The 72,089-nt window shown below is 47.7% G+C and overlaps 1 protein-coding gene across 2 annotated transcripts; it reads left to right on the top strand.

The window, feature by feature from the left end:
* The first annotated feature begins 9,327 nt into the window (after positions 1-9,327).
* Positions 9,328-34,946, top strand: cryaa (crystallin, alpha A). 2 transcript variants are annotated; one of them, XM_060833902.1, is made up of 3 exons: positions 9,328-9,391; positions 20,825-20,947; positions 34,525-34,946. In XM_060833902.1, the coding sequence occupies exons 1-3, from the start codon at positions 9,335-9,337 to the stop codon at positions 34,744-34,746; spliced, it is 402 nt and encodes a 133-aa protein (XP_060689885.1). In that variant the 5' UTR covers positions 9,328-9,334; the 3' UTR covers positions 34,747-34,946. The 2 variants fall into 2 exon arrangements, with proteins under 2 accessions (XP_060689885.1, XP_060689884.1); XM_060833901.1 differs by lacking the exon at positions 9,328-9,391 and adding an exon at positions 18,039-18,239.
* The last annotated feature ends 37,143 nt before the right edge of the window (positions 34,947-72,089 follow it).

Below are 72,089 nucleotides of genomic sequence, written 5' to 3' on the forward strand. Positions count from 1 at the left end.
TATCTTTCCAATAACAGGGTATTCCAAGTGTGGTCTCACCAGGGTTTTGTGGAGTTGCAGCAAAACCTTGCAGCTCCTACTATGGGGAACCTTATCAAGTGCCTTGCTGAAGTCCATATACACCACATCCACTGCTCGACCTTTGTCGATTTGTCTCATCACCTCCTCAAAGAACTCAATAAGATTTGTGAGGCATGACCTGTTGACTGCCTTTAATCATGCTATGCTTTTCCAAATAGTCATGAATCCTATCCCTCAGAATTCTTTCCAAAACCTTGGCTGACCACAGACGTAAGACTGACTGTTGTGTAATTGCCAGGGATTTCCCTATTACCCTTCTTGAAAAGAGGAAAAACACTCATCTCATTCCAATCCCCCCTACGACTTTCGTGGAGAGTGAGGAAGCAAAGATCTTCGCCAGCAGCTGAGCAACCTCCTTTCTCACTTCCCGGAGCAGCCTGGGATAAATCTGGTCTGGCCCTGGGGACCTATCAATCTTAATGTTTGCCAGCACATCAGCTTCATCAATCTTGATCTGGTCAAGCCTGTACCCCAGCTCCTCAAAGTTCTCATTCACGACAAGGTCCCTTTCCTTAGTGAAAACTGAAGCAAAAAACTCATTGAGGGCTTCCCCTATCTGCTCAGACTCCACACACAAGTTCCCTCCGCTATCCCCGATGGGCCCTACCTTCTGCCTGATCATTCTCCTATTCCTCACGTATGAGTAAAATGTCTTTGGGTTCTCCCTAATGCTTCTTGCCAAGTCTTTCTCGTGCCCCCTCCTGGCTCTCCTCAGTCCATTTCTGAGCTCCTTTCTCGCAAGCCTGTAATCCTCTAAAGCTGTGCTAGATCCTTGCTTTCTCCACCTTACGTAAGCTGCCTTCTTCCTTTTGACGAGAAGCTCCTCTGTTCTCGTCATCCAAGGCTCCTTAATCTTACCCCTTCTTACCTGTCTCAGAGGAACAAATTTGTGCATCACTCGCAACAACTGCTGCTTAAACAGTCTCCACATGTCTGCTGTGCCCTTTCTGTGGAACAATTGCTCCCAGTCTGTACTTCCCAACTCCTGTCTGATAGTGTCATAATTTCCTTTTCCCCAATTAAATATCTTCCCTCGGTAACCGCTCCTTTCCCCCTCCATGGCTATGGTAAATGTGAGGCAGTTGAGGTCACTGTCACCAAAGTGCTCTCCCACCGTGAGACCTGACACCTGTCCTGGCTCATTGCTGAGCACCAAATCCAAAATGCCGTCTCCCCTCATTAGTCTGTCTACATACTGAGTAAGGAAACCCTTCTGAACACACCTGACAAAAACGGCTCCATCCAAACCATCTGCACTGAGGAGGTTCCAGTCAATATCGGGAAAGTTGAAGTCACCCATAACAACAACCCTGTTACATCTACATTTTCCCAAAATCTGCCCGCCTATGAGATCTTCAATCTCTCCACTGCTATTAGGGGGTCTGTAGAAAACCCCCAGTGAGGTGGCTGCTCCCTTGCTGTTCCTAACTCCCACCCATACTGATGCAGTAGACAAACCTTCCTCAACAACCTTCATTTCTGTAGCTGTGATGCACTCTCTGATTAGCAATGCTACACCCCCTCCTCTTTTTCCACCCTCCCTGTTCTTTTTAAACATTCTAAATCCTAGAACGTCTAACAATCATTCCTGCCTCTCTGAAACCCAGGTCTCCGTTATGGCCACAACATCGTAGCCCCAAGTACTGATCCACGCTCTCAGTTCCTCACTCTTATTTCTGACACTCAGTGCGTTAAAGCAGACACACTTTAACCCAATCCTTTGTTCCATCACATGAAAAACCTTCCCGATAGATTCACTACATCGTGTCACTGCCGCATCTACAATTACCCCACATTGTCCTGAGATAATTAAAGGTTTTGTCAGTGTCTGCCTAATTTTCCAAACTTTAATTAGGCAGAGACACAAAAGGTGACATCTCAGATCAAACACTGAATTGTAGGTCATGATTTGGAGATGCCGGTGTTGGACTGGGCTGTACAAAGTTAAAAATCACAGAACTGAAAATGTGTTGCTGGTTAAAGCACAGCAGGTTAGGCAGCATCTCAGGAATAGGGAATTCGACGCTTCGAGCATAAGCCCTTCATCAGGAATGAGAGAGAGTAGCCAAGCAGGCTAAGATAAAAGGTAGGGAGGAGGGACTTGGGGGAGGGGCGATGGAGGTGGGATAGGTGGAAGGAGGTCAAGGTGAGGGTGATAGGCCGGAGTGGGGTGGGGGCGGAGAGGTCAGGAAGAGGATTGCAGGTTAGGAGGGCGGTGCTGAGTTGAGGGAACCAACTGAGACAAGGTGGGGGGAGGGGAAATGAGGAAACTGGAGAAATCTGAATTCATACCTTGTGGTTGGAGGGTTCCCAGGCGGAAGATGAGGCGCTCCTCCTCCAGCCGTCGTGTTGTTGTGTTCTGCCGGTGGAGGAGTCCAAGGACCTGCATGTCCTCGGTGGAGTGGGAGGGAGAGTTAAAGTGTTGAGCCACGGGGTGGTTGGGTTGGTTGGTCCGGGCGGCCCAGAGGTGTTCTCTGAAGCGTTCCGCAAGTAAGCGGCCTGTCTCCCCAATATAGAGGACGCCACATCGGGTGCAGTGGATGCAATAGATGATGTGTGTGGAGGTACAGGTGAACATGTGGCGGATATGGAAGGATCCCTTGGGGCCTTGGAGGGAAGTGAGTGTGGAGGTGTGGGCGCAAGTTTTACATTTCCTGCGGTTGCAGGGGAAGGTGCCGGGGGTGGAGGTTGGGTTGGGGGGGGGTGTGGATCTGACGAGGGAGTCACGAAGGGAGTGGTCCTTGCGGAACGCTGATAGGGGAGGGGAGGGAAATATATCCTTGGTGGTGGGGTCCGTTTGGAGGTGGTGGAAATGACGGCGGATGATACGTTGTATGCGGAGGTTGGTGGGGTGGTAGGTGAGAACCAGTGGGGTTCTGTCTTGGTGGCGGTTGGAGGAGCGGGGCTCAAGGGCGGAGGAGCGGGAAGTGGAGGAGATGCGGTGGAGGGCATCGTCGATCACGTCTGGGGGGAATCTGCGGTCCTTGAAGAAGGAGGCCATCTGGGCTGTGCGGTGTTGGAACTGGTCCTCCTGGGAGCAGATGCGGCGGAGACGAAGGAATTGGAAATATGGGATAGAGTTTTTGCAGGGGGCAGGGTGGGAGGAGGTGTAGTCCAGGTAGCTGTGGGAGTCAGTCGGTTTGTAGTAGATGTCTGTGTTGAGTCGGTCGCCCGAGATAGAAATGGAAAGGTCTGGGAAGGGGAGGGAGGAGTCTGAGACAGTCCAGGTGAATTTCAGGTCGGGATGGAAGGTGTTAGTAAAGTTGATGAACTGTTCAACCTCCTCGTGGGAGCACGAGGTAGCGCCGATACAGTCATCGATGTAGCGGAGGAAAAGGTGGGGGGTGGTGCCAGTGTAGACCAACCAACCCAACCACCCCGTGGCTCAACACTTTAACTCTCCCTCCCACTCCACCGAGGACACGCAGGTCCTTGGACTCCTCCACCGGCAGAACACAACTACACGACGGCTGGAGGAGGAGCACCTCATCATCTGCCTGGGAACCCTCCAACCACAAGGTATGAATTCAGATTTCTCCAGTTTCCTCATTTCCCCTCCCCCCACCTTGTCTCAGTCGGTTCCCTCAACTCAGCACCGCCCTCCTAACCTGCAATCTCCTTACTGACCTCTCCGCGCCCACCCCACTCCGGCCTATCACCCTCACCTTGACCTCCTTCCACCTATCCCACCTCCATCGCCCCTCCCCCAAGTCCCTCCTCCCTACCTTTTATCTTAGCCTGCTTGGCTACTCTCTCTCATTCCTGATGAAGGGCTTATGCTCGAAACGTCGAATTCCCTATTCCTGAGATGCTGTCTAACCTGCTGTGCTTTAACCAGCAACACATTTTCAGCTGTGATCTCCAGCATCTGCAGACCTCATTTTTTACTTAAAAATCACAGAACACCAGGTTATAATCCAACAGGTTTCAGAGCTCTGCTCCTTCATCAGGTGCTTGTGTCCTCCACCTGTTGGAAAATAACCTGGTGTTGTATGATTTTTAACTTCGAATTGTAGATGTAAGGTTTCATTCAAAATGTGTCTCCAAGTTTGAAATCAGGCTGGTCTTGTTCCGAAAGCAGGAATTTCTAAAATGCCACATTGACTGACTGTGATTCCAAATTGGACAAAATTATTTGAACAAAATACAATGCATCTGCAAATAAACAAACATCTTGGATGAAATGATTCACCTCATAATTTACATATCTATTTGAGAGAATGTGTGTGCACATGTGAAAATGTGTGTGAGAGTGTTTAATTAAGGTAGAGCAATTAATCACCATGTTCCTGTCGAAAAGGAGAGTAAGGAAGGTTTTACAGATACTGACATGCCGTGGGATCACCTGCAGCATGACAGGAACCTAAGATCTCACTTGAGGCCGTCTTAGAACATAGAACATAGAAAAGTACAGCACAAAACAGGCCCTTTGGCCCACGATGTTGTGCCAAGGATTATTCCTAATCTAAATTAAAATAACCTAACCTACGCTCCCTTCAACTCACTGCTCTCCATGTGCATGTTCAACAGTTGCTTAAATGTCCCCAATGACTCTGCTTCCACCACCACCGCTGGCAATGCATTCCATACATTCACAACTCTCTGCGTAAAGAACCTACCTCTGATGTCTCCTCTATACCTTCCTCCTAATATCTTAAAATGATGACCCCTTGTGCCAGTCAATCCTGCCCTGGGGAAAAGTCTCTGGCTATTGACTCTATCTAAACCTGTCATTCATGGGTATGGAACTTGGCTATCAGTCTCTGCCTGGCGATTCTACATTGTTGAGTATCTTGAAGTCTGCCTTGGAGGTCGCTTACCCGAAGATCGGAGGCTGAATGCCCTTGACAGCTGTAGTGTTCCCTGACCGGGAGGGAACATTCCTGTCTGGCGATTGTTGCGCGGTGTCCATTCATCTGTCTTTGTCGCATCTACATGGTCTCGCCAATATGCCATGCATCGGGACATCTTTGCCCGCAGCGTATGAGATCGATAATGTTGGCCAATTCACCTGATCTGCGACGAAGGGATACATTGCGGCAGCCCATAAAATATCAGCACCACCAACTGCCTCTAGTTTATAAAGGCTCTTTTACGGGGGATGTGTATCAGCCCTTTACCTATACGGACAGGAACTACATCCTAGATAAAATGCCCCCACCCACGGAGGGAGGTGGACCCTGGATGACTAAATTTTGCCAATACACACTAGGCCACAAGTTAGCTATGGGCGACTGGAGAGCATTATTGGGCAGACAATTGAGTATGTGGGAGGTACAGCAGATGGAAGTGTCTGCGGGGACCACCTTAGTACCTGACTCGGACCCGTTTGTGCAGCGTGCCACCTGTGTGGGAGGGGCTATGAGGGATAGATTCCCGATTCCACCGGGGGCGATGCACTCGCTCACCTTCACAACGAAGGAGGGCGAGGAGATGCCTGCCTTTTTGGCTAGATGTAAAGGCACGTGGACAGATACTGCGGGGAGCCATCCAGGGTCAGGCCAGCTACAGACCACGTTATTTAGGAAGGCCGTTATGGCAGGGATGCCTAAGGAAGTAAAATAGGCGATGGAGAATAATCCTGTTATCCCAGGGTGTTCGACAGAACAGTGGGAAAAACACTTGACGCATCACATGAAGCTTATAGGATAAAACAGGATGAAGATAAACAGAGCAATGAGTCAGCACAAGTGCAGTTGCTGCAGTTACAGCTCGATGAGGCTAGACGGGAGGTTAGTGAAACAAAGAAGGCCTCTCAAAAGACGACTAATCAGATGGGTCAGCAGCCGTCGCCAAAAACAATCTGCTGAGTCTAGACACAACACCTGATTCGATGCCATATTACCCTCCTTATGGGGCAGGCCAGTAGGTGTTCCAGGAGGAATGCGTGGCAGAGGAAGGGGCCGCGGAGGAGTCAGAGGTCAGCCACACTACACCTGTTTTGAATGTGGCCAATCCGGGCATCGGAGATGAACTTGTTCCCTGCTGTGGGGACCCCAGGGAGGCCAGGGATTGATCCGAGGACAGTATGTCCCCTCAAACCAGGCTCCTTTCCAACAGGCTGTTCAGCCGGACCAAGTCCCAAATGCAGCTGCAGCCCCGGTACAAGGACAGTTCCCCCAAACTATCCCGGAAGGACAGGGGTACGAATATTGACGGGGCCCGAGAACCCAGGGACATATGGGGTTGGCAGACCCCTATATACAAATTAGGGTAATGGACAGGAATCTGTCTTTTTTGGTTGACACAGGTGCTAGATTTTCTACCATCACTTGTGATCTACCTCGGTCAAATATTCCATCCTCCAGCGTCCAGATAGTAGGGTTCTCGGGTAAACCAGAAAATCTGCCTTTGACATCGCCACTGCTCACATCAGTGGCCGGACAGACCTTTCGTCACTGATATATTCCATCACCTGCATGCCCTGTGAATCTGATGGGACGTGACTTGTTGGTGAGATGTGGGGTCTCGGTTCTGAGCGGACCAGACGGACCCGTAGTGACCTTTCCAAATGGATATTCTGTTAATTGTTCTATGGCGATGATTCACTCTGGATCCCAAATGATGCTATCACCGGACACATCACCAATGGCAGAAGGGCAGTGGGCAGATATATACTGGGGACTCCTTGAACCCGAAAACAGGCAGAACAACAGCATACAGTCTTTATACAACCAATGGCGACCCTGGGCTCAGATGCTGCATCCCTATGCTCCTCCTGCAGATCCCCTTCATGTGACCCTATATTATAATAGAGATGATAATGAAATCTATCAGCATGCATTCTATCAACACCTAGAAGGGACTCAATGGGGTATTCCCTCCAGTTGCATTCTGCTAGGGACAGAGGGTGTGGTGGGTGTTGTGGAACTAACTCTGGAACAGTTGGAATGGTATGAGATGTCTGAAGAAGCTATACCGCATGTCACATTGGCAGTGCATGCTGAATATCAGGCCAAGGATCTGGGACCTATGTCCAAACGTTTGATGGCGCTAACTGATTGGGTTTGGACTCAGTTACATGGTTTACAATATTCACCATCGGTTGAAGCTTATACAATTATGTACAGAACAACTGACAAGGTGCTGCTGGAACATAGGCAGATTGAAAGGTTTCATGGCAGGGAAAAGACAGACCATCCACAGGCTGCAGCGATGCTTGATACACTACCGGGTACCTTGTGGTCAGCAGGTTCGACGGACGTTGGTTACTGCGAACTGATGGTGATTGTGGAGGATGAGATCCTGGCGGTGATCTTGGGGGCGGTGATTGTGGGGGTGGTGATTGTGGGGGCGGTGATCTTGGGGGCGGTGATTGTGGGGGTGGTGATTGTGGGGGCGGTGATCTTGGGGGCGGTGATTGTGGGGGTGGTGATTGTGGGGGTGGTGATTGTGGAGACGGTGGCCCTGATGGTGATTGTGGAGGCTGAGATCCTGGCGATGATTGTGGGGGTGGTGATCCTGGCAGTGATTTTGGGGACGGTGGTCCTGGCGATGATGGTGGAGACGGTGATCCTGGCGGTGATAGTGGGGCAGTGATTTTGGGGGCAATAGTCCTGTTGGTGATTGTGGAGATGGTGATCCTGATAATTAAGGCGGTGATCCTGGCGGTGATTGTGGGGGTGGTGGTCCTGGCGGTGATTGTGGTGACGGTGATCCTGGCAGTGATTTTGTGGGCGGTGATTGTGGGGGCTGTGATCCTGGCGATGAATATGGAGACAGTGATCCTAGCGGTGATTGTGGAGACAGTGGTCCTGGCGATGATTGTGGGGACTCGGGTCTAGATTAGAGTGGTGCTGGAAGAGCACAGCAGTTCAGGCAGCATCCAAGGAGCAGGAAAATCGATGTTTCAGGCAAAAGCCCTTCATCAGGAATAAAGACAGAGTGCCTGAAGGGTGGAGAGATAAATGAGAGGAGGGTGGTGGTGGAGTGGGTGGGGGGGGGGGGATGTAGCATAGAATACAATAGGCGAATGGGAGTGGGGATGAAGGTGATAGGTCAGGGAGGAGGGTGCAGTGGATAGGTGGGAAGGGAGATAGGCAGATAGGACAAGTCATGGGGACAGTGCTGAGCTGGAAGTTTGGAACTGGGGTGAGGTGGGGGGAGGGGAAATGAGGAAACTGTTGAAGTCCACATTGATGCCCTGGGGTTGAAGTGTTCCGAGGCAGAAGATGAGGCGTTCTTCCTCCAGGCGTCTGGTGGTGAGGGAGCGGCAGTCAAGGAGGCCCAGGACCTCCATGTCCTCGGCAGAGTGGGAGGGGGAGTTGAAATGTTGGGCCACAGGGCAGTGTGGTTGATTGGTGCGGGTGTCCCGGAGATGTTCCCTGAAGTGCTCTGCTAGGAGGTGTCCAGTCTCCCCAATGTAGAGGAGACCGCATCGGGAGCAACAGATACATGACACCGGTGGTTGTGCAGGTGAAACTTTGATGGATGTGGAAGGCTCCTTTAGGGCCTTGGATGGAGGTGAGGGAGGAGGTGTGGGCGCAGATTTTGCAATTCCTGCGGTGGCAGGGGAAGGTGCCAGGATGGGAGGGTGGGTAGTTAGGGAGCGAGGACCTGACCAGGTAGTCACGGAGGGAACGGTCTTTGCGGAAGGCGAAAAGGGGTGTGGAGGGAAATATATCCCTGGTGGTGGGGTCTTTTTGGAGGTGGCGGAAATGTCGGTGGATGATTTGGTTTATGTGAAGGTTGGTAGGGTGGAAGGTGAGCACCAGGGGCGTTCTGTCCTTGTTACGGTTGGAGGGGTGGGGTCTGAGGGCGGAGGTGTGGGATGTGGATGAGATGCATTGGAGGGCATCTTTAACCACGTGGGAAGGGAAATTGCGGTCTCTAAAGAAGGAGGTCATCTGGTGGAATTGGTCTGCCTGGGAGCAGATACGGCGGAGGTGGAGGAATTGGGAATACGGGATGGCATTTTTGCAAGAGGTAGGGTGGGAAGAGATGTAATCCAGGTAGCTGTGGGAGTCGGTGGGTTTGTAAAAAAATGTCAGTGTCAAGTTGGTCGTTGTTAATGGAGATGGTGAAGTCCAGGAAGGGGAGGGAGGTGTCCGAGGTGAACTTAAGGTCGGGGTGGAATGTGTTGGTGAAGTTGATGAGCCCTTTAACTTCCGCGTGGGAGCACAAGGTGGCGCTGATGCAGTCATCAATGTAGCGGAGGAAGAGGTGGGGCGTGGTGCCGGTGTAATTACGGAAGATCAACTGTTCTACGTAGCCAACAAAGAGACAGGCAAAGCTGGGGCCCATGTGTGTGCCCATGGCTACCCCTTTGGTCTGGAGGAAGTGGGAGGATTTGAAGGAGAAATTGTTGAGGGTGAGGACCAGTTCAGCTAAACGAATGAGAGTGTCAGTAGAAGGGTACTGTTGGGGATGTCAGGAGAGGAAGAAATAGAGGGCTTGGAAGCCCTGGTCATGGCGGATGGAGGTGTGGAGGGATTGGATGTTCATGATGAAGATGAGGCATTGGGGGCCAGGGAAATGGAGGTCTTGATGGAGGTGGAGGGCGTGGGTGATGTCTCGAACGTATGTGGGGAGTTCCTGGACCATGGGGGGGGGTAGGACAGTATTGAGGTAGGTGGAGATGAGTTCAGTGGGGCAGGAGCATGCTGAGACAATGGGTCGACCAGGCTGGTCGAAGGTAGAATCGGGCGGTGAGGAGATCCCGGACTATGAGATTGGAAGCTGTGGGTGGGAGATCTCCTGAGGTGATTGTGGGGGCAATGGTCCTGGTGGTGATTGTGGATGCGATGGACGGTGATTGTGGAGACGGTGATCTTTGCGGTGATTGTGGTGGTGGTGATCCTGGCAATGATTATGGGGGCAATGGTCCTGGCGGTGATTGTGGAGATGATGGTCATGGCGGTGATTGTGGGGGCGGTGATTGTGGGGGCGGTGATTGTGGGGGCGGTGATTCTGGTGGTGATTGTGGGGGCGGTGATTGTGGGGGCGGTGATTGTGGGGGCGGTGATTGTGGGGGCGGTGATTCTGGTGGTGAGTGTGGGGGCGGTGATTGTGGGGGTGGTGATTGTGGGGGTGGTGATTGTGGGGGCGGTGATCTGGTGGTGATTGTGGGGGCGGTGATTGTGGGGGCGGTGATTGTGGGGGCGGTGTTCCTGGTGGTGATTGTGGGGGCGGTGATCCTGGTGGTGATTGTGGAGGTGGTGGTCATGGCAGTGAGTGTGGGGGCGGTGATTGTGGGGGCGGTGATTGTGGGGGCGGTGATCCTGGTGGTGATTGTGGGGGCGGTGATCCAGGTGGTGATTGTGGGGGCGGTGATTGTGGGGGCGGTGATCCTGGTGGTGATTGTGGAGGTGGTGGTCATGGCAGTGAGTGTGGGGGCGGTGATTGTGGATGCGGTGATCCTAGCGGTGATTGTGGGGGCGGTGATTGTGGGGGCGGTGATTGCAGGCGTGGTGATTGTGGAGGCGGTGATTGTGGGGATGGTGATTGTGGGGGCGGTGATCCTGGTGGTGATTGTGGAGGTGGTGATTGTGGGGGCAGTGATTGTGGGGGCGGTGATTGTGGGGGCGGTGATTGTGGGGGTGGTGATTGTGGGGGCGGTGATTGCGGGCGTGGTGATTGTGGGGGTGGTGATTGTGGGGGCGGTGATCCTGGTGGTGATTGTGGAGGTGGTGATTGTGGGGGCGGTGATTGTGGGGGCGGTGATTGTGGGGATGGTGATTGTGGGGGCGGTGATCCTGGTGGTGATTGTGGAGGTGGTGATTGTGGGGGCGGTGATGGTGGGGGCGGTGATTGTGGGGATGGTGATTGTGGGGGCGGTGATTGTGGGGATGGTGACTGTGGGGGCGGTGATTGTGGAGGTGGTGATTGTGGGGGCGGTGATTGTGGGGGCGGTGATTGTGGGGATGGTGATTGTGGGGGCGGTGATCCTAGCGGTGATTGTGGGGGCGGTGATTGTGGGGGTGGTGATTGTGGGGGTGGTGATTGTGGGGGCGGTGATTGTGGGGATGGTGATTGTGGGGGCGGTGATCCTAGCGGTGATTGTGGGGGCGGTGATTGTGGGGGTGGTGATTGTGGGGGCGGTGATTGTGGGGGTGGTGATTGTGGGGGTGGTGATCCTGGTGGTGATTGTGGGGGCGGTGATTGTGGGGGCGGTGATTGTGGGGATGGTGATTGTGGGGGCGGTGATCCTAGCGGTGATTGTGGGGGCGGTGATTGTGGGGGCGGTGATTGTGGGGGCGGTGATTGTGGGGATGGTGATTGTGGGGGCGGTGATCCTGGTGGTGATTGTGGAGGTGGTGATTGTGGAGGTGGTGATTGTGGGGGCGGTGATCCTGGTGGTGATTGTGGGGGCGGTGATTGTGGGGGCGGTGATTGTGGGGATGGTGATTGTGGGGGCGGTGATCCTGGTGGTGATTGTGGAGGTGGTGATTGTGGGGGCGGTGATTGTGGGGGTGGTGATTGTGGGGATGGTGATTGTGGGGGCGGTGATCCTAGCGGTGATTGTGGGGGCGGTGATTGTGGGGGTGGTGATTGTGGGGGCGGTGATTGTGGAGGTGGTGATTGTGGGGGCGGTGATTGTGGGGGCGGTGATTGTGGGGGTGGTGATTGTGGGGGCGGTGATTGTGGGGGTGGTGATTGTGGGGGCGGTGATCCTAGCGGTGATTGTGGGGGCGGTGATTGTGGGGGTGGTGATTGTGGGGGCGGTGATTGTGGGCGTGGTGATTGTGGGGGTGGTGATCCTGGTGGTGATTGTGGAGGTGGTGATTGTGGGGGCGGTGATTGTGGGGGCGGTGATTTTGGGGATGGTGATTGTGGGGGCGGTGATCCTAGCGGTGATTGTGGGGGCGGTGATTGTGGGGGTGGTGATTGTGGGGGCGGTGATTGTGGAGGTGGTGATTGTGGGGGCGGTGATTGTGGGGGCGGTGATTGTGGAGGTGGTGATTGTGGGGGCGGTGATTGTGGGGGCGGTGATTGTGGGGGTGGTGATTGTGGGGGCGGTGATTGTGGGGGTGGTGATTGTGGGGGCGGTGATCCTAGCGGTGATTGTGGGGGCGATGATTGTGGGGGTGGTGATTGTGGGGGCGGTGATTGTGGGCGTGGTGATTGTGGGGGTGGTGATCCTGGTGGTGATTGTGGGGGCGGTGATTGTGGGGGCGGTGATTGTGGGGATGGTGATTGTGGGGGCGGTGACCCTGGTGGTGATTGTGGAGGTGGTGATTGTGGGGGCGGTGATTGTGGGGGCGGTGATTTTGGGGATGGTGATTGTGGGGGCGGTGATCCTAGCGGTGATTGTGGGGGCGGTGATTGTGGGGGTGGTGATTGTGGGGGCGGTGATTGTGGAGGTGGTGATTGTGGGGGCGGTGATTGTGGGGGCGGTGATTGTGGGGGCGGTGATTGTGGGGGTGGTGATTGTGGGGGCGGTGATCCTAGCGGTGATTGTGGGGGCGGTGATTGTGGGGGTGGTGATTGTGGGGGCGGTGATTGTGGGGGTGGTGATTGTGGGGGTGGTGATCCTGGTGGTGATTGTGGGGGCGGTGATTGTGGGGGCGGTGATTGTGGGGATGGTGATTGTGGGGGCGGTGATCCTGGTGGTGATTGTGGAGGTGGTGATTGTGGGGGCGGTGATTGTGGGGGCGGTGATTTTGGGGATGGTGATTGTGGGGGCGGTGATCCTAGCGGTGATTGTGGGGGCGGTGATTGTGGGGGTGGTGATTGTGGGGGCGGTGATTGTGGAGGTGGTGATTGTGGGGGCGGTGATTGTGGGGGCGGTGATTGTGGGGGTGGTGATTGTGGGGGCGGTGATTGTGGGGGTGGTGATTGTGGGGGTGGTGATTGTGGGGGCGGTGATTGTGGGGATGGTGATTGTGGGGGCGGTGATCCTAGCGGTGATTGTGGGGGCGGTGATTGTGGGGGTGGTGATTGTGGGGGCGGTATTGTGGGGGTGGTGATTGTGGGGGTGGTGATCCTGGTGGTGATTGTGGGGGCGGTGATTGTGGGGGCGGTGATTGTGGGGATGGTGATTGTGGGGGCGGTGACCCTAGCGGTGATTGTGGGGGCGGTGATTGTGGGGGCGGTGATTGTGGGGGCGGTGATTGTGGAGACGGTGATCCTGGCAGTAATCACGGAGGTGGTATAGTTGACGGTGGCTGCGGTCTGCTATCAGCCTGAGCAAAAGTTATGGCATTGTTTGCTGCGGTGGTGGTGGTGAGTGCGGCTGCATGACTAATGGTGTCCGACCGGTTCTGGAGGCTGGGAGAAGGTTCTGGAATGATTGAGGAATCCTGAGTTTGCAGGTCAGTACATGAAAGATTTGTGTCCTTACATTCTTTGTTGAGTGGATTCATCTCTGGATGAAGAACAGCAAAGGTCCTTTGCAGGTCTGGGAGAGTGTGGCTCTGAGCTGGGCCGGGGCTGACTGCAGGGAGACTAGGTGGCAGTGCATTGCTGTGAGCATGGAGTGGAGCATCCGGAGGGAGAACTGTTTCTGGATGCTTTGCATTTGTTGTAGGTACTGGTTGTCCTGGTTCGATCCAAATTGTGCTGGCCTGAATGTAGTCCGGAGTCCGTGTGGGATCAGTCGGTTCCGTAGGCAGGCGCTGAGGAAGGAGATGTGGCTGTGGTAGTGAGTCTGTTTCAGGGCAGAGGAGCTGACCTGGGGGGTGCAGTGATGAGGAACTTATGCTCGAAATGTTGATTCTCTTGCTCCTCGGATACTGCCTGACGGGCTGTGTTTTTCCAACACCACTCCTTTTGACTCTGATCTCCAGCATCTGCAGTCCTTAGTTTCTCCTGAAGTTGTGTGAGTGGACAAACACATGCTGATGCAGTAGAAATGGATAGTTGGACTGTTATACACCTCATGTGAAAAACAGAATAGCAGTGTATCAGTGAATAGTGATATGTTGGGAAGTGTGCACATTCAGATGGATCTGGGTGTCTTTGTACTTCAGTCAGTGAATGTAGACAGGGCAGGTGCACTGAGCAGTTCAGAAGGTGAATGTTATATTACCTTTATTACAAGAGGATTTGAGTTCAGAATTAGAGATGTCTTACTGCAGTTATTCAAGACTTTTGTAAAACCACACCAGAGGTATTATGAACAGTTTTAGCCTGTAACTAGTGAGTGCTCCAGGGATCAGTGCTGATATTCATGATTTGGATGAGGAAAATGAATGTCCTTTAGGACCCGACCAGCTCGATCAGGAGTGCTGCTGCCAAGCCACTCTTGGTGGTGGACATAAAAATCTCCCACCCAGAGGACATTTTACATTGCTGTCACCCTCAGTGTTTCTTTCAAATGTTGTTCAAAGGGAAGAGTACTGATTCATCAGCTGAGGGAGGATTGTAGGTGGTAGTGAGTAAGAGGTTTCCTTGTCCATGTTGTAACCTGAAGCCATGAGACTTCATGGGGTCAGAGGTCAATGTTGAAGACTCATGGGTAACTCTGTTCCAACTGTATGTCACTGTGCCACCACCTCTGCTGGACCTGTCCTCCCAGTGAGAGATGACATGTCCAGGGCTGGTGATGGTGGGGTCGGGAACGTTGTATAATTCCATGAATGTGACTGTTAGACATTTAGCTTGACTAATCTGTGAGACAGCTCTCTCAACTTTGGCAATAGGCCCCAGGTGTTAGTAAGGAGGACTTTGCAGGGTTGACAGTGCTATGTCTGCTGTTGTGTATTCAGGTTCCAAGATCAAAGCCAGGTGATCTGTCCAGTTTCATTTCTTTGTAGGGACTTTGTATTGTTTGTTGTAACTGAGTGGCTTGCTAGGCCATCGGGGGGTCAACCACATTGATATGGGTCTGGAGTCACATGTAGACCAGGCCAGGCAAGGATGGCAGATTTTTAAAAGAAATTTAAAAATGTTATTATTATTTATTGTTTGTGGATGTGGGTGTCATTGTCTGCCCTTGAGGAGGTGGTGATGAGCTGCCTTCTTGAATGACTGCAGTCCATGTACTGTGAGCTGACCCACAATGCCCTGAGGGAGGGAATTCCAGGATTTTGATCCAGCGATAGTGAAGGAACAGCCACATATTTCCAAGTCAGGATATTGAGTAGCTTGGAGGGGAATTTGCAGATGGTGGTGTTCCCATACATCTGCTGCTTTTCTCCTTCTGGATAGAAGTGGTCATAGGTTTGGAAGGTTCTATCTAAGGATCTTTGGTGAGTTTCTGCAGTGCATCTTGTAGATGGTACACACTGCTGCTATTGAGCATTGGTGATGGAGGGAATCAATGTTTGTGAATGTAGTGCCAATCAAGTGGGCAGCTTCGTCCTAGTGTTAAGCTTCTTGGGTGTTGTTGGAGCTGCACTCATCAGGCAAGTGGGGAATATTCCATCACAGGTCAGGCAGCATCCAAGGAACAGGAGATTCAACGTTTCGGGCATAAGCCCTTCTTCAGGAATCCTGATTCCTGATGAAGGGCTCATGCCCGAAACGTTGAATCTCCTGTTCCTTGGATGCTGCCTGACCTCCTGCGCTTTTCCAGCAACACATTTTCAGCTCTGATCTCCAGCATCTGCAGTCCTCACTTTCTCCTCGAATATTCCATCACTCTCCTGACCTGTGCCTTGTAGATGGTGGACAGGCTTTGGGGAGTCAGGAGGTGAGTTACCCACCACAGTATTCCAAGCCTCTGACCTGTTGTTGTAGCCATTGTGTTTATGTGGTGAGTCCAGTTGATTTTCTGGTCAATGATAATGTCCAGGATGTTGATAGTAGGGTATTCAGTGATAGTAACACCATTGAATGTAAAGGGCAGTGGTTAGTTCATCTCTGATTGGAGATGGTCATAGCCTGGCATTTGTGTGGCATGAATGTTACTTGTCAGCCCAAGCCTGGATATTATCTCGATCCTGTTGCATTTGGACATGGACTGCTTCAGTATCTGAGGAGCTGTGAATGGTGGGAACAGTGTGCAATCATTAGCGAACGTCCCCACTTCTGACCTGATGTCGGAGGAAAGATTATTGATGAAGCAGCTCAAGATGGTTGCACCTACTGGTGAACTACTGCAGAGATGTCCTGGAGCTGAGATAACTGACCTCCAGTAACCACAACCATCTTCCTACATCTCAGAGAAAGCCTCTGACTATCCACCCCATCCAGACCTCTCATCAGTTTATATACTGCCATTAGTTTGCCTCTCAGCCTCTGATACTCTGGTGAAAACAATCCAAATTTGTCCAACTTCTCCTTGTAGATATCACACTCTGATCCAGGGAACTTCCTGGTAAACTTTTTTTTAACCAAATCCTCCACAACCTAGAGGGCGGCACGGTGGCACAGTGGTTAGCACTGCTGCCTCACAGCGCCAGAGACCTGGGTTCAATTCCCGCCTCAGGCGACTGACTGTGTGGAGTTTGCACATTCTCCCTGTGTCTGCGTGGGTTTCCTCCGGGTGCTCCGGTTTCCTCCCACAGTCCAAAGATGTGCGGGTCAGGTGAATTGGCCATGCTAAATTGCCCGTAGTGTTAGGTAAGGGGTAAATGTAGGGGTATGGGTGGGTTGCGCTTCGGCGGGTCGGTATGGACTTGTTGGGCCGAAGGACCTGTTTCCACACTGTAAGTCATCTAATCATCTAATCATCTTCCTATTGTGCGGTGACCAGAACTGCACACAGTTCTCCAAATGTGGCCTAATTAAAGATTTTGCAGTTGCAACTGGACTTGCCAACTTGTACTCAATGCCCTGACCGATGAAGACAAGCATATTGTATCCTTCTTGACTACTTTATCCACTTGTGTAGCCACTTCCAGGAAGCTATGGACTTACACCACAAGGTCCCTTCTGGTCAGAGGTGGCCTGTAGGTTCCTGCTTTCTGTCTCCCTTCCAGTTTGAATAAATGAGTTACATTTGCTGTTTTCCAATTTATTTGAACATTGCCTGAGGGAGTTTGGTAAAATTAAAGCCAATGCATTAATGATTTAATTAGCCACTTCTTTTAAGACCATAAGATGTTGAAGCCTTTTTTTACTTCTTCAAGGGCTGAGGGTGTTACTGGCTGAGGCAGCCTTTATTGTCCATCCCTAATTGCCCAGAGGGCAGTTAACAGTCACATTTCAGTGGGTCTGAAGACATTTGTAGGCCAGACCAGGTAAGGATGGCAGCTTCTGTCCTGGAAGGGCATTTGTGAACCAGATGGCTTTTCTGACAATTGACAATGGATTGATGATCATTATTAAACTCCTAATTCCACACTTATTTATGGAGTTCTAATTCCACCATCTGCCTTGGTGGGATTGGAACCCAGGTCTCCAGTGCCTTACCTAGTTCTCTGGGTTACATGCCAGCAATAATACCCCTAGACCATCACCTCCCAATTGTCCACCGTTTTAGCCAAAGGCCATTTTTGCTGGAGTTCCTCAGGATTGGGTCCTCATTCCAACTATCCTCCCATTGGGGAGTGCCACCACCTGTAAGTTCCCCTGCACGTCACTCACTATTCTGTCTTGGAAATGTATCACCAATCTTTCAGTATTGCTGGGCAAAGGTCCTGAAATTCTCTCCCTAATTGCATTGTATGACTCCCAGCAGCTTCTAGACTGCAGCAGTTCAAGGAGGTCAATGCAACTTAAAGATGCACATTAAACATAAGCCTTGACAGTGACTCTTGACAACTCAAGAAGGATTAAGATAGACACTACCTGTCTCCTAATGTTCATGTTTTACACGTGGTGGAGGTTCTAACATGTCATGGGACTGACTGTTCAGACTAATATGATTATGGAAATATACTGACAGTCTGTGTCCTATCTTCCTTTGCCTGAACCGCTGTTGATTTGGAGAGTTAATTTCCACAGTCAGCAAAGCTGGGAGTGTCCTGCCCAGTCAACCGTCCACCATCTGCTGACAACCAACAGTTTTTCCAACTTCCGTCATGAGTTTGTCATTCCAGAATCATCCAGACTGCTGTTTTATTTGTGACCACACATATATAAATGGGATGAGTGACTGGGTCTCACAGCCCTGCAGCTTTGTGATTAGCCAGCAGGAGAGAATGGATCTTGCGATTCAGTATCCCTGGTTCAGACGTCCTCTGGCTTCTTTCTATCCAAGTCGCCTCTTTGATCAGTTTTTTGGAGAAAGTCCTTTTGACTATGACCTATTTCCTATCTTCTCTTCCACCATCAGTCCCTACTACAGGCTGCCAGTATTTCGGAACTTTCTGGACTCAGGCATATCCGAGGTAACGATCTATGTTTTTAACTGAAAAGTTTGTTAATTAATGATTCATGCAGCAACAGTAACTCCAGTAAGAATGAATGACATCTGTCTGAAACATTGTGAATTGTTCAGATATTGTTCAACAACTAATTCTACTGAAGTTTCCGGGTCAACATACATTGAGTTAAGCAATACCTTCTAGAGGACAGTTAATACTGCAAATAATTTATGTTCAGCTCAAGATGAACAATCTCCATTTCTCCTGTTATAGGCACAGTGAGAAAGTCAGAGAAAGAGGGGATTGTGCAGGAGGGATGTGAGTGAGGGAGGGGCTGTGAGAGACAAAGAGGGGAGTGAGTGAGGTACAGGAGATGTTAGTAAGGAAGGGGAGATGTGAATGAGGGGGGAGATTTGAGTGAGGAAGAGTGTGTGTGTGTGATGCTGGGGGTGTGAGTGAGTGAGGAAGGGTGTGAGTGGGTCAAGGCTGTGCGTGAGAAAGCTGGGGATAGTGAGGAAGAGGGTCATAGTGAGGGAGCGAGTAATAGTGAGCGTGGAGGTGATGGTGAGCAAGAATGTGAGGGAGGAAGTGAGGAAGTGGGTGGTGCTGAGGGAGACAGTGGGAGACACTGGCTGGGTGAGGGGACAGGGCATCCCCTAAGTGGTGGGGGATGGAGTTTGGACATGGAGAGGACTGTCATGGAAATAGGAATTGGTTGAGGACATAGTGGATGCTCTGCTTTGTGCTCCGAGGGACTGTGATGTAGTTGACTCTCTGACTTCCCATTTGCTGCAGTTATTTACCAGACCTGGAGCTTTCGAGTCATCTGCAGCCTCAGATGCTGCCCACTTGGATATTTGATTTTCCGTTATAGTAGTTACATCGTTAATGAAGAGATTGAATAGTTGAAACCCCAACAACAATACTTGTGTCACATCACTAGTCATATTCCTCCATTCCCACTCACCGCTGCCCCCTGCTGATCAGCCAGTTTGAGGCATTTTTGAATTGTCCTGTTTGGAGATGTTAATACACACCTCTGGAACAGGTGGAACGTGAACCTGGGGTTGGGGGGGCTACCTGGCTCATTGGGAGGGATACTTCCACAGCACCACAAGAAGACCCACCTAACCAATTCCAGAATTTGTCTTCAGTTCCACGAGCCACAACTTTAGCTCACATTTCTTCTGAGGGGTTTTATTGAGCACATTCTGGAAATCCATATAAATGACATCCACCCACTCACCAGTCCACTGCATTAATCATTCAAAACATTTCTTCTGGTTCATGTATGACACACCCTTTAGAATACTCCCCTGCTCTCTCTCATCAGCTGAAACTTTAGCAGATATTTAGTCAATTATTAATAATAATCTTGCAATTAGCAGACAGTAAATGTTGGGCTAAATGGTCCTTAATTCTCAGTTACACACTCTCACCTCTTTTAAATAGCTGAGTAATGTGCATTTTCCAAAACATCAGGAACACTTCCAGTATCAGTCAGAACTTTGGAAGATGACTGTCAGTTTGCACAGACCTCTCACCTACTTTCTTTCAAACTCTTCATTAAACTACCCTGGTTCTGGGGAAATGGCACTGCTTAGTGGGAAGAAGTTTCCTCTACACTGTCCCCATCAAACACTCCCAGGGACAGGGACAGCATGGGGTTAGATACAGAGTAAAGCTCCCTCTGCACTGTTCCCATCAAACACTCCCAGGACAGGGACAGCACGGGGTTAGATACAGAGTAAAGCTCCCTCTACACTGTCCCCATCAAACACTCCCAGGACAGGGACAGCATGGGGTTAGATACAGAGTAAAGCTCCCTCTACACTGTCCCCCATCAAACACTCCCAGGGACAGGGACAGCACAGGGTTAGATACAGAGTAAATCTCCCTCTACACTGTCCCCCATCAAACACTCCCAGGACAGGGACAGCACGGGGTGAGATACAGGGTAAAGCTCCCTCTGCACTGTCCCCATCAAACACTCCCAGGACAGGGACAGCACGGGGTTAGATACAGAGTAAAGCTCCCTCTACACTGTCCCATCAAACACTCCCAGGGACAGGGACAGCACAGGGTTCGATACATTCATATCACAGGATCTTAACAAAAGTGTCACAATTGTGAAAGGAGGGAAAGAGAGATAGAAGCAAATTGCTCTCATTAATAAAGGGAATAAAGCAAGGGGCCAGAGAGACAAGATTAAATTGAAGCGATTTAGAACAGAGTGCAGGAGAAATTCTTCATAACAGTTAGTCTGTGGAATTTACCTCAAAGGTGAGAGACTGAGCCGGAAAAAGTGAACATTGGAGACAAGGTGAATGTAGGAGAAGCTGATGAAATGATTTGGTTGATAGGATGAGTAAATCTGATTGGTTAACGTATTTGTGAGACAGATAAGCACCAATATTGGCTGGTTGGGCTGAATGGCCTGCTTTCTGCTTTCCATACGCCACATGTTTTTTTATAAAGTTATTGAATGATTTTTGTCACAGGTAACTCTTGCAGAGAGTGATTCATATCGTGCTGTAATCTTCACACAGAGTTCCAAGTTGAGTTGAAAGTGTGGTGTGTTACTGCTTACACATATTGTGTTGTTTCAGGTGCGTTCTGAGAAGGACAGATTTATGATTAACCTGAATGTCAAACATTTCTTACCTGAGGAGCTGACTGTGAAGCTTGTTGATGACTTTGTGGAGATTCACGGCAAGCACATAGAGCGTCAGGTGGGTAAAGGTTTCTCTTGTGTTCAGATCACCTTTTACTAAGTGTCATTGAGTGAGGGATAACTTTGTAACCTAACACCATTGCTCTTGACAGTACTAGTGACAAAAAAATGTAATTACTAGCTTCATTCAGTGACTGTACTGTGGGCTGTTGCTTTTGGCCTTTCCAATGTAGTAGTGCCCAGGGTAATGTTGCTTATCGCTTGTCAGCCTGAGTCCCAGATCTTGTGCCTTTTGAACACAGGCTGTTTCAGTACCTGAGGAGTGGTGAATGGTGCTGAACATTGTGCAATCATCGGTGAACATCCCCATTTCTGACCTTATAATGGAGGGAAGGTCATTGATGAAGCAGCTGAAGATGGTTGGGCCGTGGACATTACCCTGAAGAACTCCTGCAGAGATATCCCGGAGCTGAGATGACTGACCTCCAACAACTGTGTAAAAACAATGACTGCAGATGCTGGAAACCAGATTCTCTGGGATGGTCCTTGGGATGGTCCTTGGGATGGTCTCTGGGATGGTCCCTGGGATGGTCCTTGGGATGGTCCCTGGGATGGTCCGGGGAGGGTCCTTGGGATAGTCCCTGGGATGGTCTCTGGGATGGTCCCTGGGATGGTCCCTGGGATGGTCCTTGGGATGGTGCCTGGGATGGTCCGGGGAGGGTCCTTGGGATAGTCCCTGGGATGGTCTCTGGGATGGTCCCTGGGATGGTCCCTGGGAGGGTCCCTGGGAGGGTCCTTGGGATGGTCCCTGGGATGGTCCCTGGGATGGTCCCTGGGATGGTCCTTGGAATGGTCCCTGGGATGGTCCCTGGGAGGGTCCCTGGGAGGGTCTCTGGGATGGTCCCTGGGATGGTCCTTGGGAGGGTCCCTGGGAGGGTCCCTGGGATGGTCCCTGGGAGGGTACTTGGGATGGTCCCTGGGATGGTCCCTGGGAGGGTCCCTGGGATGGATGGATTGTTTTACGAGCAAAGACTAAACAAGTTGGCACTCTACTGAGTGGAGTTAGACAAATGAGAGGTAATCTTATTTAAACCTATAGGATTCTTAAGGATCTTGACAAGATAAACGCTGAGGATGTTTCCTCTCATGGGAGGGTCTAGGACCATCTCAGAATAAAGAGATGCCAATCAAGACTGAGACAAGAAGGATTTTCTTCTCTTAGAAGGTTGTGAGTCTTTGGAACTCCTTGCCATAGGGACTGTGGGAGCAGGATCTTGTGCCTATTTAAGCCCGAGATAGATGGACTTTTGATCAGTCAAGGAATTAAGGGTCACAGGGAAAGGACAGGAAAGTGGACATGAGGAATGTTTGATCAACCATGTTCCTAATGAATGGCAGAGCAGGCTTGAGGAGATGAACAACTTGCTCCTTTTCCTTTCTCTTATGGTTCTGGTTGTTTACTTGGGCTTTCAGAAGGCTTTCAATTAGGCCCTGTATAAGAGATGCGCGTGTAAAATTACAGCGTATGGGTTTGGGGTAGTGTACTGTCTTGGATAGACTGGTTAGCAGACAGGAAACAAAGAACAGGAATAAATGGATCATTTTCCAAGTGGCAACCAATGACTAGTGGGGTGCCACAGTTAAAAATGCTTGGACCCGTTACTTGTTTTGCTTAGTTGGTTGGAAGACTGTTTGTGATGCAGAGTGATGATCAATTCCTGCACCAGCTGAGGTGACTGTGAAGGTCTCATCCCTTGCCTGGAATCTAGTGACTTTGACACGAGCCCACCACCAGTTATCAGTCTCTCATGAGAGAGTAACCCTATGGATATCTAGGATTATGGCAATTTAATTCACAATGTGTATTAGTGATTTAGGTGAGGGATTAAATACAATCTCTCTAAATTTCTCACCAGGTTGGGGGTGGCCGTGGGAGGGAGCGGTGGGCTGGGAGAGGATACAGAGATGCTTCATTGTGATTTGGACAAATTAAGTGAGTGAGTAAATGCTTTACAGATGCAGTACAATGTGGATAAGTATGAGGTTATCCCCTTTGGTAGCAAAAATAGGAAGGCAGATTATTCCTTGAATGATAGATTGGGAAAGGGGAGGTGCAACGGGACCTGGGTGTCCTCATACACCAGTCGCTGAAGGTAAGCGTGTAGGTACAGCAGGGGGTGAAGAAGGCAAATGGTAAGTTGGCCTTCGTAGCGAAAGGAATTGGATGCAGTAGCAGGGATGCCTTGTTGCGATTACACAGATCAGAGTGGTGCTGGAAAAGCACAGCAGTTCAGGCAGCATCCAAGGATCAGGAAACTCGACATTTCGGGCGAAAGCCCTTCATCAGGAATAGAGGCAGAGTGCCTGTAGGGTGGAGAGATCACCTAATCTAGAATCTGGTTTCCAGCATCTGCAGTCCTTGTTTTTACTTGTGATTACACAGGGCCTTGGTGAGACCACACCTGGAGTATTGTGTGATGTTTTGGTCTCCATATCTGAGGAAGGATGTTCTGGCTGTAGAGGGAGTGCAATGAAGGTTTACCCGACTGATTCATGGATGGCGGGACTGGCATAATCAGGAGAGTCTAGACTTGTTAGGAATATATTCACTAGAGTTTAGAAGAACAAGAGGGAATCTCATAGCGACCTACAAAATGCTGTCATGACTGGATGGTGAAAAAATAGGAAGATGTTCCCAATGACCAGGGAGTCCAGAAACTCAATAGCAGCAGTGTGTACCATCTACAAGATCCACTGCAGAAATTTACCAAAGATCCTCAGACAGCACCTTCCAAACCCATGGCCACTTCCATCTAGAAGGACAAGGGCAACAGATGCATAGAAACACAACCATCTGCATTCGCCGCCAAGTCACTCACCATCTTGGCTTGGAAATATATCGCCATTCCTTCACTGTCAACATTGTGGAATTCCCTCCCCGGGGGCAGTGTGGGTTAACCTACAACATGGGGACTTCAAGAAGGCAGCTCCTCAGGGGAATGTGGGATGAGCTATAAATGCTGGGCAGCCAGTGATGCCCATGCTTCACACGTTCATGGGGCTAAAGGGGTGAAATGGCATGGGTGAAAACAGGAATAGTCCAGTCAGTTGGATGATCAGCTATAATCATATTGAATGGTAGAGCAGGGTTTTAGTGGGCTCAAAGATATACTCCTTGTCCTGTTTTCTGTGTTCCTATATTTCTGTCCTGCTGCTCATGGCCCACAGTTCCTCATGGATGCCCAGTCTTGAGTTGCTAGGTCTGTTTGAAATCTATCCATTTTAGTATAACACTAAGGAGAATACTCTCAATGTGAAGGTAGCTCACTCTTAACAATATTGTCGTGGATAGATGCATCTGCAGCTGACAGATTAGTAACGATGAGGTGAAGTTCAGTTGAAAAATGTGCTGGAAGAAGAAGGGCTTAGGTCCGAAACGTCGATTCTCCTGCTCCTCGGATGCTGCCTGGCCTGCTGTGTTTTTCCAGCACCACATTTTTCAACTCTGGTACTCCAGCATCTGCAGTCCTCACTTTCTCCAAGGCTAAGGTGAAGTATGTTTTTCCCTCTCGTTGGTTTCCACACTACCTGCCAGTCTAGCAGCAATGCCCTTTAGGATCTGACCAACTTGATCAGTCGTACTGCTGCTGAGCCACTCTCCGTGTGGAGTCTGAGGACCCAGAGTACATTTTATGCCCTTACCATACTCACTGCTCCCTCCAAGTGTTGTTCATTAGCTCTAGAAGAACAATTTGTGATGATCAGCAGGAGGTTTCTTTGCCCATATTTAACCTGAGAAGGGAAGGAATTGATCTTTTCTGCTCTGTCAGGGTAAGTTCCTCAGCTTCCTCACCCTCAGTACCAGCGCTCACTCTAACCCCAACACTGTACACACCTCACCCCAGGACACAGAACTGCAGCTCTCATCATTGCCAACAGCATGTCTAGTCAAGAGGTCTTGCAAACTGTTGACCCTTCTTGTTGTCCGTACTTCCCATTCACTCACAGGGGACATCACTCCAAAGACTTCTCTTATCCATTTCCATCATACTCAATCCTCCCTTTGTCTCATTGCAGGAGAAAGTTCCATGAGATGGCCAAGACTGACAGGGGCAAGTGGACTGACCCCAGGCCCCTCACTCCATTTGAGAAACTTTTTGAGTTAGCTTCAGAGGAGGATGACCACCTGTGTGAGGACAGAGAGACTTCAGTACGCAACCAACCCAGTGCTGTGCCCCGTCCCATCAACACTGATACTAACTCATTCTTAACCTGCACAAGCTCTTAAACATTAATTCCACCTCTTCTCTCATACAAACATTAGTGACTCCAAGTGACCCTCTGTCCTGATGGGCCCAGCACCAGAGACCCTCAGCTCTACCTCCACCTCTGAGAAGGAAGCCACTGAGGCTGAGACCTGAGGCCTGAAGACCTGTCCCTTCCACCAGCTCTAAGACGGTCACCTCAATGGGTTCTTCTTCTAGATTAGACTGGGGAGCTCAATCTGTTGAGCACCTCACTGACACCTCTCCACCACTCATCGCCCTAGGTCTCCAACAGTCAGAGGCCTGAGACCAGGCTGAGGATGATCACATGGTCTCCCAAAATGTCAGACAGTGCAGTGACTTGTCAGAGGCAGTTGGTAAAGGTGATCAAAAGGTGAAGGAGTCCATCAAACTTATCCAGACCATGTTAGCTCTGATATGAGTTTGGAGTGTTTCCTCAGCCATGGTGACTGCCATGGAGAGCAAGATCCAGTCCCCTCAGTGCCAAGACCCGCACTCCATCGCTCTCACTATGTGATACTCAGCATCAACAGCAAGGGGAGGGACCTTGACCACTCCCCAGGTTCCCTTTTCTCTCAGAGACACAGCGTGGTTTGAACAGGTATGATGCCCATAAGCTTCCTCTCAGGTCACTGAGCCTGGGTTTCCCTCCTTACACCAGCCTGTGATTCTGAAACCAGCAGAAAAATACTTAGTGACTGTACGTAGGTGGCACATTGATACAATATTGTTAGTAACCATTCACTTTTATAGATGTATGTTCATTTGTAATCTTAAACCATCTGCTCATGTGAAATGAGCAGACACCCCAAAGGTGACAGAAGTTGTAATGGCCAGGCCTGGCTAATCTCTCACCAGTAAATGATTCCTTGCTTGCACATTAGATCATAAGATATAGGAGCCAAATTAGGCCATTCGGCCCATTACATCTGTTCCTCCATTTGATCGTGGCTGATGCGTTTCTCCATTCCATTCCTCCCATAATCCTTCATCCCCTGACTAAGCAGGAACCTATCTATCTCTGTCTTAAATACCCTCAATGGCTTGGCCTCCACAACCCCCTCCAGTTATGAGTTTCACACATTAACCACCCTGAAGACACTCCTCCTCGTCTTCGCTCTGAAGTGTTGACACTTCACACTGGGCCTGTGCCCTTAGTCTCTCCTACCAGTGGAAACAACATCTTTACGTCTGCTTTATCCAGGCCTGATGAAGGGCTCCTGCTCCTTAGATGCTGTCTGACCTGCTGTGCTTTTCCAGCACCACTCTAATCTTGTCTCTAATCTGCAGTACCCACTTTCGCCTTTATCCAGGCCTGTCAATGTTCTGTAAGTTTCAATGAGATCCTTCTGGACTCACTGATTTCAGACCCAGAGTCCTCAACCACCTCTCATTCGGCAAAACCTTCATCCTTGGGATCATTCTTGTCAACCTCCTCCAACACCAGCCTATCCTTCCTTAAATACGGGGTTCAAAACTGCACACAATGTTCCAAATGTTGTCTGTCCAGAGCCTTATACACCTCATTAATACATTTCTGCTCTTGTTTTATAGCCCTCTGAAATGAGTGCCAACGTTGCAGTTGCTTTCCTAACTGCCAATTGATCCTACCTGTTAACCTAAGACAATCTTGAACTAGGACTCCCTTTGTGCTACAGTTTTCCAAAATCATTCCCCATTTAGAAAATAGTCTCCATCTCTATTCCTTCTACCTCATACTTCCCACATTGTGTGCCGTCTGCCATTCCTTTGCGCACTCTCCTACCTGTCTAAGTCCTTCTGCAGCCTCCCCGCTTTCTTAACCCTGCCTGTCCCTCCACCTGTCTTTGTGTAACTGCAAAAATAGCAACAACACCCTCAGTTCCTTCGTGCAGGTTGTTGATACATAATGTGAATAGTTGTGATCCCAACACTAATCCCTGTGGACCCTCAGTAGGCTGCCATCTTGAAAAAGACCCCTTTAATCCTACTTTCTGCCAGCCAGCCAATCCTCTATCCATGCCAGTACCTTGCCCCTAACACCATGGGCTCTTAGAACCATAAGAACTAGGAGCAGGAGTAGACCATCTGGCCCTTCTAGCCCACTCCATCATTCAATAAGATCATGGCTAATCTTTACATGGCCTCAGCTCCCACCATCACCATGGCCCTTAATTCCTTTCCTGTTCAAAACATTATCTATCGTGACTTGAAAAGCATTCAATGAGAAAGCCTCAGCTCCTTCAATGGCAGGCAATTCCATGGATTCACAACCCTCTGGGGAAGAAGTTCCTTCTCAATTTGGTCCTAAATCTGCTCCCACTAACTTTGAGGCTATGGCCTGTTGTTGTAGTTTCACCTGCTGATGGAAACATCTTCCCTGCTTCTATCCTACCTATTCATTCATATTTCTATAAGATCCCCCCCCTCGTTCTTCTAAATTCCAATGAATATAATCCAAGCCTACTCAGTCTGTCCTCATAAGCCAACCTTCTCAACTCCAGAATAAAATTAGTGAGCCTCCATTGCATTCTCTCCAGTGCCAGTCCATCCTTTCTCAAGTAAGAGACCAAACCTGCACACTGTACTCCAGGTGTGGCCTGACCAGCACCTATACAGGTGCACTTTAACCTCCCTGCTTTTAAACTCAATCCCTTTAGCAATGAAGGGCAAAATTCCATTTGTCTTCCTAATAACCTGTGGCTCCTGCAAACCAACCCTTTATGATTCATTCACAAGGACACCCAGATCCCTCTGCACAGCAGCATGCTGTAATGTTTTACCATTCAAATAATCGTCCTTTTCACTGTCACTCCTACCAAAATGGATGACTTCACATTTATTAACATTGTATTGCATCTGCCAGACCTTTGCCCACTCACTTAATGTATCTATGTCTGTCTGCAAAATTTCACACTGCACACTTAGCTCTGCCACTCAGCTTAGTGTTATCCGCAAACTTTGACACATTACACTTGGTCCCCAACTCCAAGTCATCTATGTAAATTGTGAATGATTGTGGTGCCGAATCGGATTCTGAGGCACACCACTAGTTACTGATTGCCAGCCACAATAGCACTCATAATCCCCACTCTTTGCTTCCTATTAGTTAACATTCCTCTATCCATGCTAATACATTAATTGTAACACCCCGCATCTTATGCAGTAGCCTCTTGTGTGGCACCTTGTCAAAAGCCTTTTGGAAATCCAGATACACCACATTGACTGGGTCCCCGTTCTCCATCTTGCTTGTAATGTCTTCATAAAATTCCAATAGATCAATTAAGAATAACCCGCCCTTCATGAATTCATGCTGCATCTGCCCAGTGGGACAATTTCTATCTCGATATCTTGCTATTTCTTCCTTGATGATAGATTCAAGCATTTTCTCCATTACAGAGAAAAGGTTAAACTAACCGGTCTATTATTCCCCATCTTTTGTCTACCGCCTTTTTTAAACAGTGGCATCACATTTGTTGTTTTTCAATCTGCTGGAACTGCCCCAGAGTCCAGCAAAGTTTGGAAAATTACCACAAGTGCATTTGCTGTTTCTCCCACCATCATTCCATCAAGGCCAGGAGATTTGTCTACTTTTAGCTCCATTAGCTTACCCAACACTACCTCTTATCAGTCAGTCTCTTATTTGTCTGGCTCCTGTGTGGAACCTTGTCAAATGCCTTCTGGAAATCTAAATAGATCACGCCCACTGGCTCTCCTACATCTAACTTGCTTGTTACCCCCTCAAAGAAGGCAAAACCTTCCTTTGATGAAGCTGTGCTGACTCAGACCTATTTTACCATATACTCTACCATCTCATTCTTAATAATGATTCTTAGATCTTACCAATGACTGAGGTCAGGCTAACTGGCCTACAGTTTCCTTCCAATCATCTCTGACCTGCTCTTCCTTTACCACAGAGGAGGCTGGGACAGTATATTCAAAACCGAGATCGACAGATTTTAGTCAGTAAAGGAATCAGGGTGAGAGGGAAAAGGCAGGAAAGTAGAGTTGAGGATTATTAGGTCAGCCTCCACTTGGCTGAGCCCATCCTCACTTTGAACAAATTCTCTTTGAACACCTCTCATTTTCTTCAGGTCAGAGGGGTGACCATGGGTCCTCACATGGACCCCAGCTAGATCTGCTTCTTGTGGGGTAAGTGGAATATTCCTTGTTCCAGACCCATCCTGGCCCCCATTCACAACTCTTTCTCTGATATATGGATCATATAATCAATTCTGCTTCCCTCCGTCATGCAGAATTGAAAAAGTTAATCGATTTTGCTTCCAATGTCCCCCCGCCCTCACTTTCACCTGGTCTATCTCAGACTCCCCCTTGGAGAAAGTGAGGTCTGCAGATGCTGGAGATCAGAGCTGAAAATGTGTTGCTGGAAAAGCCTCCTGAAGAAGGGCTCATGCCCGAAACGTCGATTCTCCTGCTCCTTGGATGCTGCCTGACCTGCTGCGCTTTTCCAGAACACATTTTCAGCTCAGACTCCTCCTTCCCTTCATTGACATCCCTGTTTCCATTTCTGGGGATAGACTGGCCACTAACATCCACTATAAATCCACCGACTCACACAGCTACCTGGACCATCCATCCTCACACAAAAACAGAAGTTGCTGGAAAAGCTCAGCAGGTCTGGCAGCATCTGTGAAGAGAAATCAAAGTTAACATTTCAGATCTGGTGACCCCTCTTCAAATTTCTACTTTCTCTTCAGAGATGCTGCCAGACCTGCTGAGCTTTCCCAGAAATTTCTGAATTTATTTCTGCTTTACAGCATCCGCAGTTCTTTCTGACTTTATCTGGGCTGAAGGTTGACAAATCTGGGAACTAGATGAGCTTCATCCCAAAGTGAAGGAGATGGTTGTAGAGATAGTGGATGCATTGATAATTATCCTTCAGCATTCTAAAGATTCTGGAAAGATTCCTGCTGATGATAAAGTAGCAAATGTAACCCAGCTATTTCACAAGGGGAGAGACAAAATAAGATCATTTTGTTTCATGTCAGCCGCAGGGAAAAGATTAGAATCTCTGAAATGATTTATGAAGGAGAAATCATCTTTGACAAATCTGGTGGAATTTTCTTTCCAATTTCAACACCTTGGGAATTACCATTGACCAGAAACTAAATTGGACTCATCATATAAATAAAGTGGCTCCAAGACCAGGTCAGAAGGTAGGAATGCTCAGGCAGGTAACTCACTCTGTAAACTCCCCAGAGCTTGTCCACCATCAACCGGCACAAGTCAGGAGTGTGATGGAATACTCCCCACTTGCCTGGATGGGGGCAGCTCCAACAACACTCAAGAAGCTCAACACCATCCAGGGACAAGGCAGCCCTGACTTGATTGACACCACATTCACAAACATCCACTCCCTCCACCACCAATACTCAGGAACAGCAGTGTGTACCATCTACAAAATGCACTGCAGAATTTCGCCAGAGATCCTCAGACAGCATTTTCCAAACCCACATCCACTTCCATCTAAAATGACAAGGGCAGCAGATGTTTGGGAACACCACCACCTACAAATTCCCTCCAAGCCACTCTCCATCCTGACTTGGACATATGTCAGTATTCCTTCACTGTCACTGGGTCAAAATCCTGATAATTCCCAACCTAAGGGCACTGTAGGTCAACCTGAAGCACATGGACTGCAGCAGTTCACCACCACCTCCTCAAGGGCAGTTAGGGATAAGCAATAAATACTGGCCCAGCCAGTGATACCTACATCCCATGAATGAAGTGGAGTGTGTGAATGGACTAACAGGCAAGTTCCCTGATCTGGAATGGGAGGAGTCATAGAGACCTCCCAGCACTCCAGCAGGAGAATCAACGTTTCGGGCATAAGCCCTTCATCAGCAATGAGGCTTGCGGGCCAAGGGGGGTGGAGCTGGGGAAAATACCTGGGAATGATAGATAGATGAAGATGGGGGAGAAAGTGATTGGTCAGAGAGGAGGGTGGAGCAGTGAGGCAGGAAGGAAGATGGACAGGTAGGAACAGTTCAAGAGGGCGGTGCCAAGTTGGAGGGTTGGGAGTGGGATAAGGTGGGGGGAGGAGAGATGAGGAAACTGATGAAACCCACATTGGTCCCATGTGGTTGAAGGGTCCCAAGGTGTTCTTCCTCCAAACGTTGGGTGGTTAGGGTTTGGCGTTGGAGGAGGCCCCGGACTTGCATGTCCTTGAAGTCGGAGGGGGAGTTAAAGTGTTCAGCCACAGGGCAGTGGGGTTGGTGGGTGCGGGTGTCCCAGAAATGTTCTCTGAAACGATCTGCAGGTTGGTGTCCTGTCTCCCCGATGTAGAGGTGACCACACCCGGTGCAGTGGATGCAGTAGATGACACATGTGGAAGTACAGATAAATTTCTGTCGATTGTGGAGGATCCTTTGGGCGGAGGTGAGGTGGGAGGTGTGGGAACAAGGTTTGCACTTCTTGCAATGGCAGGGGAAGATGCTGGGAGGGGACAGTGGGTTGGTGCGGAGTGTGGACCTGACAAGGGTTTCGCGGAGGGAATGGTCTCTCCGAAATGCAGGTAGGGATGGGAAGGGAAATATATGGGCAGCACGGTGGCACAGTGGTTAGCACTGCTGCCTCACAGTGCCAGAGACCTGGGTTCAATTCCCAACTTGGGCAACTATCTGTGTGGAGTTTGCACATTCTCCCCGTGTCTGCGTGGGTTTCCTCCGGGTGCTCCGGTTTCCTCCCACAGTCCAAAGCTGTGCAGGTTAGGTGAATTGGCCATGCTAAATTGCCCATAGTGTTAGGTGACGGGGTAAATGTAGGGGAATGGGTCTGGGTGGCTTGCTGTTCAGCAGGTCGTTTCTACACTGTAAGTAATCTGATATCTCTGGTAAGTATCTTGCCCAACACCATGGACTCTTATCTTAATTGGCAGACTCCTGTGTGGCACTTTTTAAGGCCTTCTGAAAATCCAAATAGATCACATCCACTGGCTGACCTTTGTCTAACTTGCTCATTACCTCCTCAAAGAATTCTAACAGATTTGTCAGGCGTGACCTCCCCTTGATGAAGCCCTGCTGACTTGGCTCTGTTTTCCCATGCACTTCCAAGTACTCCACAGTCTCACCTTTAAAAAATCCTAAAATCTTACCAATGACCAAGGACAGCCTCACCAGCCTATAGATTCCTATCTTCTGCCTCTCTCCCTTCTCAAACAGGATTGTTACATTAACTATTTTTCAATCTTCTGGGACCCTCCATGACTTTAGTGATTCCTGAACGATCCCGAGCAATGCCTCTACAGACTCCTTTGCTATCTTCTTCAGAACCCTGGGGTGTAGTCCATTTGGTCCGGGTGATTTATCCACCTTCAGACCTCTCAACTTCCCCAGCAGTTTGTCCTTTAGTGACGGCCACAAAACTCACCTCTGCCCCTGACTCTTTTGACATTCTGGTATGCTGTTGGTGTCTTCCACTGTGAAAACTGATGTAAACTATCTTTCAGTTCTTTGTTCCCCATTACTATTTCTCCAGCCTCATTTCCCAGCAGGCCAATGTTCACTCTTGCCTGTTTCTTACCTCTTAGCTCTCGAAAAATATTCTTGCAATCTTCCTTCATATTACCAGCTTTCTTACGCTCAGATTTCATCTTCACCACCTTATTGTTTTTTTAGTTATCCTGGCCAGTTTTTAAAGGCTTTTCTAATCCTGCTGAGCTGAATTTCTGTTGGGCCTCCTGAATCACCCCCAGAAACTCCTACCATCCTCCCTGCTCGGCTCCCCTTCCAATCAACTCTGGCTCGCACCCCCCTCATGTCTTTGTAGTTACCTTTATTTAATTGTAATACTGTTACATCTGATTCAGTCATCGCCCTCTAAAACTGCAGGGTGAATTCTATCATATTATGGCCACTACTTCCTGATGGTTCCTTCACCTTATACTCCCCAGTCAAGTCTGCAAACACCTCGTCAAAGACAGGGGCTTGAATTTGGAAAGTGAGTGGCCAAGGGGATGTAGACAAGAAAGTTCAGAGCTTGGGACCCAGACACTAACGATGGATGGTTAAACCTTGGGGCTTGTGTAAATGTGAGCAGATGTCATGGAGGGTATGTGACAAAAATATCAGGGCAAAGCCATGAAAGGATTTAAGAACTAGACTAGAACTTTGAAATTGAGATATTATTGGCACTTCCAAAGATGCGGTGGTGAGGAGGTTTTGAGGGAGTTTGTTCGATAGGAATTTGATGGAGGTACTAGCAGAAGCTCCCCAGATTCAGGAGGGTGAAAACTGAGACAGAAAACAAAGTCCCCAAAGCCAGCAGTGAATGATGGGCCTCCCTGATGTAGATGTATGTGAGACAAAGAAGGTTTCTTCCCCAGATGTGAGGGTACACATTTTAAATCTGCGAAAAACCATTAAACCAAATTGAATCAAATGCAAGGTATTAGCCTTTGAAGGGGCATTGTAACAAAAGTCTGAAATCTGAATTAAAATATCATTTTGTGTGGAAGTGTCAGAGAAGGTTGAGAGGTGACTTAATTGAGACAGAAGATAATCAGAGGGTTAGATAGGGTGGGCAGGGAGAGCCTTTTACCTCAGATGGTGATGGCTAGCACTAGGGGACATAGCTTTAAATTGAGGGGGTGATAGATATAGGATGGATGTCAAAGGTAGTTTCTTAACTCAGCGTAGTTGGAGTGTGGAATGCACTGCCTGCAACAGGAGTAGACTCGCCAACGTTAAGGGCATTTAAATGGATAATCATGGATGAAAATGGAATACTGTAGGTTAGATCGGTTTCACAGGTTGGTGCAACATCGAGGGCCAAAGGGCCTATACTGCACTGTAATGTTCTATGTTCAATGCTGAACTTTAACCCCTGCTAGACCCACTGATTGTCTGAGGCCTCAAGCATTCCCTCTCCAGCGGCTCCTGAGGAAAGGAACCAAGCCGTCAGGTTGCTCAATTCTTGAGACCACCAGCTAGCTGGATATCTGACATTGGCCAGGCTGAGGAGCAGACTCATGAGGAAAGCTGCTGTTCTGCCTGACCTCCTCCACAATGAGTGGCCAAAGATCAGAAGCATGGGGCTGAAGTGCAAACTAATTTGAGTAGTGACGCTCTTAGGAGGTGAAGAAGGGGCTGCATCCTGCTAACCCCATGTTTGTATGCAATGTGGACTCCTCATGGCTGCAAAATACAGAGGGCTGGGCATCAATGAACCACCTTAACATTCTCTTGCATGGGACTACAGCCTGAATTAGCCCAGGTGCAGGCATATGAGTGGGTAGGAGCGGAAATGTGAATGGGGGTGTCGAAGGATCAACTGGTATTCAAAAATGGGAGGTAGGAATTACCTGTATATTGTTTACTAGGTAGTCTGATGAATTATTCTCTGTCTATAGGAAGACCAAGGTCGTGTTTCCCGTGAATTTTGCCGCATTTACCGTCTTCCTGGTAACCTGGACCAGATGGCTATTTCCTGCTCACTGTCTGCCGATGGCTTATTAACATTGTGCTGCCCCAAGATCAGAACAGGTGAGGATTCCAACCAGCAAGATCGACCCATCCCGGTGACCCGAGACGAGAAGTTTGGTAACCAACCTGAGATCAAAGCAGATCCATGAGCAACAGAGAGAGAGCGAGATGCTCACCTTGGTACCGAAACCTGGGTTAAAACCTGTGGTGCTCTGAAGGTGGAGGTACCAATGAAATTGTCAGCCGTCACACTAGATGCAAATGTCCATGTCATCTTTTTCAGACCTGGCTACAACTTCCTTTTGTGTAGTTTCTTTCATTGTACTGACAGTAGGCACAGAGCTGACAATAAACCATCAAACCTTTCAGACTGTGGCTGCACATTCCATTCCAAATCAAACAAAATAAACAGTCTCACAGCACAAAGTTTTTATCTCCAGGAACATTTAAATATGCCAAGGAGGAGGCCATTCAGTTTCTGAGGCCATCTCGGCTCTTCATTAAGATACTTGTCCATTTGTGGGCTAAGTTCACATCCGCTGCCTCTTTGATCTGGGATCAGTTGCTGTTTGCAATAGGGAATTCCAAAATGCTATCACCCTTTCTATTGTGGTCTCAGCTGATGTTCTTACTGGATAATTCAGATCCAGGTTGGCTTGATGGATCATGTATGTTCATTATATTTTAATGTGGTGGTCATTCATTGAAGCAGAGTAACAGAGGGCTGCAGACTCTCTCTTAACAATAAACCAAAACTATTACGTGAAAAGCAAACAAAACCCAAGCTAAATACAGATAGATCTTCCACATTGCAATGGTTGCGTTCTTGTGCAACCCCATGTTATAGAAAAGTCATGCTTTAGAATCAGCACTTAAAGTGTTGGTGATGTAATTGTGTTATAGCCAATGCACAGTTTAAAAGTTTGTGCTTTAGGAACAGTGCCCCCAATTAGTCAATTATGTTATAGCAAATTCATGTTAATGAAATGCACATTATGGCAGAACGATCTGTATAGAAAATGATTTAGAAAATCTTAAACCGTAGGCTAGAATAAACATTTTGACTACTTTCCAACAGAATCATGTTACAGCAATTCAAATCCAGAGATATTCCCCCTCAATATCAAATCCAGATTCAAATCCAGAGATATTCCCCCTCAATATCAAATCCAGATTCAAATCCAGAGATATTCCCCCTCAATATCAAATCCAGATCAAATCCAGAGATATTCTCTCTCAATATCAAATCTATAATGTTAATGAAGCCAATCTTCCCAGTTCTATCCTGTGAACTTTGAAATCTTCTTATATGAATACTCTCAAAATGGAGAACTTAGCCTTTCTCAGTCTCTTAATAATTTGTATGTGTCTGACCAAACACCCCTGGTCTGAAGATTATTCAAATTAAACTTTAGTGAAGGTGACTTATTGTTTGAACTGTTCTATACTCCTTTCTAAGGAAAGGTGTGTGTCTCTCACCCTCAGTGAGGTCTCTCCCAAGTTTTGAGCTAAACTCAGTCCTTAATTGTCCTAAACTTGAATCAAGCTAATAGCTCCCATTATTTATCATCCCAGTTGTAAACACAATATAATACAAGCCACTTTCCATTCACACTCTGGGGGTTCCCTGCTGTGTGACACATACTTGATTAGAAATCAGAAATAGGAGCAGAACGAGACCATTCGGCCCTTCGTCCTGCTTCACCATTCAATAATGTCATACCTATCTTCTCCAGCATTAACTCCCCTTTCATGCCAGATCCTCATGGCCCTCAAGTCCCCGATATTTTAAACATCTGTTCACATCCACTTTCAATCCTTTCAGCGATCTAACCTCCACACAACCTGGGGGAAGAATTCCAGACGTGCACTTCCCTCGAAAGGCGTAATTACTCTGTACCTCGATTGTAAATGAGTGTCCTCTTATTCTGTAATTGATTCAAGATTTTCTCACAAATGGAAATATCTCAACACCTGCCTGTCTAGCAGCCTCAGAATAATCATGTACATTTGAATAAGATCACACTTCATTCTTCTAAACTCTAATGAATGGGGAGGGGGAGGGGGGAATCTCACTGAAACTTCGAGAATACTGAGTGGACTGGATAGAAGTTTTTAGATTGGATTCCCTACAGAGTGGAAACAGGCCCTTCAGCCCAACCAGTCCACACTGACCCTCTGAAGAGTAACCCACCCAGACCCATTCCACATATTTACCCCTGACTAAGGCATCTATCACTATGGGTAATTTAGCAAGGCCAGTCACCTGACCTGCACATCTTTGGATTGTGGGAGGAAACTGGAGCACCCGGAGGAAACCCACACAGACACAGGGAGAATGTGCAAACTCCACACAGACAGTCGCCGGAGTCAGGAATTGAACCTGCGTCTCTGGTGCTAAGCACAGTGCCATGTGCCACCAAAATAAATAGTGGACGTAAAAGGTATGTTTCCACTTATGGGAGAGACCAGGACCCAAAGGCATATCCTTCGAGTGAAGGGAAGACTCTTTAGAACTGAGGTGAGGAATTTCTTTAGCCAAGAGGGTGGTGGCTCTGGAATTCATTGCCACAGAACACTATGGAGGCCAAGTCATTGAGTATCTTTAAGACAGAGATAGATAGGTTCTTGATTATTTAGGGATCAAAGTAAAGGAGAGGAAGCAACAGAATGGATTGAGAAACATATCAGCAATGATCGAATGTGGAACAGCATTGAATGGGTTGAAAGGCCTCATCCTGCTCCTATACCTTATGGTCTTATCACATAAAGGCCTAACCTGTTTATCAGTCCTTGATCTTAAGTCAACCTCTTTATCCTAGGAATCCGCCTAGTGATTTTTTTTAACCATAGAGTCTTACAGATTTATATCAGGGAGAGAGATCTTTCAGCTGATCATGTCCATGTCGTCATCAAACATGTAAAGGAGAGATGGCAGCAGAATGGATTGAGAAACATGGTCTCATTTTCCATCATGGCCTGTAGCCTTACAAAATGTTTTTGTGTTTCATCTAAAAGGTTGTTAAATGGTTCCTGCCTCAGCCACCTTCCAGCCAGTGAGCTCCTCTGGGTGGAAACATTTTTCCTCAAATACCTTCTAAACCTCTTGCTCTTTACATTAAACTGTTCTCCCTTGCTGCTGACCCCCTCCAGTAAAGGAAACGTTTCTCCTTATCTACCCTGTTTATGTTTCTCAGAGACTCAATCAGATCCACAATGAGCTCTCTGGGGTCTGTGGAAAACAACCACAGCCTAACTTGTCTCTCTTCATAGCTGAATCACTCCAGCCCAGCAACATCCTGGTAAATCTCCTCTGTTCCCTCCCATGCAATGAGTCCTTCCTTTAGTGTGGCAACTAGACCTGTACCCAGCCCTCCAGATGTGGCCTAACATCATATACCGCTCCATCATTAGCTGCTTGCTCTTGTTTGCAACTGAAACAGGCAAATATCTCATTTACCTTCTTAACTATCCTATCTGTTTATCCTGCTGCCTTCCAGTATGTACGGACAGACTCACTAAGGTCCCTCTGATCCTCTGCACTTCCCAGGGCTCTACCACTCACACTTTTCAGGATTAAGTTCCCCTCTCGATAGTTTAAGGCTTTCCTTCTCACTATCGACCACCGCCAATTTTCATGACATCTGCAAACTTACTGAACATATTTTATATATTTATGTCTAGATCATTAATCTATCACAATAAACAGCAAGGGACCATGCACTGAACCCAGTGATGTGCCATCTGACACAGGCTTCAAATCACAAAAATACCCTTCCACCGTTACCCTCAGCTTCCTGCCCCAAAGCCAATTTTGCATCCAATTTGCCAAAGTGCCATGGATCCCATGTAGTCTTAGCTTCATGGCCAATCTTCCATGAGAGACCTCATCAAAAAGCCTTACTGAAGTCTACATCAACTGCCCAATCCTCACCTACATGCACTTAGAGTCATAGAGCTGTACAGCATGGAAACAGGCCAGATATCCTAAATTAATCTCACCCCATCATCCAGCATTTCCAGCCCATATCCCTCTAAACCCATCCAGATGCCTTTTAAATGTTGTAATTGTACCAGCCTCCACCACTTCCTCTGGCAGCTCATTCCATACACGTACCACCCTCTGCGTGAAAATGTTGCCCCTAAAATCCTTTTCAATCTTTCTCCTCTCACTTTAAACCTATGCCCTATAGTTTGGACTCCATATCCTGGGGAAAAGATCTTGTTTATTTACCCTATCCATGCCCCTAATGATTTTATAAACCTCTATAAGGTCACCCCTCAGCCTCCGATGCTCCAGGGAAAACAGCCCCAGCCTGTTCAGCCTCTCCCTATAGCTCAAATCTTCCAACCCTGGAAGCATCCTTGTCAACCTTTTCTGAATCCTTTCAAGTTTCACAACATTCTTCCTATAGCAGGGAGACCAGAGGTGCACGCAGATTTCCAACAGTGGCCTAACCAATGTCCTGCACAGCTACAACATGACCTCCCAACTCCTGTACTCAATACTCTGACCAATAAGGGTGAGCATACCAAACGCTGCCTTCACTATCCCGTTTACCTGCTACTCGAAGCGATTGTAAGTTGAAACAACCTTGGGTGACAAGGTATGTGGAACATCTAGGAGAAAGTGAGGACTGCAGATGCTGGAGACCAGAGTTGAAAAATATGTTGCTGGAAAAACACAACAGGCCAGGCAGCATCCAAGGAGCAGGAGAATCGACATTTCGGGCATAAGCCCTTCTTCAGGAATGAGGCTGGTGTGCCAGGAGGGCTGAGATAAAAGGTAGGGAGGAGGGAATTTGGGGGAGGGGCGCTGTGAATACGATAGATGGAAGGAGGTTAAGGTGAGGGTGATAGGCTGGAGAGCGGATAGGGGCGGAGAGGTCGGGAAGAAGATTGCAGGTCAACAGGGCAGTGCTGAATCCGGGGGTTGGGACTGAGACAAGATGGGGGGAGGGGAAATGAGGAAGCTGGAGAAATCTATGTTCATCCCTTGTGATTGGAGGGTTCCTAGGCGGAAGATGAGGCGCTCTTCCTCCAGACGTCGTGTTGCCATGGTCTGGCGATGGAGGAGTCCAAGGACCTGCATGTCCTTGGCAGAGTGGGAGGGAGAGTTAAAGTGTTCAGCCATGGGGCAGTTGGGTTGGTTGGTACGGGTGTTCCAGAGGTGTTCTCTGAAACGTTCCGCAAGTAGGCGGCCTATTTCCCCAATTTAGAGGAGGCCACATCGGGTGCAGCGGATGCAGTAAATGATGTGTGTGGAGGTGCAGGTGAATTTGTGGTGGATATGGAAGGATCCATTGGGGCCTTGGAGAGAAGTAAGGGGAGAGGTGTGGGCGCAAGTTTTGCATTTCTTGTGGTTGCAGGGGAAGGTGCCGGGAGTGGAGATTGGGTTGGTGGGGGATGTGGACCTGATGAGGGAGTCGCGGAGGGAGTGGTCTTTCCGGAACGCTGATGGGGGAGGGGAGGGAAATATATCCTTGGTGGTGGGGTCCGTTTGGAGGTGGCGGAAATGACGAAGGATGATACGATGTATCTGGAGGTTGGTGGGGTGCAAGGTGAAGACCATTGGGTTTCTGTGTTGGTGGCGATTGGAGGGACGGGGTTCAAGGGCGGAGGAGCGGGAAGTGAAGGAGATGCGGTGGAGGGCATCGTCGACCACGTCGGAGGGGAAATTGCGGTCCTTGAAGAAGGAGGCCATCTGGGCTGTACGGTATTGGAATTGGTCCTCCTGGGAGCAGAAGCGGTGGAGGCGAAGGAATTGGGAATATGGGATGGCGTTTTTACACAGGAGGCAGGGTGGGAGGAGGTGTAGTCTAGGTAGCTGTGGGAGTTGGTCAGTTTGTAGTAAAGTCTGCTTTGAATCGGTCGCCTGAGATAGAGATGGAAAGGTCTAGGAAGGGGAGGGAGGAGTCTGAGACGGTCCAGGTAAATTTGAGGTCGGGGTGGAAGGTGTTGGTAAACTGGAACATCTAGTCAAGAGGAAGAAGGAAGCTTACTCAAGGTTGAGGAGGCAAGGATCAGACATGGCTCTGGAGGGTTACAAGGCAGCCAGGAAGGAACTGGAGAATGGACTTAGGAGAGCTAGAAAGGGACATGGAAAAGCTTTAGCGGGTTTTTTTTTAGATTAGACTTACAGTGTGGAAACAGGCCCTTCGGCCCAACAAGTCCACACCGACCCGCCGAAGCGAAACCCACCCATACCCCTACATTTACCCCTTACCTAACACTACGGGCAATTTAGCATGGCCAATTCACCTGACCCGCACATCTTTGGACTGTGGGAGGAAACCGGAGCACCCAGAGGAAACCCACGCAGACACGGGGAGAACGTGCAAACTCCACACAGTCAGTCACCTGAGTCGGGAATTGAACCCGGGTCTCAGGTGCTGTGAGGCAGCAGTGCTAACCACTGTGCCACCGTGCCGCCCACAGGATAGGATGAAGGAAAACCCTGAGGCATTCTACACTTATGTGAGGAACAAGAGGATGGCCAGAGTGAGGGTCGGGCCAATTAGGGATAGTGCAGGGAACTTGTGCCTGGAATCGGAGGAGGTAGGGGATGTCCTTAATGAATACTTTGCTTCAGTGATCACAACGGAGAGGGACTTTGATGTTTCTGAGGACAGCGTGAAACGGACTGATATTGTAGAAAAGGTTGATGTTAGGAAGGAGGATGAGCTGAAAAAATTTGAAAATGATAAGGATAGATAAATCTCTTGGGCCAGACAGGATATACCTGAGGTTACTTCAGGAAGCGAGAGATACCTGCCCTCCATTCCCCAGGGAAAAGACCTCCCCTCTTAAGAAATACATGAACCATCATTTGTTTTCTGTAAATCATAACACCATTATCATCGGGTACATAGGTCAGTAATCTAAAGTGTGGGATATCGGTAAATTAATGTTACTTCTGCAATTCTGCAATTATAATTACTGATATAAAAATAAATGAACTCACACCAGTGTGTAATTGTGCAGCCAAGAGCTGAGTCAACAAGAATGGAAACTATGTGGAGGAAATGCATATTGGTTTTTTGTATTAGCTAAAAACATATGCAAGAGAGAAATGGGACTGTAAGACAATGGTAGATATTACAGGCGACTAGATAAGATGCTGTGAAGAGAGGCAGTTAAACTAGATACGCCTGTACAAACAGTAGGTATAAACATCTGTTTCCCACTTTTACAGAAACACAGGGAACAAACCCCAATTAAAAGGGCTTAGTGATAAGATGCTGAGAGGGGTGGCACAGATAGAGGGAGTAGATAATGGTAAGGCAAGGATGTGCCCACAGCAGGAGGAGGGCAAATGTCCTTGTGAGAACAGGAATAAGCATTTTGTCACAGACAAGGCCGGATAAGACATGAGATAAACAGGAGTAATGGGTACCGGTCTTAGGGACATGGAGGATGTACACGGGGTGGGGGGGGGGGGGGGGGGGGAAACAATGAAATAAGGAAAAAAAAATGTAGGAACCAAATTATATAAATATTGAGTATTTGTTGAATTTGGTGTGTTTTGTCCCTGCCTTGTGAACATCACACCTACTTGCAAGTGTGAAATAAAGAGCTCTGCTGATTCAGATCTTGTCTCAGACTGAAATTACTGCAGTGAGTGAGCTTTGTTTCTCATTAAAGTTACACATTTCATACTAATTCTGTATAAACATTTATAACATTGAACCCTGCCAGTTCTATCTTATCCACACATTTTCCTTTAAAGCCATGGTAACACATCTGCAATGACAACTTTCTGACCTGCAACATGTACAATCTGTAAATTAAATGTTTATAACATAAGAACTGGAGGGTTACAAACATCCCGGGTGGGAGATTTGTTTGTGCGATTTGGGAGGGTTTAAACTAGTTTGGCAGCGGGTGGGAATCAGAGCCACAAGTCTGAGAGGGGGGGTGGGAACGACAGCCACATGTCTGAGAGGGGGGGGATCAGAGTCACATGTCTGAGAGGAGGGGGATCAGAGTCACATGTCTGAGGGGTGGCGATCAGAGTCACATGTCTGGGGGGGGGGTCAGAGCCACATGTCTGAGGGGGGGGTAGTTGCAGACAGGACAGGGACAGGATGTATTGAATCTACCAGGAAGGATTCTCACGCGATGAAACATAGGGATCGGTTAAAGTGAGTCTGCTTTAATGCAAGGAGTGTCAGAAATAAGAGTGATGAACTTAGGGCAAGGATCAGTACTTGGGGCTACGATGTTGTGGCCATAACAGAGACATGGGCTTCACAGGGGCAGGAATGATTGTTAGATGTTCCAGGGCTTAGAACGTTTAAAAAGAACAGGGAGGGTGGAAAGAGGAGAGGGTGTAGCATTGCTAATCAGAGACTGCATCACAGCTACAGAAATGAAGGTTGTTGAGGAAGGTTTGTCTACTGAGTCAGTATGGGTGGAAGTTAGGAACAGCAAGGGAGCAGCCACCTCATTGGGGGTTTTCTACAGACCTGAAAATGTGTTGCTGGTTAAAGCACAGCAAGTTAGGCAGCATCCAAGGAACAGGAAATTCGACGTTTCGGGCCAGAGCCCTTCATCAGGAATTCATCAGGAGCAATTGTTCCACAGAAAGGGCACAGCAGACATGTGGAGACTGTTTAAGCAGCAGTTGTTGTGACTGATGCACGAATTTGTTCCTCTGAGACAGGTAAGAAGGGGTAAGATTAAGGAGCCTTGGAAGACGAGAACAGAGGAGCTTCTCGTCAAAAGGAAGAAGGCAGCTTACGTAAGGTGGGGAAAGCAAGGATCTAGCACAGCTTTAGAGGATTACAGGCTTGCGAGAAAGGAGCTCAGAAATGGACTGAGGAGAGCCAGGAGGGGCCACGAGAAAGGCTTGGCAGGAAGGATTAGGGAGAACCTAAAGGCATTTTACTCATACGTGAGGAATAGGAAAATGATCAGGGAGAAGGTAGGGCCCATCGGGGATAGCGGAGGGAACTTGTGTGTGGAGTCTGAGCAGATAGGGGAAGCTCTAAATGAGTTTTTTGCTTCAGTTTTCACTAAGGAAAGGGACCTTGTTGTGAATGAGAACTTTGAGGAGCTGGGGTACAGGCTTGAACAGATCAAGATTGATGAAGCTGATGTGCTGGAAATTTTGGAAAACATTTAGATTGATTAGTCCCCAGGACCAGACCAGATTTATCCCAGGCTGCTCCGGGAAGCGAGAAAGGAGGTTGCTAAGCCTCTGGTGAGGATATTTGCCTCCTCACTCTCCGCAGGAGTCGTACCGGAGGATTGGAAGGAGGCGAATGCTGTTCCTCTTTTCAAGAAGGGTAATAGGGAAATCCCTGGCAATTACAGACCAGTCAGTCTTACGTCTGTGGTCAGCAAAGTTGTGGAAAGAATTCTGAGGGATAGGATTTATGACTATTTGGCAAAGCATAGTGTGATTAAAGGCAGTCAGCATGGCTTTGTGAGGGGCAGGTCATACCTCTAGGAGAAAGTGAGGACTGCAGATGCTGGAGATTATAGCTGAAAATGTCTTACTGGAAAAGTGCAGCAGGTCAGGCAGCATCCAAAGAGCAGGAGAGTCAACGTTTCGGGCATGAGCCTTTCTTCAGGAAGAAGAATTCCTGAAGAAGGGGTCATTCCCGAAATGTCGATTCTCCTGCTCCTTGGATGCTGCCTGACCTGCTGCACTTTTCCAGTAAGACATTTTCAACGCAGGTCATACCTCACAAATCTTATTGAGTTCTTCGAGGAGGTGACAAGACAGGTCGACGACGGCCGAGCAATGGATGTATATGTGATGTATAAGTGGTGTATATGTGGTGTATATGAACTTCAGCAAGGCATTTGATAAGGTTCCCTATTCATAAAGACAGGAAGTATGGGATACAGGGAGATTTGTCTATCTGGATTCAGAATTGGCTGGCTGACAGAAGGCAGAGAGTGGTTGTAGATGGAAAGTATTCTGCCTGGAGGTCAGTGTTGAATGGGGTCCCGCAGGGCTCTGTTCTTGGGCCTCTGCTCTTTGTAGTTTTTATAAATGTTTTGGATGAGGAGGTTGAGGGTTGGGTTAGTAAATTTGCCGATGACACAAAGGTTGGAGGTGCTGTTGATAGTATAGAGGGCTATTGCAGGCTGCAGCGTGACATAGACAGGATGCAGAGCTGGGCTGAGAAATGGCAGATGGAGTTCAACCTGGATAAATGCGAAGTGATGCATTTTGGAAGGTTGAACTTGAATGCAGAATATAGGATTAAAGACAGGATTCTTGGCAGTGTGGAGGAACAGAGGGATCTGGGTGTGCAAGTACATAGCTCCCTCAAAGTTGCCACCCAAGTGGTTAGGGTTGTTAAGAAAGCATATGGTGTTTTGGCTTTCATTAACAGGGGGATCGAGTTTCTGAGCCGCGAGGGTTTGCTGCAGCTCTACAAGACCCTGGTGAGACCACACTTGGAATATTGTGTCCAGTTCTGGTCGCCCTATTATAGGAAAGGTACAGAGGCTTTGGAGAGGGTGCAAAGAAGGTTTACCAGGATGCTGCCTGGACTGGAGGGCTTGCCTAATGAAGAAAGGTTGAATAAGCTCAGACTTTCTCTCTGGAGAGAAGGAGGAAGAGAGGAGACCTGATCGAGGTGTACAAAATTATGAGAGGAATAGATAGAGTCAATAGCCAGAGACTTTTCCCCAGGGCAGGATGGACTGGTACAAGAAGTCATAGTTTGAAGATATTAGGAGGAAGGTATAAAGGAGACGTCAGAGGTAGGTTCTTTACGCAGAGAGTTGTGAATGTATGGAATGTGTTGCCAGCGGTGGTGATGGAAACAGAGTCATTAGGGACATTTAAGTGACTGTGGAACATGGACATGGATAGCAGTGAGTTGAGGGGTGCGTGGGTTAAGTTATTATATTTTACATTCGGATTAAGTCTTGGCCCAACATCATGGGCCTAAGGGCCTGTTCTGTGCTGTACATTTCTATGTTCTAAGGCTCCAATAAATTAGTCTAGTATTCTCATCCTTAAATCTTTCCAAACAGATGAGAGGGTTGTGGCCTGTGTACACAACTGTCTCCGATACATTGTTAGTAACATGAACATTAAAATGCTGCAAGGCCAGTGCCTAACTCAGTAACTCTTTTTCAGCGGTGGAATATTTTCTCTGCTGGATATGGAGTTTCTTTGAAAAATAATTGATTGACCTTTCATTTCCGCAAACATCCTCCTGCATCAACACAATTCCAACACCTACATCCTTGTATCAATAGTGATTAGATTAGATTTACAGATTAGATTTACAGTGTGGAAACAGGCCCTTCGGCCCAACAAGTCCACACCGACCCGCCAATGCGAAACCCACCCATACCCCTACATTTACCCCTTACCTAACACTATGGGCAATTTAGCATGGTCAATTCACCTGACCCGCACATCTTTGGACTGTGGGAGGAAACCGGAGCACCCGGAGGAAACCCACGCTGACACGGGGAGAACGTGCAAACTCCACACAGTCTGTCGCCTGAGTCGGGAATTGAACCCGGGTCTCCGGCGCTGTGAGGCAGCAGTGCTAACCACTGTGCCACCGTGCCGCCCACAATGCCACCGTGCCGCCCACACGGGTGTCAAGGGTTTCAATAAATTTGGTTTGGCTAAAACTGGTGTGGTGGTGAAGGTGGCTTTTAAATTCTCAAATACTGCCTGGCATTGTTCTGTCCACCAAAGTTTTGTGTTCTCCATCAGCAAATCCATCAGCAGTGCCAGCACGCTGCTGAAGGTTAGTACAAACCTCTGGTAGAATCTGCTCCGTACCAAAAATCAAATCACCTCTCTCTTCAAGGATGGCATTGAAAATTCCTCAATGGCCTTCGTTTTCATGTTCCTCAGGGTCATTCTTCCATGTCCGATGTAGTATCCCAAGAATACCGCTTCTGCCTTCAGTTTTTGCTAAATTTGTATCGGTGGTGGGCAAATTATTGGAGAGGGTTCTGAGAGACAGGATTTATGATTATTTGGAAAAGCACAGTTTGATTAGAGATCGTCAGCATGGCTTTTGAGGGGCAGGTCATGCGTCACAAGTTTTATTGAATTCTTTGAGGGTGTGACAAAACATATTGATAAAGGTAGAGCAGTGAATGTGGCGCATCTAGATTTTAACAAGGCATTTGATAAGGTTTTCCATTGTATACTCATTCAGAAAGTTAGGAGGATACAGGGAAATCTGGCTATCTCGATACAGAATTGGCTTGTCCATAGAAGACAGAGGGTGGTAGTAGATGGAATGTATTCAGCCTGGATCTCGGTGACCAGCGGTGCTTCCAAGAGATCTGTTCTGGGACCTCTGCTGTTTGTGATCTTTAAAAATGACTTGGATGAGGAAATGGAAGTGTGGGTTAGTAAATTTGCTGCTGAAAATGTGTTGCTGGTCAAAGCACAGCAGGCCAGGCAGCATCTCAGGAATAGGGAATTCGACGTTTCGAGCACAAGCCCTTCATCAGCTTGTGCTTGAAACGTCGAATTCCCTATTCCTGAGATGCTGCCTGGCCTGCTGTGCTTTGACCAGCAACACATTTTCAGCTGTGATCTCCAGCATCTGCAGACCTCATTTTTTACTCGAAGTTAGTAAATTTGCCAATGACATGAAGGTTGGTGGAGTTGTGGGTACTGTGGACGGCTGTTGTATGTTGCAACAGGACAGTGACAGGATTTAGAAGTGAGCTGAGAAGTGGCAGATGGAGTTCAACCTGGAAAAGTGTGAAGTCATTCACTTTGGAAGGTCGAATTTGAATGCACATTACAGGGTTAAAGACAGGATTCTTGGCACTGTGGAGGAACAGAGGGATCTTGGGGTCCATGTCCATAGATCCCTAAAAGTTGCCACCCAAGTTGATAGTGTTGTTAAGAAGGTGTATGGTGTATTGGCTTTCATCAGTGGGGGATTGTGTTTAAGAATCACAAGGTTATGCTGCAGCTCTATAAAGCCCTGGTTAGACCACACTTGGAATATTGTGTTCAGTTCTGGTCGCCTCATTACAGGAAGGATGTGGAAGCTTTAGAGAGGGTGCAGAGGAGATTTACTAGGATGCTGCCTGGACTGGAGGACAGGTCTTATGATGAAAGGTTGAGGGAGCTAAGGCTTTTCTCATTGGAGTGAAGTAGGAGGAGAGGTGACATGATAGAGGTGTACAAGATGATGAGAGGCATAGATACAGTAGATATCCAGAGACTTTTTCCCAGGATGGGAATGGCTATTGTGAGGGGCCATAATTGTAAGGTGATTGGAGGATGGTTTAGTGGAGTCAGAGGTCGATTCTTTCCATAGAGAGTGCACTGCCAGTAGTGGTAGTAGAGGCATATATATTAGGGACATTTAAGTGATCCCTGGATAGGCATATGGATGATAGTAAAATGAAGGGTCCATAGGTTAGTTTGATCTTAGACTGGGATAAAAGGTTGGCACAATATCGAGGGCCGAAGGGCCTGTACTGTTCTGTGTTCTAGAGTTTTACATTCATGATCTTTCAAAGAGCTGTGTCAAATGCACCATGTGATCTTCACATGGATGGCTAAAGGTCACTAAATCATCGAGATAGACAGCACAATGAGTCAATTCTGCCACAAATCTGTTCATGAGTCTTTGAAATGGGGCTAGTGCATTCCTCATTCCAAAGGGCATTACTTTAAATTGATCCAGCCCATTTGGGGTTACAAATACGGAAACTCTTTTCACTCTCTCCGACAAAGGTACTTGCCACTAACCACAAAGTAGATCCAACTTTGTGATGTAAGTGGCTTGTCCAACTTTTTCCACACAGTCTTCGAGCCTTGGAAATAGGTATGAGACAGATTTAGTTATGGCATTGACCTTCTGATAATCCAAGCAGATCACTGAGTACCATCAAGGTTGGGATCCAATACGATTGGTGAACTCTTTAACTTGGCTCGCTTCTCTGAACATCACTTCCACTTCCTTCTGTACCTGTGCTGCTTTGAGAGGATTAAGCCTGTACCAGTGTTGTTCTAGCAACCTACTTCAACCTCATGTATTAGCCCTCAACATTTTATTCCTACATATGTCTTCATATTGCTGCAGCAAGCCTTTCAATTCCAACCTCTGTTCCTGAGACAGATGGCTCACTATCCTAACCCATTCCCTAAGGACTTCCCCGTTATTTAAGTTATTTTGAGGCACATCAAAATCCAAATCATCTGGATTTGATTCCTCATTCTGAGAGGCAGTAACTAACACCTGTTTTTGTGGTTCCCTGTCTCTGTCACAATAAGGTTTCAGCATAGTCACATGACAGACTCGATAATTATTTTTCTATCTGGTATTTTTACTAGACAATTCACCTGACTCAACTTCTTATCAATCTGTTAGGGACCATTAAGCCTAGCTTTGAAGGGATATCCTTCCACTGGTAACAGCACCATGGACAAATGTATGAATTTTAGACTTCTTATTGGCTACTTGCTTCATTAGATGCTGTGTCACCCTCAGATGTTGGTTAGCTAATTCACCTGCTCTGTTTATAATCTCTCTCTCACCTCAGATACAAAATTCAACTGGGAGATTTCTGACTTCAGACCTGTCAACCTTTCCTTAATTAATTTTAAAGGCTTTCTTACTTTGTGTCCGAAAATCAACTGAAATGGAGTAAATTGAGTCATTTCATTTGGGGTACCTCTAATACCAAGAAGTATAAATGGGATATCTTTATCTCAATCATTTGGGGAATTCTGGCGATAAGCCCTCAGTATGGTGTTTAAGTCTGATGCCACCATTGCGATGCTGCCTGGGTTTCACGATGGTAGGCACTTGATGCCGAAATTATCAGTGACCTCCTTAAATAATGTGGCAGTAAAATTGAACCATTGGTCTGACTGAATCTCCCTGGGTAATCCATAATGGTTAAAGAAAGCAATCAACTCCTCCATCACCATTTTCACATTAATGTTCCGTAATGGAATTGCTTCTGGAAATCTGGTAGACACATCCATTATGGTTCCCACTTTTAGTTTTAGGAAGGGGACCTAGACAATCAGTCAAACCGAGCGTGAAAGGTTCTTCAAATGCAGGAATTAGCAACAAAGATGCTGGTTTTATTACTGCCCGTGGGTTACATACCATTCAACACAAATGACAGGTACGACAAAATTCAACCCCATCCTTATACAATCCAGGCCAATGGAAATGCTGTTGTAGTTTAGCCTGAATCTCCCTCACTCCTAGGTGACCTCCTACAGGTGATTCATGTGCTAACTGCAATATTTCCTGTCTCTCTGCTTTCAGCAGTGCAATCTGATGCACTTCTGCCCATTTCTTCTTTGCACTAACCTGACAAGGTCTCCATTTCCACCTTAGGATTCTGTCTTTAAGGTAATAACATTCAGGAATACATTTGGATTCCTTTTCTGAGTAGGCTTTATGATATAAATCTTTTCTTGTCTCACCCTTTTGTTGTAACTCTTGTAATCCTTCAGGACTAAACACCTCTGCCCGATTCTCTACCTGTTCAGGTTTTTCCTGATTGGTATGACAGGTCGAGGGCCGAAGGGCCTGTACTGTGCTGTAATGTTCTATGTTTCTCAGTCAGCTAACTAGGCCTCAACTCCTTTGCCTCTCTCTTTGGTTTTTCCTTCTTGCTTTAACTTAAGACTGTGGGATCGTATTACCACACAGACAGGAATAATTCCAGGGTATTTTTCTCGTAACTCCTCAGTTCCCTGGTTTTCCTTCAGCTTTTCCACCAAAAGGGGCGTCATTCCCAGCTTTGATCCTGCTGGATTGTTTCCAAGGACAGACTGGAATAAACACTCTTTCAATCACTCCCACTGTCACTTCTCCAGGCTTGACTGGACTTTCTAGATTTATGTTAAATGGGGAATGCTAAATCCCTCTCCATCTATTCCACAGATGATCATTTTCTCAGGTAATCTTTCAGAAGGAGTACAAATACTTTCATCTCTTACTATTAGAGATGGATTAGCTCCTGTATCTCTCAATATTTGACCTGCTTTACCTTTTTTCCTTGTTCTTCCTGAGTAAGTCTTACCCACAGAGGTGAAGTCTTTGTAGAGATCAGGCACCATCTCACTATCCAGCCCGTGACTCGGCTGTACACGATCCTGCAGCTCGTTGACTTCTTTTGGGATTTCCTTCACTACTTCAACTAATCCCTCAACTTAGCCTCCTTTACCACATCCTCTTCCCCAGTGCCTTTCTTAAACCACCGTCACTGTGGCATTAAGTGTCCCACCCTATTACAACGTGAACACACATCCTCTTCCCCAGTGCCTTTCTTAAAGCCCCACGTTGTGACTTTCTGTGTCCCACTCCATGACAGTGAAACCACCTCAGACCTTTCACCTTCCTTTCACCCTCCTGTGTTTCTGTCTTTACCTGAGGTAAACTGTTCCCAGAATGATCTACTTTTTGATTCTCATTGAAAGATCTCTCTTTTTCCCAATTTCTGTCCCTCACTGCCGTAAGCTAAATTGCGATTGATGCACTATTGCATATTCATCTGCCATCTCCGCAGCTCTTCTCACTGTTTAAACTTTCAGTTCCTTAACATGAGTTCTATCATCGCTGGAAGTGAATTTTTAAGCAGAATAATCTCTCTTAGAGATGTCTTTTCTGTCTTTAATGCTCTCACCCACCTATCATCGTTGCTATGTTTAATTCTTTCAAACACGACAAAAACCTGACCTGGTTCTTTCTGAACCATAGTCACTCAAAACAGCATGTTTAATGTCTTCATAACCACTAGACACCTGATCGAATATGCTGTAAACACCTCACTAGCCCTGCCAACAAACCTGGTCTGCATTAACATTACCCCCACAGTCTCTGGGCGATTCATCTGTTCAGCCAATTTCTCAAAGGAAATGAAAAAGGCTTCACCATCTTTATTTTAACATCTTTATTTGCATCTTTATTTGCATCTTTATTTGCATATATCCCTATCAGATCTTTGGTTACGATGGGTCTGCTCCTCATCACTCTCCTCCTCACTAAACCTGTATTTTACCTTCATTTCCATCCTTTTATGTCGGCTATCCTGTTAAATTTGCAACTTCTGAAGTTCAAACTCTCTCTCTTTCTCCGTCACTTCTCTCTCCTTTTCTTTTTGCCTTTCCTCTGTTTGTAACCGTAATTCAAACCGTTTCAGTTCCCTTTCTTCCTCTTCTGCCCTGGTACTTTCTCCTTTTCTTGGTCTTCTAACTCCAATTGTTTAATTTTCTCTAACTCCACTGAACTTGCCTATTCCTCTGATTTACCGAAGTATTTAACCAATTTCAGCTTTCCTCTTATTCCTAGTTAAACCTAATTCTAGCCTATTTGCTAATTCTAAAAGTATATCCTTCCCCTGTCTTTTAAACTCTCTTGGCAAATTTGAGAAGCATCTTTGAACCTCAGAGCCTCCTCAGCAATGTTCACAGCCATTTCCCTCACTTTAGATTCAACCAACCACAAGTGCCCAAAATTCAACACATTTTTCTCACCGAGGTTTGTTTGAATCTGTCCAAATCCGTTCCGATCAGGACAGATCCTGGACAGAAACCGGCCCGATCCCGGATCAGCTCCTCATTGTGAGAAAGGGGAAAAGGTCAGCCCCTCTGATAATTAAAACCAAAACAAACGAGAGCTTCACCGAGCCTTCAGGGTCTGTTAGAAAGAGAGGTTACACGAAAGAAAGTACCTGATATTCACGTTATAAGTAACAAAGTAACATTTTATAGTTTTAACCCTAACAGTGAACAAATTAACAGAATTACTATCAAACAGAACAATCCTCCTGTAAATACAAACTATTCCCAAACCCAGAATTCTACTGGACTGCTGTTCCAATAAACAAAATTCCCACGTGTATAAACCTAAGTTTCAGAGAAATACAATCTCACTTAATCTCACAAAGTTCACACAGAATGTGTCTTCCAACCATTTCTGCGGTATCTCCGATCAGCAGCAACATTCTTCTGCTGTTCTCAAGTTACAAACGTCTTTCTATCATTGACCCTCCTGTCAGGGGGTGTTCCTGCTGTCAGGGGGTGTTCCTGCTGTCGGGGGGTGTTCCTGCTGTCGGGGGGTGTTCCTGCTGTCGGGGGTGACCCTGCTGTCAGGGGGTGTTCCTGCTGTCAGGGGGTGTTCCTGCTGTCAGGGGGTGACCCTGCTGTCAGGGGGTGTTCCTGCTGTCAGGGGGTGTTCCTGCTGTCAGGGGGTGACCCTGCTGTCAGGGGGTGTTCCTGCTGTCAGGGGGTGACCCTGCTGTCAGGGGGTGTTCCTGCTGTCGGGGGGTGATCCTGCTGTCGGGGGGTGTTCCTGCTGTCAGGGGGTGACCCTGCTGTCAGGGGGTGTTCCTGCTGTCAGGGGGTGACCCTGCTGTCAGGGGGTGACCCTGCTGTCAGGGGGTGTTCCTGCTGTCGGGGGTGTTTTCTCTGTGAATAGTTCTGTGGGGACTGTTAGCTGAGAGTGCCTTGGTACCGTTTATTGATAGATGGTGCTATCCTGGAGAGCTTAGAGATTCCTTCTGAGAACTAAATGTTTATTTCTCAGATGGCAGTTCTTTCTCAACCCTCTTTTCAAAAACCATCTTTTGTACCTTTGATGACATTTCCATTTTCGTACATTAGCATTGGTTGTCTTAACCATCAGATTTTAATTCAATTGGTTTTCCCTCTCTAAGTACTGGTTTAAATTAACTGGCTGATTCAAGCTAGCTTCCAGAACATCAAAACAAGCTGAAGGAGTCCAATCACAGCCAATTGATATATGTTTCAATTTCAGAACTGTCTGTAATCTGCAGCTACTTACATGTTTTGCAAATAAATCTCTGAGCGAAGAAAAACACTTTACCTTTTAAAGGAACGATGCATTCTTCCCTCATCATTTTTTTAGAAACAAACTATAGCTTCCTGCGTTTCCATTCACAATGGCTCTACCCAACTTCATAACATCACTGACATCTTTACACTCTCATTCCGAAAAGTTGAAAGCCCCAATTGCTTTATGGAGACCACCATCATCCCAGAACCGAACACAGCACATGCAGAGTGCCTTCATGGCTCTGACCTCCATAATCCTCAAGTGTTTGAAAGACTGGTCATGGTCCACAGTAACTCTAATCTCCCAGCTCTGCCACAATCCCCTACAATTTTCCTGCCAACGTCAGGTCCATAGCTGGCACCACTTCCCTCGTTCTGTATTAGAGAACATCTGGACAACAGAACACCTACATCAGACACCTCCTCATCGATTACCGCTCTGCCTTCTCCAGACGGATCCTAAAACTCCGGACCTCGGTCTCGGCTCTGCCTCTGCACCTTGATCCTCATCATCATTTGGAGATGCTGTGTTGGATTGGGATGTACAAAGTTAAAAATCTCACAACACCAGGACAACTCCACACAACCCTGTCATGGTAGGTGCTGCAAGACGTGTCAGAGTGTGGACATAGATACCACTATTACGCAGCAGGTACATGGCAGGTACACATGTGACTCAGCCAGCGTTGTCTATCTTATACGTTGCAGGCAAGGATGCCCTGATGCATGGTACATTGGGGAAACCGAGCAAAGGCTACAACAACAGATGAATGGGCACCGCACAACAATCAACAGAAACGGAGAGTTCCCTCCCAGTTGGGAAACACTTCAGTGGTCCTGGACATTCGACCTCGGACCTTCGGGTGACCATCCTCCAAGGTGGGCTTCGGGACAGGCAGCAGAGGAAAGTGGCCGAGCAGAGGCTGATAGCTAAGTTCGGTACCCATAGGGAGGGCCTCAACCGGGACCTTGGGTTCATGTCACATTACAGGTGATCACCATTGCACTACACACACACACACACGCACACACACACACGGACACAGGTACACACAGACACCCACACACACTCCCACACTCACGCACACACAGGCACTCCTATACACATAGACACACATACACACAGATGCGCACACAGACACCCACACACACCCCTACAGACACAGACACTCCCACACTCACACATGCACCCCCTCACAGACTTAAGACACTCTGCACTCACTACACACACACTTTCTCACACTCAACCCCCACCCCAGACAGACACACACACAGACAGACAAAGACCCACATGCACACATATATGTTGTGGGGTGAATTTGTACTTGTAGTAAAAAATGAGGTCTGCAGATGCTGGAGATCACAGCTGCAAATGTGTTGCTGGTCAAAGCACAGCAGGTTAGGCAGCATCTCAGGAATAGAGAATTCGACGTTTCGAGCATAAGCCCTTCATCAGGAATTTGTACTTGCAGAGTTACACTTTGCTCAAAAACTGCATGCATTCATGTAGAACTCTGAGCTCAAAAACTGCATGAATTTATGTAAAACACTGTTATCTCACTTTTTAGATTAGAATCAATCTAAACATCAGGGCATAGACAGAGAACACAGGGGGTTAACACCTTCAACATATTGTCTAGCTATCACCATTGTTAACAGCTAACCCAAGAATGCAACTATATAAAAAAGGTTTTGTGATTTACACATGAAAGAAGCGAGACTATCATGGTATTCAAACAGATGAAAGGCTTAACAGACAATCAATTTTTCAATGTATAATTTCAGTTACATCACATTGCAAATTTTTGCTATAAATTCTGTGTTATGATCGAACCCTCCACTATCACCTGATGAAGGAGCGTCGCTCCGAAAGCTAGTGTGCTTCCAATTAAACCTGTTGGACTATAACCTGGTGTTGTGTGATTTTTAACCTTAATCCTCAGCTTTCTGACCCACAGACAGCAACCAGTGAAGATATACAATTGCAACTCCTGCATGATAACACTCAACAATGGAGACAAGCAAGGTTCCATTCTCAGCCCCCTACTGTATTCCCGTTCACTCACGGCTTGTCAAATTTCCAAATGAACACCATCTACAGGGCTGGGGGTGGGTGTAGGACGAGATGCTGATAAAGGGGGTGGTGGGTGCAGGGTGGTTAAGTGGGGACAGATGAAGACAGGTAGAGGGTATGACCTGGTTGGTTAAAAGGAGGAATGAATCAGTTGGTGGCAGGGAGGAGTGGAAGGGGGATGCTGGGACAGGAGTCAGGGGATGGGGATGGAGATTATTTGAAATTGGAGAACTGGAGATGGGGGGAGGTTTGCTAGTGCTCTTTGGGAGGGTTTAAACTAACTCCGCGGGGGCATGGGAACCAGGACTGTAGCTTTAGGGTACAGGACCTTGAGTGTAGGGAGGATAGGAATAATGCAGCGATCTCTAAGGAGGGTGCCTGTAACCAGAAAGGTGGATTGAAGTGTGTATACTTCAATGCCAGAAGTATAAGGAATAAGGTAGGTGAACTTGCAGCGTGGGTTGGTACCTGGGACTTCGATGTTGTGGCCATTACAGAGACGTGGGTAGAACAGGGACAAGAATGGCTGTTGCACGTTCCAGGGTTCAAATGTTTTAGTAGGATCAGACATGGGGGTAAAAAAGGGGGAGGCGTGGCATTACTTGTCAAAGACAGTATCACAGCAGTGGAATGGACGATGGAAGAGGACTTGCCATCTGAGGTAGTTTGGGCTGAGGTTAGAAATAGGAAAGGTGAGGTCACCCTGTTAGGTGTTTTCTACAGGCCTCCTAATAGTCCTAGAGAAGTAGAGGATAATATTGCGAGGATGATTCAGGAAAAGAGTGAAGGTAGCAGGGTGGTTGTTATGGGGGACTTTAACTTCCCAGATATTGACTGGGAGAGCTATAGCTCGAGTTCATTAGATGGGTCGGTGTTTGTACAATGTGTGCAGGAGGGTTTCCTGACACAATATGTCGACAGGCCAACAAGAGGGGAGGCTATATTGGATTTGGTTCTAGGTAATGAACCAGGCCAGGTGTTAGACTTGGAGGTAGGTGAGCACTTCGGGGACAGTGACCACAACTCGGTGACTTTTACTTTAGTGATGGAGAGGGATAATCGTGTGCCGCAGGGCAAGAGCTATAGCTGGGGGCAGGGAAATTATGATGCAGTGAGGCATGACTTAGGATGTGTGGATTGGAAAAACAGGCTTCAAGAGAAGAACACTAATGAGATGTGGGGAGTGTTCAAGGAGCAGCTACTGCGTGTCCTCGATAGGTATGTACCAGTCAGGCATGGTGTAAAGGGCCTTGTGAGGCAGCCGTGGTTTAGTAAGGAATTGGAATCCCTTGTGAAAGGGAAGAAGGCGGCATATGTAAAGATGAGGCGTGAAGGTTCAGTAGGGGCGATTGAGTGTTATAAGGTAGCCAGGAAGGAGCTAAAGAGGGAGCTAAGAGAAGCGAGAAGGGGACATGAAAAGTCTTTAGCTGATAGGATTAGGGAAAACCCAAAGGCTTTCTATAGGTATGTCAAGAATAAAAGGATGACTAGGGTAGGTATCGGTCCAGTCAAGGATAGTAGTGGGAAGTTGTGTGTGGAGGCGGAGGAGATTGGAGAGACATTAAATCAGTACTTTTCCTCAGTATTCACTCAGGAACAGGACATTGTTGCTGATGTGAATATGGAATCACAAATAATTAGAATGGATGCCCTGGAAATATGCAGGGAAGAGGTTTTGGGAATATTGGAAAGGATGAATATAGATAAGTCTCCTGGGCCTGATGGCATTTACCCCAGGATCCTATGGGAAGCTAGGGAGGAGATAGCAGAGCCATTGGCCTGGATTTTTATGTCGTCGTTGTCAACAGGAATAGTACCAGAGGACTGGAGGATAGCGAATGTGGTCCCATTGTTCAAGAAAGGGAGTAGGGATAGCCCTAGCAACTATAGGCCAGTGAGTCTGACTTCAGTGGTGGGCAAAGTCTTAGAGAGAATGGTAAGGGATAAGATTTATGAACATCTGGGTAGGAATAACGTGATCAGGGATAGCCAGCATGGTTTTGTGAAGGGCAGGTCGTGCCTCACAAACCTTATTGAGTTCTTTGAGAAGGTGACCAAGGAAGTGGATGAGGGTAAAGCAGTAGATGTTGTGTATATGGATTTTAGTAAGGCGTTCGATAAGGTTCCCCATGGTAGGCTAATGCTAAAACTTCGGAGGTATGGCATTGAGGATACATTAGAGGTTTGGATTAGGAATTGGCTGGCTGGAAGGAGACAGAGGGTAGTAGTTGATGGATTATGTTCATCTTGGAGCGCAGTTACTAGCGGTGTACCACAAGGATCTGTTTTGGGACCATTGCTTTTTGTTATCTTTATAAATGATCGAGAGGAAGGACTTGAAAGCTGGGTAAGCAAGTTTGCGGATGACACAAAAGTCGGTGGAGTTGTGGATAGTGAGGAAGGAAGTGGTAGGTTACAGCGGGATATAGATAAGTTGCAGAGCTGGGCGGAAATGTGGCAAATGGAATTCAATGTAGCTAAGTGCGAAGTCGTTCACTTTGGTAGGAATAACAAGATGATGGATTACTGGGCTAATGGTAGGCTACTTGGTAGTGTGGATGAGCAGAGGGATCTTGGTGTCCATGTACACAGATCTCTGAAAGTTGCCACCCAGGTAAATAGTGCTGTGAGGAAGGCATATGGTGTACTGGGCTTTATTGGCAGAGGAATTGAGTTCCGGAGTCCTGAGGTCATGTTGCAGTTGTATAAGACTCTGGTGCGGCCTCATCTGGAGTATTGTGTGCAGTTTTGGTCGCCATACTATAGGAAGGATGTGGAAGCTTTAGAACGAGTGCAGAGGAGGTTTACCAGGATGTTGCCTGGAATGGTAGGAAAATCTTATGAGGAAAGGCTGAGGCACTTGGGGCTGTTCTCATTGGAGAAGAGAAGGTTTAGGGGAGATCTGATAGAAGTGTATAAGATGATTAGGGGTTTAGATAGGGTAGATACTAAGAACCTTTTACCGCTAATGGAGTCAGGGGTTACTAGGGGACATAGCTTTAAATTAAGGGGTGGTAGGTATAGGACAGATGTTAGGGGTAGATTCTTCACACAGCGGGTTGTGAGTTCATGGAATGCCCTGCCCGTATCAGTGGTGAACTCTCCTTCTTTATGGTCATTTAAGCGGGCATTGGATAGGCATTTGGAAGTTATTGGGCTAGTATAGGTTAGGTAGGATTCGGTCGGCGCAACATCGAGGGCCGAAGGGCCTGTACTGCGCTGTATCCTTCTATGTTCTATGTTCTATAACTCAGTGTTGAGTCCTCTGGGCTATAGGCTGCCTAGGCAGAAGATGAGGTGTTGTTCCTCCAATTTGTGGTATGGTTCATTGTGACAATGGAGGAAGCCAAGGATGGTCATGTCAGAATGGGAGGGGGAAGAGGAATTGAAATGGGCGATGACTGGGAGGCCTGGTTGGCCCCTGCAGATCTGGCTGTGATGCTCAATGAACCATTCTCTAAGTTTCCGTTTGGTAGAGAAGACCACACCGGGAGCACCAGATGCAGTAAACCAGGTTGGAGGAGAGGCAGGTGAAACTCTATCTCATCTGGAAGGACTGTTTGGGCCCTGGATGGAGGTGAGGGGGAGGTGGGGGGGTGGGGGGGGGGGGGGGGGTGGTGTACTGGCAGGTTTTGTATGTTTTCTGGTTGTAGGGGAAGGTACCGGGGGGTTCGGGGGTGGGGGAATCGATGGAGAGAAACTAAGGCCTGTCAAAGGGACTGGTCCTTGTGGAAGGCAGAGTCGGATAGGGAGGGGAAGATGTTCTTGGTGATGGGGTCTAGTTGGAGTTGGCGGATGTGTTTAATGGTGATGCGTTGGATGCAGAGACTGGTGGGGTGGTAGATGAGGACAAGGGAGACTCTGTCTATTATGTTGGGAGAGGGGATATGGAGCAGTGGAACGGGGAATGGAGGTGGGTCGGTCGAGGGCTTCTGAATGACAGAGGGGAGGAAAAGCACATTGTTCAAAATAGATGGACATCTGGGATACTCAAGTGGAATGTCTCCTCATCTGAGCAGATGCAGCAGAGGCAGAGGAATTGGGAGAATGGGATGAAGGCTATTGGGTGGGAGGAGATGTAATCCAGATAGTTATGGGAGACTGTTAGTTTGTAGTAAACGTCCATCTGGAGGCTGTCCCCAGAGATGGAAGTACTGAGGTCATGATGGGAGGGAGGTGTCCGGGATGGACTGAGTGAATTTCAGGGTGGGGTGGAAGTTGTGGGCGAAGTCGATGAAGTGCTCCAGTTCACCCTGGGTGTAGGACGCTGCACCGATGCAGTCATCGATGTAACTGCAGAAGAGTTGGTGCACAGTGCCTGTGTAGGTGCTGAGGAGAGACTGTTTGATATGGCCAGCAAAGAGACAAGTGTAACTGGGGTCCATCTGCCTGCCCATGGCCACCCCCTTGATTTTGTGGAAATGGGAGGAGTTAAAGGAAAGGTTATTGAGGGTGAGGATCAGTTTGATGAGATGGAGGAGGGTATTGGTGTAGGGGGACTGGAAGGGTCTGTTGAAGAGGAAGAAACGGAGGACCTGGAGGCTTTCCTTATGGGGTATGGGAATGTATAAGGGTGGCATGTCCAATGTGAAGATCAGTTAATGTGGTGCCACTGTTTAAGAAGGGTGGTAAGGACAAGCCAGGGAACTATAGACCAGTGAGCCTGACCTCGGTGGTGGGCAAGTTGTTGGAGGGAATCCTGAGGGACAGGATGTACATGTATTTGGAAAGGCAAGGATTGATTAGGGATAGTCAGCATGGCGTTGTGCGTGGGAAATCATGTCTCATGAATTTGATTGAGTTTTTTGAAAAAGTAACAAAGAGGATCGATGTGGGCAAGCAGTAGATGTGATCCATATGGACTTCAATAAGGCGTCTGACAAGGTTCCCCATGGGAGACTGGTTAGCAAGGTTAGACCTCATGGAATACAGGGAGAAGTAGCCAGTTGGATACAGAACTGGCTCAAAGGTAGAAGACAGAAGGTGGTGGTGGAGGGTTGTCTTTCAGACTGGTGGCATGTGACCAGTGGAATGTCACAAGGATCGATGCTGGGTCCACTACTTTTCGTCATTTATATAGATGATCATAAATTATATAAATGCCAGGCATTGCACTAATGAGTACTGGACACAGGTAAGTGAGGAAATTCAGACAGCCGCTATAACGGGGAACATTAGGGGAATGTATGAAGGCATGAAGAAGGCACTAGGACCAGCTCAGTGTAAGACAGCCCCCACCCCTCAAATCCTCTACTGGGGAAGTAATCTCAGACAAAGGCCAGCAGATGGAGAGGTGGGTTGAACACTACTCTGATCTCTACTCCAGACCATGTGCTGACCATGGGCGAGTTAGACACAGACCCATCAGTGGAAGAGCCCAGTAAGGCCCCTGACAGCCTGGCCTCAGGTAAGGCCCTGGGTAGCGACAGGATTCCTCCTGATCTGATCAGTTGCTGCAAGACTAGCTCCTGCTCCAATTGCATGAAGTCCCCTGTCAGTGCTGGCAAGAAGGAGCTGTACCGCAGGCCAGGAGGGAAGACAAGAACAAGAGAGAGAGAAGCAACTGCAACAGCTACAGAGGCATCTCTCCCCTCAGTACTGCCACCAAAGTCTTTGCCCTGGTCATCTTGACTTGCCTGCAGAAACTAGCAGAACATGTAGACCCAGAGTAACAGTGCGGCTTCTGAGCTAAAAGGTCAGCAGTAGACATGATCCGCTCCCTTAGTCAACTGCAGGAGAAGGGCAGAGAACAGAAAAAGCTCCTGTATGTCACCTTCATTGACCCGAACCAAGGTGTTCAACCTGGTCAGCAGATACAGCTCTCTCAAGATTCTCCTGAAGACCGGCTGCCCACCGAAACTGAAGCATGATTGAATCCTCCCACAGTAACATGAAGGGGGCAGGGCAGTTCTACGGCAGCTCTTCTGAGCTCTTCGACATTCGCAGCAGGGTCCTCACTCCCACACACTGGGATTTCTTTTTCCCATGCTCCTGAAACATGTCTTTGGCATCACCACGGAGCGGGTTTACCTACGCACTAGGTCGGACGGCAGGCTCTTTAACCTGGTCCACCTCAGGGCTAAGACAAAAGTACGTGCGGCACTCATCAGGAACATGATGTTTGCCGATGCTGTAGTTGCAGAAACCCCAGTTACTGAGAGACCGCCTCTCTCACGCTTGCATGGATTTCGGGCTGACGATCAGTCTGAAGAAGACGAGGGTCCTGGGACATGACACAGAGGCACCGCCGCTCTTCACCATCGATGACTCCAAACTCAATGTCATCCATCAGTTTACATGGCTTCGTTCTACCATCACTGATAACCTCTCCTTGGACACAGAGATCAATAAGAGGATCGGGAAAGCAGCCTCAACTCCTGCTCACCTCATGACTCGAGTATAGACAAATCCCAAGCTGACAGTGAAGACAAAAATGTCAGTCTACAACATCTGCATCATAAGCACACTGCTGTTCGCCAGTGAAACGTGAACTACATACGCTAGACAGGAGACAGCACTGAACACCTTCCACCTGAGGAATACCCACTGCCTGAGGAGTACCCACTGTCTCCCAGGCGTGTCCTGGCAAGGCAGACTGTCCAACACTCTGTCCTACCTCGCGCTGGCCTTCCCAGCACGTACACTCTGCTCAGGCAGGGGAGACGGCACTGGCTAGGCCATGCCCACTGCACAGAGGACAGCCGCATCCCAAAGGATATCCTCTATGGAGAGCTTACATCCGGGAAGAGACCCCCTGGGCGTCCCCAACCGCACTACAAGGACATCTGCATGAGGGACATGAAGGTGTTTGATATCATTACAGAGTCCTGGGAGCGGCTTGCAGCTGATGCCAGCTGACTCAACTCAGGGAAAAAGAAGCTGATGAGCACTGCAGCAGACAAGGGGGCACGGAGGAAGGAATGCAGCTGTTCTAGCAGATCAACAACCACATAGAGATGGGACCCCTGCCACCGGGACTGTCACTCCAGCATTAGTCTCTTCAGTCACAAGCGACGTTGCTCCAGGGAAGCAGACAGCTAGAACAACCCATGGTCGGCCATGACCAAAAGGAGGCGCACTCACAAACGATTTGGATGTGAACATAAGAGGTACAGTTTGTAAGTTTGCTGATTACATCAAAATTGGAGGTGTAGTGGACAGGGAAGAGGGTTACCTCAGATTACAACAGGATCTGGACCAGGTGGGCCAATAGGCTGAGAAGTGGCAGATGGAGTTTAATTCAGATAAATGCAAGGTGCTGCATTTTGGAAAAGCAAATCAGATCAGGACTTATACACTTAATGGTAAGGTCCTAGGGAGTGTTGCTGAACAAAGAGACCTTGGAGTACAGGTTCAATAGACAATAGACAATAGTTGCAGTAGGCCATTCTGCCCTTCGAGCCTGCACCACCATTCAATATGATCATGGCTGATCATCCTTAATCAGTATCCTCTTCCTGCCTTATCTCCATAACCCTTGATCCCACTATCCTTGAGAGCTCTATCCAACTCTTTCTTAAATGAATCCAGAGACTGGGCCTCCACTGCCCTCTGGGGCAGAGCATTCCACACAGCCACCACTCTCTGGGTGAAGATGTTTCTCCTCATCTCTGTCCTAAATGGTCTACCCTGTATTTTTAAGCTGTGTCCTCTGGTTCGGCACTCACACATGTTTCCTGCTTCCAGAGTGTCCAATCCTTTCATAATCTTATATGTCTCAATCAGATCCCCTCTCAGTCTTCTAAACTCATGGGTATACAAGCCCAGTCACTCCAGTCTTTCAGTGTAAGGTAATCCCTCCATTCCAGGAATTGACCTCGTGAACCTACACTGCACTCCCTCAATAGCCAAAATGTCTTTCCTTAAATTTGGAGACCAGAACTGCACACAGTACTCCAGGTGTGGTCTCACCAGGGCCCTGTACAGCTGCAGAAACACCTCTTTGCTTCTATACTCAATTCCTCTTGTTATGAAGGCCAGCATGCTATTAGCCTTCTTCACTACCTGCTGTACCTGCATGCTTACCTTCATTGACTGGTGTACAAGAACACCCAGATCTCTCTGTACTGCCCCTTTACCTAAATTGATTCCATTGAGGTAGTAATCTGCCTTCCTGTTCTTGCCACCAAAGTGGATAACCATACATTTATCCACATTAAACTGCATCTGCCATACATCTGCCCACTCACCTAACTTGTCCAGGTCACCCTGTAATCTCCTAACATCCTCCTCACATTTCACCCTGTCACCCAGCTTAGTATCATCAGCAAATTTGCTAATGTTATTGCTGATATCATCTTCTATATCATTAACATATATTGTAAAAGGTTCATAGCTCCTTGAATGTGGAGTCGCAGGTAGATAGGATAGTGAAGAAGGCGTTTGGTATGCTTTCCTTTATTGGTCAGAGTATTGAGTACAGGAGTTGAGAGGTCATGTTGTGGCTGTACAGGACATTGGTTAGACCACTGTTGGAATATTGTGTGTAATTCTGGTCTCCTTCCTATCGGAAAGATGTTGTGAAACTTGAAAGGGTTCAGAAAAGATTTACAAGGATGTTGCCAGGGTTGGAGGACTTGAACAATAGGGAGAAGCTGAGTAGGCTGTTTTCCCTGGAGCGTCGGAGGGTGAGGGGTGACCTTACAGAGGTTGAAGAAATCAAGAGAGGCATGGATAAGGTAAATAGACAAGGTCTTTCCCATGGGGTGGGGGAGTCCAGAACTAGAGGGCATAGGTTTAAGGTGAGAGGGGAAGGATAGGGGCAACGTTTTCATTCAGAGGGTGGTATGTGCATGGAATGAGCTGCCAGAGGATGTGGTGGAGGCTGGTACAATTACAACATTTAAAAGATATCTGGATGGGTATATGAATAGGAAGGGTTTGGAGGGATATGGGCCGGGCGCTGGCAAATGGGACTAGATTGGGGTGGGATATCTGATCAACATGGATGTGTTTGACCAAAGGGTCTGTTTCCATGCTGTACATCTCTATGACTCTGGCTCTCTGCTTAACATGGAGGTTTCCAGTATGAGCTGCTTGTTCATGCTATCCTCTAACTAGATAGGGTTTTAGCAAAAGCCATTCCTAGAAAATTTCTAGAGTCAAAGTCCATTCATGGAAAAGTCCAGTGATGCTAAAGTAAGAGATTGTCTTCTGAAGATTTGTAAGTTTATAACATTTATCTACCTCGGGTTGTTTTTGGATAAGGTTTTGAAAATAAAGAACAAGTGGAAAAATAAAAACTTGCAAGTACATCAAAATATGTTCAGAGTTATTGCAACATCCTGCTTGAAGGTTAGAAAATCTTATTTGACGTTCAGCAATGAGCTACCCATCCTCAGTGATAACTGCGCACAAACAGCTCCTGACCTCAAACTGAGCTCATCAAAATCTGACTCATGCTGCCTGATGTCACACTGTGGGTAATGTTCTAAGGAATGACTGATCCCTCTCACTTGAGTCTTCCATGAGGAAAGAGATTTAGTTTTTAGCTATTTTGAAATAAAATTGCTTCATTTGTTTAACACAATTTCTGTTAATTGTAAGATAAAAATGAGTACAGGTGAATAGAGTGCTTTCTCCTATTTCTTAACTGTATAAAATGAAAAAGATTAGACTGGAGCTCAAAGTAAGTAGAGGAATATATTCTAATGATTCATGAGGTGGAATCTTACATCCTATAGTCCAAATCCAATATTGGGTATGTTCGTGGTCATCACATCCACTTGGGGGCTGTTCAGTCTTTCGCTCATGATCACACACTTCTCAATTTAATCGGGATGCATGCAGGTTATCGGTCAGGTGAACAAGCAATCCTATGAAGCAAGATTGGCCAAATAATACTGATCACCACCTGACTGGGTCAAAGGTTCAGCTACCAAACTGAAAGATCACCTGAATAGCCTTTCACTCATTGCAATACTTGTCACATCCCCAACCAACACCCTCCCACCAAGCTTGACAGAGCTGTCTGGAACCCTGTGTTGCAGAGCTGCCTTGAAAGTGCTCCCATGTTCCAGCGATGTCTTGCTAGACATGTCGGTTCAGGAAAGAAGGGAGCTCCACTTCCACATAGATGGCAGCAAAAATCATCCATCAGATCATGGAGGCTGAAGGTACACACCTTCATATCATTCTACATTCATCTGTGGGTGGGGTCAAGGAATTCTGTCTTGGTTTCAGAGGGATCAGATGTATCTTTAACACTTTTTGTAATTATGCCTGACCATGCATAGTTATGTTTTATTGTTTATTCAGGGACTGTAGACATTGCTGACTGAGTGCAGTTCTTACTGGTCCCTAAATGCCCACAGGGATTGTTAATAGTCAACACATGGCTGTGGGTCTAGAGTCTCATGTAGACCAGACCAAGGAAAGACAGCTGTCTCCTTCCCTAGTGCATGTTAGGGAATCAGATGGAATTTTACGCAAATTGACAACAGTTTCATGGTCATCATTAGAGTAGCTTTTACTACAAGATCTTTTTATTGAATTCACATTTCACCATCTACTATTATAGGATTAAAACCAGGACCTCAGAACAGTAAACTAGACCTCTGGCTTACCGGTCCAGTGATATGCCCAAGACAGCCACTGTCTGCCTCAGTAACCCTAACCTTGTTACCAAAGGAAGGTGCCTTTTTCTGTCCAAATGCTACATTGGGGTATCCATTCGCACTTATCTTCATCTTAGGCAGTCCCTTCAAATCAAGGGTGACCACCTTCCTATCTGGAATTGAGCTTCCTGTGGTGAGTCAAGTGAGAGGAATCACTTCAGATTGAGTTTCAGAGCCATGAGGTCACGCTGCGGCTGTACAAGACGCTGGAGCGGCCGCACCTGGAGTATTGCGAACAGTTCTGGCCACCACATTATAGGAAGGATGTTGAAGGTTTGGGAAGGGTTCAGAGGAGATTTACTAGGATGTTGCCTGGTATGGAGGGAAGGTCTTACAAGGAAAGGCTGAGGAACTTGAGGCTGTTTTCGTTAGACAGAAGAAGGTTGAGCGGTGACTTAATTGAGACATATAAGTTAATCAGAGGGTTAGATGGGGGGAACAGTGACAGCCTTTTTCCTTGGATGGTGATGGCTAGCACGAGGGAACATAGCTTTAAATTGAGGGGTGATAGGTAGAGGAGAAAGATGCTGGAGATCAGAGTCAAGAATGTGGTGCTGGAAAAGCGTAACAGGTCAGGCAGAATCCGAGGAGCAGGGTATATATAGGTGATAGATATAGGACAGCTGTCAGAGGTAGTTTCTTTACTCAGAGAGTAGTAGGGGTGTGGAACGGCCTACCTGCAACAGTAGTAGACTCACCGACATTAAGGGCATTTAAATGGTCATTGGATAGACACATGGATGAGAATGGAATGGTGTAGGTTAGATGGGCTTCAGTTTGGGTTCACAGGTCGGTGCAACACTGAGGGCCGAAGGGCCTGTACTGCACTGGAATGTTCTATGTTCTCTGTTCTAAGTGACAAGTCACACAAGGTGCCTGCAATAGTTATCTGAGAAAATCTCACAGAATTGCAGTAGTGCCTATGTGCACTTTGGGGAAAAGAAATTCAGAACGAAAGAAATACCTTCACAAGTGAGTTGACCACATTGAGCAGATTACTAAAGACATAGACAATCGGCAACTGTACAAGTGATGAAAAGGCAAGCTCAAAACTCCAAACACAAGACTTTGTTTTGAGGTGGTATGAGGTGCTAGCTTTGGGCAAGAGAGAAAACAATTACAAAGGCTTCAGTGAATGAGGCTCTGTATAAGGAGCATCAGAACTCTCCAGGAGTACTGTTAGTTATCCTGAAGGGAAACAGATAAACAGGCTGTAAAGGCAAGTGAGGATGTGGTAACCCATTTAGGTTTCATCGGGAATTATTAACTAATCTCCTGGTGGAGCTGGTTGAGTATGAGTTCCCTTGGTAACAGACAATGGCCTGCCCAGCTTAAACTCATCACTCGAGCCCTTTATAAAGCAGACTCCAAGGATATTGTGCTTCATTTCCCCTCTGACTCCATTTTGAATTTGTCCCTTCTTGCTCTCCCTATATCCCCCACCGCGCGCGCGCGCGCACACACACACACATACACACACACGCACACACACACACGCACGCACACACACACACACACGTACACTTCCCACGAGCTACATCAGTGGTTACTGGAGGTGGTTAATCAATAAAACAAAAGATAGCACGACGATTTGCTGCTGGGAAAGTCATTTGATCATTTTTAGAATTGGATTTTATTCTCATGTGTAGGCAATGTACAGAAATACAGTGTAAAGTTCACAATGTCACCCATCACGGAACACCTTAGGTACAAGGTCTCCCGCTACAAAAAGAGAAATAAAGAAGAATGGGAAACAGGAAACCTTCAGAAATGAGATAATGAGAGTTCAGAAACAGTATATTCCTGTTAGGGTGAAAGGAAAGGCTGGTGGGTGCAGGGAATGCCAAATGACTAGAGAAATTGAGGTTTTGGTTACAAAAAACAAGGAAGCACATGTCAGGTATAGACAGGATAGATCGAGTGAATCCTGAGAAGAGTATAAAGGTGGTTGGAGTATACTTAAGAGGGAAATCAGGAGGGCAAAAAGGGGACATGAGGTAGCTTTGGCAAATAGAATTAAGGAGAATCCAAAGAGTTTTTACAAATACATTAAGGACAAAAGGGTAACTAGGGAGAGAATAGGGCCTCTCAAAGATCAGCAAGGCAGCCTTTGTGTGGAGTCGCAGGAGAAAGGGGAGATACTAAATGAGTATTTTACATCAGTGTTTACTGTGGAGAAGGACATGGAAGATATAGACTGTCGGAAAATAGATGGTGACATCTTGAAAAATGTCCATATTACAGGCAAGGACTGTTTAGAAATTGTCAACATGGCTTTGTGTGTGGGAAATCATGTCTCACAAACTTGATTGTGTTTTTTGAAGAAGTAACAAAGAGGATTGATGAGGGCAGAGCGGTAGATGTGATCTATATGGACTTCAGTAAGGCATTCGACAAGGTTCCCCATGGGAGACTGGTTAGCAAGATTAGATCTCATGGAATACAGGGAGAACTAGCCATTTGGATACAGAACTGGCTCAAAGGTAGAAGACAGAGGATGGTGGTGGAGGGTTGTTTTTCAGACTGGAGGCCTGTGACCAGTGGAGTGCCACAAGGATCGGTGCTGGGTCCTCTACTTTTTGTCATTTATATAAATGATTTAGATGCGAGCATAAGAGGTACAGTTAGTAAGTTTGCAGATGACACCAAAATTGGAGGTGTAGTGGACAGGGAAGAAAGTTACCTCAGATTACAACAGGATCTTGATCAGTTGGGCAGAGATGGGTACTGCAGATGCTGGAGATTAGAGTCTAGATTAGAGTGGTGCTGGAAAAGCACAGCAGGTCAGGCAGCATCCGAGGAGCAGGAAAATCGACATTTTGGGCAAAAGCCCTTCATCAGGAAGCCTACGTTTACTCCTGCCTAGTGCACATGACCTACACATCCCTGAACACTACGGGCAATTTAGCATGACCAATTCATCTAACCTGAACCTCTTTGGACTGTGGGAGGAAACTGGAGCACCCGGAGAAAACCCACACAGACACGGGGAGAATGTGCAAACTCCACACAGACAGTTGCAGAGGCTGGAATCAAACCTGGGTCCCTCGTGCTATGAGCCATCATGCCACCTCATAGATAGAATAAATGGACAAAGCCTTTTCCCTGGGGTGGGAGAGTCCATAACTAGAGGGCATAGGTTTAGGCTGTACATCTCTGTGACTCTACAAGAAAAGGCACCTCACCTTACAGTGATTCATAGTGTAAGTTAGAAAATATGACACCCAGTTAAAATACAAACATTACAGCCGGATAAACAGATTATAGATGACCATTACATGGCAGAAGATCAGCACAGAGTCTTCCACACATGGTCTGACCGGCCTCATAACCAGCTGACTGCCTGCACCAGTTCCCAGTCCAACAACTGTCTCCGCACAGCTCCATGCCTTTAGCTCGCTCTGCTCCGGCCCCCGGCCCCCGGCCCTCAGCCCCCAGCCCTCTGCCGCTTGTGATTACATTTAGGATATAATAAAAGTTAAAGCAGACCCCGTTAGCCCCTCCCTTCCTTCACTTTTAATGACTAGAGCATGAGGTAAAATGCTGTCCCCACCCAGACGTGACCATTGAGACCTACACAAAGGCCATGGATGATGCCACAGTCCATCAGTGATTGTTGCTACATCGGAAATATACAGGAAGATCGTCTTTTTCCTTCAGTCCGATAAAGCAGTGAACTTGGCTTTGGAAAAGGGGCTCAGTGGGGATGGGACCTACTTGCCAGTGGATCCCTTGGAGATCGTGACATGGAGGTTTACCTGACCCCCTCAGGCTGAAGGACAGCGGCCATAGAGTCAGGGAGATGTACAGCATGGAACCAGGCCCTTCGGTCCAATCTGACATACTGACCAGCCTCCACCACATCCTCTGGCAGCTCATTCCATACACGTACCACCCTCTGTATGAAAAAGTTGCCCCTTAGGTCTCTTTTATATCTTTCCCCTCTCACCCTAAACCTATGCCCTCTAGTTCTGGAATCCCCCACCCCAGGGGAAAGACTGTCTATTTATCCTATCCATGGCCCTCATAATTTTGTAAACCTCTATAAGGTCACCCCTCAGCCTCCGAAGCTCCAGGGAAAACAGTCCCCAGCACATCTTCTCCTTCCAGTGCCATCTTTTTGTCTGCTTGGACTGAGGCGACCTTCACTGCACCCCATCAGGAGCTGCCGATCACACCTCCTGGACAACAGATATCAAATAATGTCACTTTGCAAGAGGAGGGGAAGTTGGGAAGAATTGCCCAACCTCTAAGGAGGCCAACCCACAGCATCCGCCCCACCCCCAGATGTCATTGTAGTCACAGACTCCGGCTGGAGGGTGTGAGTGACTGGGAGGAAGGAAGGTATAATGTAACAGGAAGTGTCTGCAGGTAGCTCCCAGTATGCTGGTCTTTGTACTCCTGGCCAGATGCATTACACCCAGAGTCTGAATCCCCTCACCGTGAAAATGCACCTGTGGCCACACCTGCATTGTTCTGGCAGGGTGATCCCAATCCCAATCCCTGTCCTTTTCCACTTGACTGCAGTGATTGCAATCCCTGACCTTCACCTTCTCAGTGCGATGTTCCCAAATCCGATTCCTCCTTTAACACCACGCAGTGATCCCGATTCCTCTCTTTTGACCCTTTTGCACAGGGAATGTGTGACTGACCTCAGGCTGACCCTCAGTGTGGGGGCCGAAATTCAGGACAGCAGTTTACCAAAACAGACTTTCCTGGATTCCTCACACTCCTGGCTTAACCTGAGCCATTTGTGTTTGTTACGAGGGAGGCAAAAGATACTGTGAAAGACTGGGGCTGTCAGGATTCTGGATCAGTGGTGCTGGAAGAGCACAGCAGTTCAGGCAGCATCCATAGTGCAGCGAAATCGACGTTTCGGGCAAAAGCCCTTCATCAGGAAGGGCTGATGAAGGGCTTTTGCCCGAAACGTCGATATTGCTGCTCCTCGGATGCTGCCTGAACTGCTGTGCTCTTCCAGCACCACTAATCCGAAATCTGGTTTCCAGCATCTGCAGTCATTGTTTTTACCTGGGGCTGACAGGAGGCTGGAGGCTGATATTGTGAACGGGAGGAGGTGCCACACCCTGCATATGGAGGACCTTGCCAGCTATACTTCCCTCAGAGGGTCTTGGTGGTACCTTGACCCCCCTCCTGCCTGGACACAAGAGCCAGCTCTGAGGTCATGGAGTTGAACGTCATTCCCCAGGGGGGGTCTGGGTGGTCCTCGCTAATCTACCCCAGGGTCAAACCAAATCCCTGCAAAAGCTGCAATGTTGGTGCTACCAGGTCATTGGCTGTTGAGGAGGAGAGGTTGGTTGCCTCTATTTTGCCCAAACATTTTTGTTGGGTGTCTGCGGCTTGGGAGAGAATCTTTTCCCAAAGCCCCAGGTGACACTGTGTTGGGAGGTGATGGGGCTTTTCAGTCTCTGCAACCCAGTCACCCAGTACCTGCTCCAGTGGAGTCCTGCCAGAGATCCTGGGGATGGGGACACTCGGGGAAACTCTAACACAAATAAGCAGATCCACAATATTCCGCCCAATCAGTCTGCTCCACCATTGAAATGATCATCCAACCAGAGTGCTCGTTTACATTCTGGGAGTGGATGTGGCCGTCAGTGTGGGTGTGATGGGTAATGTGGAAGAACCTGCTGTTGATGAATGGTTAGCTACAACCATTACACGGCAGTCGTGTTTCTAACCTACTTTCCTTCCCTAATCAAAAACAAGAAGGCAAACTTCAGAGGAGAGGAGGCAGAACATAGTGAGAGGAAGGTTGGCAGAGCGAGTTCCAGCGGGTAAAGGAGTCTGAGAATAAACAGCTTCTGGAAGCTATTGTTGGTGAGTAATAGCTAAGACACTCATGGAGAAGGAGAACAGCAGTCCCCATGTGCAGCTGTTAGACTGGGGGAAGGCAAACTGCAACAACATTAGGCAGAGGCTGGAGAATGTTGATTGGAGGAGACTGTTTGAAGGTAAATCCATTTCGGACATGTGGGAATATTTCAGACAGCAGCT

This window comes from Hemiscyllium ocellatum, chromosome 12, assembly GCF_020745735.1.
Source record: "Hemiscyllium ocellatum isolate sHemOce1 chromosome 12, sHemOce1.pat.X.cur, whole genome shotgun sequence".
Classification (NCBI taxonomy): Eukaryota; Metazoa; Chordata; class Chondrichthyes; order Orectolobiformes; family Hemiscylliidae; genus Hemiscyllium; species Hemiscyllium ocellatum.

Bases quoted from the DNA above. Each gene is read 5' to 3' on its own strand.
- cryaa (XM_060833901.1), top strand. From the start codon at position 18,051: ATGGATCTTGCGATTCAGTATCCCTGGTTCAGACGTCCTCTGGCTTCT. The intron at 18,240-20,824 runs GTAACGATCTAT...GTGTTGTTTCAG, and splicing joins TGGACTCAGGCATATCCGAG to GTGCGTTCTGAGAAGGACAG. The intron at 20,948-34,524 runs GTGGGTAAAGGT...CTCTGTCTATAG, and splicing joins GCAAGCACATAGAGCGTCAG to GAAGACCAAGGTCGTGTTTC.